This window comes from Notolepis coatsorum, assembly GCF_963971535.1.
Source record: "Notolepis coatsorum genome assembly, chromosome: 14".
Taxonomy (NCBI): Eukaryota; Metazoa; Chordata; class Actinopteri; order Aulopiformes; family Paralepididae; genus Notolepis; species Notolepis coatsorum.
In genome coordinates this window covers 29,882,803-29,954,891 of record NC_140178.1, presented here as the reverse complement: position 1 = coordinate 29,954,891, position 72,089 = coordinate 29,882,803, and the positions used below count along the sequence as shown (strand labels likewise).

The 72,089-nt window shown below is 43.5% G+C and overlaps 2 protein-coding genes across 2 annotated transcripts; one reads left to right on the top strand and one right to left on the bottom strand.

Moving 5' to 3' along the window:
* Window positions 1–35,179: 35,179 nt before the first annotated feature.
* Window positions 35,180–45,091, top strand: LOC311240488 (tripartite motif-containing protein 16-like protein; the record flags this gene model as incomplete). Its single annotated transcript, XM_084329067.1, has 4 exons — window positions 35,180–35,207; window positions 43,167–43,193; window positions 43,759–43,898; window positions 44,684–45,091. The coding sequence occupies 4 exons, from the start codon at window positions 35,180–35,182 to the stop codon at window positions 45,089–45,091; spliced, it is 603 nt and encodes a 200-aa protein (XP_084185193.1).
* A 640-nt stretch (window positions 45,092–45,731) lies between these two features.
* akt1s1 (AKT1 substrate 1 (proline-rich)) lies at window positions 45,732–64,698 on the bottom strand. Its single transcript, XM_084328915.1, has 6 exons — window positions 64,563–64,698; window positions 62,765–63,572; window positions 62,155–62,425; window positions 61,692–61,775; window positions 59,861–60,036; window positions 45,732–46,672 (listed from the first exon to the last, which is right to left on the bottom strand). The coding sequence occupies exons 2-6, from the start codon at window positions 63,143–63,145 to the stop codon at window positions 46,535–46,537; spliced, it is 1,050 nt and encodes a 349-aa protein (XP_084185041.1). The 5' UTR covers window positions 63,146–63,572; window positions 64,563–64,698; the 3' UTR covers window positions 45,732–46,534.
* Between the last annotated feature and the right edge of the window lie 7,391 nt (window positions 64,699–72,089).

Genomic DNA, 72,089 nt, shown 5'->3' with positions numbered 1-72,089 from the left:
TTCCACTCTTTCCCTCACTGTCCCGTCATCCAAACTCAAAAGTTTCGGTGACCGGGCATTCTCACGAGCTGCACCCCGACTCTGGAACTCCCTCCCTCAGACCATCAGAGACTCTCCCTCACTCTCCACCTTCAAATCCAGACTCAAAACCTACCTGTTCTCCCAAGCATTCAACCTTCCTTACCCATAACCACCCTCCTCCAACTCGCCACCATTTCCCCCTGCCCCACGTTCTCTCCTCTCCTGCCCCCCCCCCCCCCCCCACAAAAATTCAAAAATATATAATTTATTTTATTAAAAAAAAAAAAAATTATGCAGTCATGTCATCACAAACACTGTCATTTAAAGGGTACAAATAAAACAATTCCTGCACCAGAATGCAGGAAATTAAGTCTTTGTAACACAAAATTTCCCGCTTAAAAAGTGGCCTGACTGGGGCTATATTTCGCACTATTTCCTGGCCTGAATGATTTCCCCAGTCTGGCCCTGGTTAAAAGCCTCCAATGCGTATTAGTGTGTGTGCGTTTGAACGTTTGCATGTTTCAACCATACATTTCCATTTATAAAAATAAAAGATTTTTTTTTTAAATATATAATTTACATTTTTTTTTTCTTTTTTTGTGTGCCTCCTATAATAGTGGGGGTCGCGGCTCTCTGACACTGTTATTTCGATGGTCGCAACCTGAAAACTTTGGGAACCCCTTGTCTAGTTGGCTGTGATGAGAAAATTGGACAACCATACGACCATATCCGCTGACATGTCTGGCCATGGCTCAACCTCCCAGAAATAGGATCGACCTATATACATATGAATGATGTTCGACCACGATCATAATATCCTTCCCTGGCATAGGCCAAAAGGTCTGACTGTGCTCACTGTCTGCCATGGGTGCTCTCGGATGTTATGAGACATTGTCGATTATTTTCGCTGTGCTCCATATTCATTGCAGGTTGAGCGGTTGGAGACGTAGTCCTTGATTAACCGCTCCCATATTTGGACGGAGTAGCGTGTCCCCAGCCTGCCTGTAGGACGCCTTCCCGCCAAGAGGTACACCCCGTTCTGCATAATATTAGTTCATCACATTCCTGGCCAAATTCCCAATCAGGTCTCTGACATCAAAGGCCACCTAATCATCCCTCCTCCCTTTTAATTGGCTGATCAATCCCTCTCCCCTGAGCCTTTTAGCCATTGTGTAGTATGATGTGTGCCTGGTGCCAGTGTATGGCAGCCATTGAGCCATTGAGGTTGGGTGCTACACAATGGTGGTGAAGGATTAAATTTCCACCCGACATTGTAAAAAGCGCTAAATAAATACAATGATCATTCATTCATTCATTCGTCCATGATCATTCATTCATTCATTAGTTCACAGAAGGACCAATAGCAGGGCTGGACTGGGAAAAAAAATTGGCCCTGGCATTTTTGGCCCAGACCGGCCCCCCACAATCGGGCGGACACCACCCACCAGTACCATCCTTGCGGTTCCCTTAAATATGCGTACCTACTGTACTATTCCCCCAAACCACTACAAAGCTGGGTAGTAAGTGCCATGGACAAGTGTACCAGTGCAAGTGGACCAGTGTACTCACTCACTCAAAAAAGTCAACCAACGAACAAAATTCTTGTACCGGATCTCCTCTCTGGTAAACAAGAATACCCTGAAGACAATACAATTAGCATTTTTCCGATAAATTCTTATTTTCGGTAAATCTTATAAAACATCGGTAAAAATATACACTTTGACTGTTTTGATAGGGTTAAGATCTTTACTCTTGGATACATTTGAAAAAAAAACACAACATTAAAATAAGGGCTTGAGGACGATTCATGACACGCCACTTTGCCGACCTCTAGCGGCTCGGGTGTGCATTTCTTTTAATACAATATAGAATTTAAGCCCTATTTGTTACCTGTCGATTGCCCTTTCAGGTGACAAGAACCGTTCAGCGGTTCTCGAGTTACATGCCGATATGTGAGGCGTGCACCAAAGTACACATTACCACCCCCGACTCCCGGGGCTCTAGCTCCGTCAATCATTTGGCGATCTCGAAGATTTTTGGACAGGGTTGTAGCCAATGAGTGTGGCTTTCCAATGATATCCCACAAGGGTATCTAATATGGTCTTTATTGATCGATTTATGATAAAGAAAAGCAGGGTCCCCTTCAAGTCTCGCAATGTCGAACTCTCTCTCTCTCTCTCTCTCTCTCTCTCTCTCTCTGATGACTGTTACTATAGCAACGGCGGCAGCACCCTGACCCAAATCAAACGCTCCTATGGTTCAAAATGCACTCTGCGATGACCTCGGCCCTATCTCTCTCACAGGGCCTGTCTGTGGCTGCCTCCACTCATCTAAATGATATCCAGACTGCTACAGCTCTCTCGATGCTGACCTTGGCTAAAGGCCCTGTCTGCGCCTTCCACAGTCTAACTGAAAACACACACTGGCTGTCTCCTCATTTAAGATCTATAGACCTATATAGAAGCTGTCGGTGTTAATATAACGCCTGAGTGGAACCGAGTAGGTGCCTGCTGTCATCTACTGATATTTACATTATGTACACATATGAAAAACCTTGCTTCCCATATGTGCATGTCCAGAGTTAATTATATTGTATATTGTTACACTGCCTTTATATTCTATAAAATGTTTTACTTCTCCACATACCCGTGGCAAGATGTTTTGAGTAGGGGGTGCTGTGCCGACCAATATCAGCATCCAAATCATCCGTCAGAGTTAGTTAGCTGTTCTATGTCACGGTCAGGTTCCAACAAACTGTCTTCTTTAACTCCCAGTACATCCAATAAAGTGCTCAAGTGATCAACATTCGGAGTTTTCTTGTCAATTTCAATGTCCATCTGATTCAAAACTCGTGTAGTAGATTGCGCCCCGCTTTTGTCATTCTTTAAATTTCAGTCCGACATTCGTCTTCACCCATTCTAGAGCTATCCAAAACGCTCATATCTCCCGGGTTTCGTCACCAAAATACTAGTATAAAAAGACATTTATTTTGCATTAATATCCATTCGTGCCGCGAGGGGGTGCTGTACCTCTAAGTGGGGGTGCTGACACGCCCTCAGCACAACTACTTCCCGCGGCTATGCTTCTCCACTAGGTACTATAATGGACCTATCTCAAACCCTGCCCTCTTTTCTTGATCCTCCAATCACAGCTGTCGCTTATCTCGGACTTCCTCGGGTAAGCGACAGCTGTGATTGGAGGATCAAGAAAAGGGGCAGGGTTTGAGATAGGTCTATTCTGTGACCTGTACCTGTATGTCTTCTACTACCTGTACCTCCCCTCCCCCCTCCCCCATGCTGCTATGATGCCTGAATTTCCCCAAGGGGATCAATAAAGGAATATCTTATCTTATCTTATCTTACTATCACAGGTCTTTTGAACTTGATGAATCTGGTTGGGGAAATGTTTCTCTTTTATCTTGATATCAGAATTCTAGACAGTAATTTCAAAGCACGGGTACACAAGGGAAAACGTTGTTCTTATCACACATGGATACTGGAGTCACTTACTCTACAGTCTGACCTCCAGATTGGGGAAGCCCTCGTGTCACGGCTCACATGCCCCTATATATACCAAGAGAGGTTCAAAATGGCAGCATGAAAACAATGGCAAAGATTTATCAGCTCATAACATGTATTTCGCATTGAAAGGCTTGTATGGAAATCGACTCTGCAGCAGCTAGTAATAGACAATAGCAATATTTAAATACTTGACCAGCCAACATTTCACCTGCTTAGTTCATACTAATTGTAACTAAGACGTATATTTTGCTAAATGAGAAATCCTGTCCCCAAAGCAATGGGGTTCCAACCCAAATCTTAAAATTACTCCAAAATGTTTAGAAACCATTTGCTAGATTTCTTAGCGGGACTTACCAAATGAGAAATCCTGTCCCCAAATTCTGCTGAAGCTGGGCGCATGTCCTCTGCAAAAAAACCCATACAGAAGGTGCTGAGCGCAACGAGCCAAACTCATCACTGTCAAGGCAACGCTTTTACGGTAGCCTATGGGTAAATGGCAGCGTTGTTATCGCCTTCAACTGGCCAAAGTGCGTATGCCCAACCGCTGGCGAGTTAACCCGACTTATCTCGGGTTTGGCCTCCATTGAGTTAAACATTCACAAGAAGGGAGACGTTATGGAGATGTTATTATGCCACCTGTTGATTGTATGTGATACCTCTGTTGGAGTATTACCGGACCTCAGCTCCTCTTCTGTGTTATTGTAAAAACAGACTTTTGCACTTGTTAAGCTAACCAGCTGTGCTTATGTAGAGACACAAACAACCTGAAACAAGATAAGTGGAGCGAGAAAGAGAGCACGGTGAGAATCGAAATAACGTGGGGGACGAATGTCTATGGTAGGGGGAGCGGCAGTCCATGGCCTGGCAGGAGGGACAGAGCTAGGGGGAAAGTGGACCAGGGCAGGCCAGAGCGAGGGGGAAAGTGGACCAGTCCAGGCCAGAGGGAGGGGGAAAGTGGAGCGGTCCAGGCCAGAGCGAGGGGGAAAGTGGAGCGGTCCAGGGCAGAGCGAGAGGGAAAGTGGACCGGTCCAGGGCAGAGCGAGGTGGAAATTGGACCAGGGCAGAGTAAGGGGGAAAGTGGACCAGGGCAGAGTAAGGGGGAAAGTGGAGCGGTCCAGGGCAGAGCGAGGGGGAAAGTGGACCGGTCCAGGGCAGAGCGAGGTGGAAAGTGGACCAGGGCAGAGTAAGGGGGAAAGTGGACCAGGGCAGAGTAAGGGGGAAAGTGGACCGGTCCAGGGCAGAGTAAGGGGGAAAGTGGACCGGTCCAGGGCAGAGCGAGAGGGAAAGTGGACCAGGGCAGAGTAAGGGGGAAAGTGGACCGGTCCAGGGCAGAGTAAGGGGGAAAGTGGACCGGTCCAGGGCAGAGTAAGGGGGGGAAATGGGCAGACGTCCCAAACCATGACAACTCCACTCTGTCCTTTCTGTCTGTTATCTTTGCTTTCTCCACATTTATTTCCTACCCATGTTTGGGAACTTACATGAACCACTCATAATGTTTCGTCATCATGTCGACCCCGTGCCACCCATCTCTGTATTTATCAGCGTGCGTCAGGGAGGAAGATCACAGATTAACAGCATTATGGCGTTGGAGACCGAAAGCCCCAAACCCCCCCTGTGTCAACATTGCCTCACCGGCCCTCTTCAATCAGCCGCCGGGGCTCGCCACCCCGCGTCGGTCCATCTGGCTGTTTTTAGTCCACGTCTCTAGCTGTGAGGAATATCCTCTTATTTTCGGAGGCTCAGCATTGAGCTTCAACACTTTAGTGCCCTCTGTCCCTGCCCTATCACCAGCTACCCCTTTCTCAGAAAGCCCCCGGTGGTGACACAAACACGCAGCTCTCTTTTGCTCTTGTAACCTTCCCTCTACCTTGTCAACCAACCATCTCATCGCACATTGCTCATTGCACATCACACAACATACTTTTTTGGAACTGTATATAGCCATTTTGTTATTCAAATTTCATATAGTATAATATGTACATCCTGATCTGCAATGCACACTTTTTAGAACTGTATATAGTAATCTTTATTTTAGTCATCTTACTTTATTCTATGCTACATTTATTGTAGCTATTGCACTGCACACCTTTTAGAACTGTATATAGTAATCTTATTTTATTCTATGCTAGAATTATTGTATTTCTATTAGTGGTGGGGCTCGATTAAATATTTATTTCGAATTAATTCGAGACTTTATAGTTAATTAATCTAAATTAATCACATTTGAATCGCATATCAATATTTTATGTGAAAAGCAAACATTTTCAATTCAAATGAATTTTGGTATACGAGTGAATCAATGAATATACATTATACATAATATAATATACATTCATATTATGTTTAAGCAGCAAAATCCTGTATTAGCTACTACACAGACCAACAGATCAATGCAATTGTTAACAAAGTGCAGCAATTTTAGGAATAATATATATATAGCGCAAAGGACCTTTTGTAAACTCAAGCACTTTTGAGGTAAAAGTTAATTTGCGATTTATTATACTTTATACTTATAGCACATGCATGAGTCTGGTCTCCTTTGAAAGGTAACATTCTTACACAATAAAGAAAAATCATCATGCGATTAAATGCATCAATTTTTTTTTACTTTTAATTCTTTCTGTAGTTAACTAATCGAAATGAATGCGATAAAGTCCCAGCCCTAATTTTTATTATTGGAAGCTGCTATAGTCAAGGGACCACAATAAATCGATTGTGACTCTTCTTGATTGTACTGAAATCAAATAAGTGACAATAAAGTAATCTGAATCTGTAACATGCTCTTCACAACCCGTTAGAGAGAGAGAGAGAGAGAGAGAGAGAGAGAGAGAGAGAGAGAGAGAGAGAGAGAGAGAGAGAGAGAGAGAGAGAGAGAGAGAGAGAGCCAGAGAGAGAGCCAGAGAGAGAGAGAGGAGGGGGGGTAAACTCCTGCGAGCAGCTGAGGGAAGCGGAGAAGTTTGAATGGAAAGAGCACGAGGAACGAGCGAGTCATTTATTTGTAAAAAGATCTTCTACTTTGTCAGCTGAGGGCAGAGGTTGGCCGGAGAGAAAAGCTGGGTGCTAGTCAATCCATATGTTTCCCATATATTATTAGTGTACAGAACGCCACATGAGAGGAGATACAGTATGTTTGGTCAGCTGTTGCAGTTCTTTATTTTCTTGCAACACCACTAAGCATCATCAACAATCCTAAAGATTAAGAAAGACTTTCTCGTCACCATAAACAACAGTGATTTATCAGTATCAGGCTTGACACATGTCCATGTACCAGGAAACGAGGAGACACTGTTGAGACACACATTGTTGTGATCTTCAGGAATGGAATCTGTTTGTTGCTAGTTATTAAAAATATTATATAATTTTTTTTTTATTCTCTAGGAAATGCAAAAACATGTGGGATTTCCTCTCAGTAGGCTGTTATGCACCATCTGACATTTCCAATGGGCTATATGCAATATTTGCACCAATATCTATCATTGTGTCTCCCCATCATTCACTATATCGTATTTACATTTTTGGGACGAACGGATGGGCAGACTGACAGACATATTTATACTAGCTGCTTGGTCACAGCTAAAGATAAGCAGTAATCCAGGTCTCGTTATTATATATAGTATGTATACATTAAATTCAATTAAATTAAATTATTATTATGCTGCTGAGATTTGTGCAATCAAAGGAAATGCATATTTAATCAATAATTGATTAGCAACCAGAGCACTTATTGATTGGCAACATGTCACCATACTGTAGAGATGTGATAGTATCTGTAATAAATCACAGAATGTCCAGTCAAATGGAGCAAGTTCACAGTATAATTTACCAGCCAGCTAGTTTGGTTTCCACGCGACACCCACATACATGTCAACCGCCTAGAACGTCTACTCAATGTACGGTCGAAAGGCGACCTGTCACAGGTTAAGTCACTGTCGTGCACATTACCGTATTAACTATAATACTATGACGGTATTGTGCAATAAATAATCAAGTGGATACAGGATGAAAAAGAAAAACCAGAGTACAGATTTGAAGGCCGGCATGCAGGCCGGCAGTGAGAAAAAGAGAAACATTGCTCACACGAAACGGGCTGTCGCCTGCATACCAGTCCAGTGGTTAGTCATAAATCGCTCAGCTCCCTTGTCGCTAAGATACGACCAATGTCACCGTGACACCATGTGGGACCCCCTGCTTTTGATGCGGTGCCATTTAAGAGGATTACGGGGATTATGTTGCACTAAAGCCATACAGTTGATCTTGGTCTGCCATTTACACACTACTATAAACCTTAACACTCCAGCTATGCAAGGTTTATGAGAGATGATCAATCACGAGATGTCACTAAGTGAAGTATCTCCTCGTAAAAAAGTTTTACCGTGTCTCTTCCGTGAGCAAGTAGCGACCGCATCCACCGCTGCTGTTCCTCTGTGGCTCCGTTAGGAAGGGGGTAACAAGAACTCGTAACAGTAATAAATCAGCACAAAGAGTTGTGAACCAAAACACAGCGAACGCGGAGAAACGTGAGATCGGAGTGGGAGCACCTGGCTTGTCAATCAGCTGGTGACAGACGCCCAGGAGGGAGCCACCAGAACTACAGGGAGAAGAATGTTGCGTCCCTGAAAAGCATCTCATCAGTACATGGACGGCATGACAGCCTGACAGTTATTGTACCCCAGTGGTCCCACGTCCCTAGTGGTCCACCCTGCTATACATTTCACCATAGCACTTTTAAAATTTGCGTGTAGTGTAATAGGCTATTAGATGACTGTGTTAGTGGGTAGTTTAGACTATATAGCGTGGCGTCTGCGAGCCATTTAAAACAGAGTACCCATCAGCACACCCAAAGGTCGTGGTATAATACTCTTTAAGCTGACTTACTGACAGCATACTATTACATTATCTTTAAGCTGCAGGTGATGAAATTGATTATTTGCATACCACACACACATATACATATCCGGTCTCCAGTACTAAGTGGTAAGTTACACTTCATATTAAGATTCTTCTTCTAATAACTGTCTGCCTGAACACAGGGGCCCGGTGACAGGAAGCTATTCCCATTAAGCAGGATCAAAACGTTAATATCTGCAGATGGTGGAAAGCCTCCTGTGTTCTGATCAACATCGAGGGAAGCACCTGAAAGATAAAAAGCAGAAAATCAGGCTGTGTGTAAGGTGTAAATGCGTGCATTATATTAGGTCCAACACAGTTCTAAACCAACCTACAACATCACAACATCAGTACTTTGCTTAAGAGGGTAAAACTGCGCCCGCTTGGGATTCAAGTTAGGAATGACAGCTTGTTGACAGCTTACAAGGCTACTGGTTGCATGGCAACTAGGCCTCTCACAAGTTGTCAGATGCCTACTTGCGAGACATATTATGTCATCAGTATGTTACTGTATGCGATTTCAGTGTAAGCGAAACGGAGGAGTCAGACCCATGGCACTCAGTGAGGTGTCAAAAGTAAGATTTGTCCTGGGCAGCCCTAAGTCATCAAAACATTCACTACTGTTTCACCAAGACTCCTTAAAGGGATAATTCTGTTTTGAATTCCTGTATTTTGTGATTATAAAAGATTTGTTTACGTTGGTAATGGTCGTAAACACTTGAGTAAAACAGAATCTTTCAACCCTAAAGGTGTGGCCTTGGGTCACATGACTTGGACTCGAGTCAGACCCGAGTCATAAATCTAATGACGACTCGACAAAATCACAAACGGTTTGCAAGTCGACATTGACTTTAACACTGACGACTCGTGACTTCACTTGCACTTGAGCCTTATGACCTGAAAGATTTGATACCCATTACCCAAGTCTAAAACGTTAAAATAAATGATGCCATAAAAAGTGTAAAGCGAACTTAATTTCCCTGATTACAGTTCCACTTTGGACCAATCCGTCAGTCACGTGATAAACATGTGAAATTAACACCGTTTTATTTTCCAGTTCTTTTTTACAACTACGGCCATTAGATTAGAAAAATGGCCGATACTTGAAACCTGTTGTGGTTATAAGAAAAGAGGAAGAATGGTGCAGCTGGGTAGCGTAGAGGTCTAAGCACTCGCCTACCACCACAGAGACTCTGGGTTCGAATCCAGCTGTCAGTGGTACCTCCGGCTTGGTCAGTCGTCTCTACGAACACTATTGGCAGTGTTAGCGGGTGGGAAGCTGGTGGGGTATGTGTCCTGGTTATTGCAAACAGCGACTCCTACTGGTCGGTCAGGGCGCCCATTCAGCAGAGAGGGGAAATAATATGAACCTCTACACAAGTTACGTTCTCCCAGTGAAACTCCTCGCTGTCAGGTGAAAAGAAGTGGCTGGCGACTCCACATGTATCGGAGGAGGCATGTGATAGTGGGGCAATGCGCGCAATGACCAGGAAGGGAATTGGCATAAAGACTAAATTGGGGGATGGTAGAAAAAGATAGAAAGACAAAAAAAAATAGGACGAAAAAATCCTGCTGCCGTGCTGTAAACACAAGCTGAACACATGTCTCTCTTCTATTCTTATCGCAGCACAGCATGGGCCAAATTGAATACCAACTGCCCCCCTGACCACCAAATTAGGGAGGCAACACTAAAGGCTAGCGTTAGATATTTGGGAGTCGAACTGTAAATCGAGTTAGGCTGTAATGTTATTTCCGGGAACAAAAGCTTTCATTCCGAAAGTGACATCACTGATGCTGTGAAATGTGTGAGCTTAGTGAAACATGTCTCCAGTCTCTCTTCTTTTCTGTTCCTCTCCCAGCTGTACCCAGCATGCCGTTCAATGGTGTAACAGTTAATAGGACTCCCCTCTCAATACACTACAGCACTGTAGGTGTTTGGTAAAAACAAGGGAAAACATGTATTTTTTAAAGACAAAGATAAACTATTTGATTCTTTAATGATTTAATGACTATTTGAAAATCTATGCCCATCCCTACTAAATGAAGATGTATTTTTTTTTTTTTTTATATATAATTTTTTAGCATTTTTACAGCTTTTATTGGCCACGCAAGACCGACAGAGAAGAGGGCGAACAGGAGGAGAGGTGGGGAGGACATGCGACAAATAACGACGGGCAGTGGCGAATCCTCATGGAAGCCAACGGAAGCCAGGCCTCCCTATGAAAATATGAATTAACACTTTCACTGCCACTCACGAGATATCTGGGGTTTCCGATAGTTATGTTGAAAGCCACTCACAAGATTTCTTGGAATTATTATTATTATTATTTTTTAGCGATCTGAAATCATATTGCATCACGCGAGCCTACCCTAGTATACCCGAGCGCCGCCGGCGATCAGATGTGGAAAAAAGCGCCCCCTATCGTCTCCCAGATGACATAAGGGATTTTGGAATGGACTCAATGAAAATGGATGGGGAAAAAAATCCTGTACTCCATATTTTCCAGTCCACTGATGCAGCCGGGGTTATCACAGTTCATTCTGGAGCCTCTCAGACCCGCGGAATCATGTACTGCACTGTACACACGTTGGATCCATACACTTATCGATTTTTCCGAATGGTGATCAGGAATTGGAATATACCAGTTGGATACCATCTGATGTCAGGTAAGGAATCTATGTTATCAGTGTTAGGATAATCAGACTAATTTTGATGAAGATATAGGCTGTTTTGTTAAATGGGCTCTTTCGGTTTCACTGTAAAAGTCCAAGAGGAAATGAACACGGCGAGTATCCGTGTGCGGCTCGAATGTGCTTGCGTGCAGGTATAATATTGATCATCTAGCGTTTATTTGAAAACGATTCATAAATAGGCAGACAAATATCAACGTTCTGGAATATTCCAGTAAAAGACGATTATCATAGAATGGTCTAGAATGAACTGTTTTTACCTCAAAACGGGCGCTTTTCAAAATGCTCTCAAACGGAAATGAAGCGATAAAAAACCAATCTGCCTTGACAGCACTGACTGGAAAAGGATTCTTTGATAAGCGACGGGCAGATTAGACACATAGCCATAATTTAAAACATAGATTAGGCGATATTAAGCGTAACATTGGCGCCGATGGTGGCATTGAAGCGCTACCTCTGGCGCCACCTCGTGGCATTCAAAGTGTTAATATCAAATATGAAATATGAAAAAAAAATATATATATATATCATTTTTTTTATATAGTTTACAATAATAATAAAAAAGAATTCATCTGTGTTATAATTTTTTTTTTTTTTTTTAATGTCTCCCTCTTCTCCTTCTCACTCTCTCTAACACACTGTGCTCACTGCAGCAGAGGAGACTGGAGAGGAGGCAGGGGGTAGGTGTCCTTCCAATACTAGCCAATACTAGCCAATCCGATTCGAGCTGACTAAAGCCCTGCCCACACCTTAAAACGGGGCTTTGAGCAGAATAATTAGTTTTGAGTCTACATACTGGGATTACTGGAGTGGCATCTAACGTGAATCACGTGACAACGGCTGAACCATAGGTGACGTCATCCCCTTGCGGGATTGATTGATTGAAAATTGTATTAACAGCAGGCACGTTCAGACTAATCCTGTATTCTATTATCAAACATTTAGCACTTTATTGGCCACTTAGTTTTAGCCGGCGGGACATTTATTGAGGACCAGCAGCACAGCACACCACTGTGGATATTATCTATCTGTCCAGGAGGAGCAAGGAGGACCAGTTTATTGACCAGGTAAGATGCAGTTTCTACAGTAGCTTGCATGCTAAGCTACTAATGTAACGTTATGGCTAGCTTGGATGCTAACTGAGTGATTGATTGATTGATTGATTGATTGATTGATTGATTGATTGATTGATTGATTGATTGATTGATTGATTGATTGATTGAAAAGTTTATTAACAGATTGCAGAATGGGTACAGTACAGTACAGCTCAATACATACAATTGTTAAGGGGATGCAGATCAGAGAAAGACTTTCGTCTTGTTTACATCAGGGTCCCCCATTTTCAATTCATCATAACATATATGACATACATGACATACAGATAGACAGTACTGCTACATCTATACATTTATGACATATCAGATTTAGCAAATACAGTACTGTTTGTGATACAAAAGTGTCCAGAAAAACATTTGACGTAGAAACTGTACATTGGAGGAGGTTGGGTGGGTGGGGTGGGGTTGGGTGGGTGGGTTGGGGCTGTACATTGGAGGTGGGGGGGGGGGGGGGGGGGGGTTGGGTAGGGGGGACACACACATTGTACACTGTACATTGGAATACTGACAAAGCCATGACTGAGTTGTCCTTACAGTAGAGGAGTGAAGTGTCATGTTTATTAGTCACATCTCTGTGAAGGAGGAGTGAAGTGTCATATTGCATGATGCTAGTAGTACAGTAACTAGTATATTGGTGCGTCCTAGGGTTAAATGCTACAGTATGCTAACTATTTGGAAAAATAACTGTTCAAAACTGTTCTCTTGGCTTTGTTTTGTTCATAGTAGTAACGCTGCCGAGCCATACTGTACATGGTGACTGCTTGGTTTGACTGGCAATGGCCGCCGAGCCATACTGTACATGGTGACTACTTGATTTGACTGGCAGTGGCCGCCGAGCCATACTGTACATGGTGACTGCTTGGCTTAAGTAAAAAAAAAAACAAAAAAAAATGTAATAACTTTTTTTTTTTGGCATCCCCTATTATTTTACCCACGCAACGCCACTGCGACGGGAGCTGGGATCGAACCCGGGTCGGCCGCGTAGGTGCGCGAGGCACTATGGTATGCGCCACGAGGGCGCCCCCTGAAGAGGTATTTTCAAGTCTTAAATCAAAGTAAAGAAACAAGCCAAATTAAGCAGTTGTTATGTCCCTGCAATTTACCAATAAAGAAAATATATTTCTTGTTAAGGTTTGGATTTTGTGTGTCCTGTATGCAACATTCGTGTCCTTTACCAGTAACAAACCTGTTTAAGTGATGAACTGCAGATACTGTGAACTGCAAAATGTTATACTCGTGCTACAAGTTTGTGGCCTGTGCTACAAAACGATCAACCTCTGTAGCACCAGTGCTATGTAAGGTTAACACACAGCCCTGTGGATCCACATACATTTTTAAATGGCATGGTATTAGATTTTGGTATTATTTCTTTAAAATAATTTCATTATGCTATTTATCCCTGACCCCAAATGTTTCATAACATGTTGTAATAAAGGTTTTATAAGCAACAATGTGCAGCCCCCCCTCCCCCATCCTTCTCACACCGGCATCACCTTTTACTCTCCACTTGACTCCCCCACGAATACCCATGATGCCCCACAATGTTCGTTCCGTGTTCAGGAGACTCTGGGATATAAAAGTATATTGGATCATGTTTCCAGAACCCCCACAGCCGTAGCTACAACCACTTGAGTTTGAGTGCCAGCCATTAACATGGGAAACATGGTTAAATGCCAGGACCCACTTCAATGATAGTGTTGTGAACGCATAATCTCTGTCTTAAATTATGGCTATGTGTCTAATCTGCCTGTCGTTGGTTTATCAATGACTTGTTTGCAGTCAACATTGTCAAAACGTATTGTTTTTTAATCGGTTCATTTTCATTTTATAGCATTTTGAAAAGCCCTAGTTTTTCAGGAAAATATATAGATTCCGTGATAAAAGGCATTTACTGGAATATTCTAGCATACACAAAAACGTTGTCATTTTTCTGCCTATTTATGAATTTTTTCAAATAAACGCTAGATTATCGATAGTATATGTGTACTTATGCACGCTATAGAGGCGGGCTGAAAGATCGATTCTCTCATTTCCTCATCAGCGATCACAGCCACACACACACACACACGCATAGAGCAAACGCTTATATCTATGTGAAAACAGCTCTGATTATCTGATAAGACTGGTAAAATAAATTCCTTACCTGAGATCAGATGTTATCCAAAAAGATTATTCCAATTCCTGATCGCCATTCCAAATATCGATCACGCTTATTGATTACAGTGTTGGGTCCTGTAAATACATAATCCATGCGTTTTCCGGGCCTTTATCTTCCCAATTGAGCTCAGAGAGACTCTGCAGCACTAACCCGAGGCTCGATTGATGAAATATGAATTCAAAACGCCAATAAAAAAAAATGACAAACAAACGATATATAGCGTCGGGGGCACTCAAAGGTCGGCATGAACTAACGACAAAACGCGTCCGTGGCACTCAATGTGTTAATAGTGCAGTGGTCTATGCCCCACGAATACCCATAATGCCCCACTAATACCTACAATGCCCCATGAATACCCACGATGCCCCACAAATACCCACGATTCCCTACAAATACTCACAATGAATGATAATGTCTCCAAAAAGGACATTTCCATCTGAAGGGCTCTGGGTGGACTGCCTGATTCATCCCACCTTCATCGCACTTTATTTCCTTCGCACAGAGAGAGAGAGAGAGAGAGAGAGAGAGAGAGAGAGAGAGAGAGAGAGAGAGGGAAACTTCCTCCTGCAGTAGCACTGCCTCAAGCAGATAGTTCTGTATTTCACCTCTTGTTAATGGGTCTGGATGCCTCTGGGGAGTGAGTTTTACTTGCAGTACCGCTTAACGTCCACAGCCACTTCACTATACACAGTCCATCGTGACTGTGGATAGACACGCGGTACCTCCGTTACACTGGCACCATGATTACTCATGGTACATCACCTGGTACCTCCCCCAGTACCTCACCTGGTACCTCACCTGGGCCCTCATTTATCAATAATGCGTAGAAAGTGTTCTATTTTTGTTCCTAAGCACAGAATTTAGAATGTCTCTACACACAGAAAAATCGCGCTTGTGCACGATTTTAAGTATTTGCATACAGAATCTCCTCTAATTAACCATATATGGTAATGAAACACCCCCATGGAATGTAGAATAATGGACTAAGCGGACTTGAAACTTCACTGAGAGCGAGTCCTCCGGGATCAATCTCGCTCTCAGTGAAGTTTCAACGGAGGTCATCTATTCTAACTAACAAATTGAAGCTACCTGTAGAAAGCATTTCGTTGTGACCAATCTTATTTGGAAACATGACAGTATGACACACAGAATAATAGTATTTCTTTTTATTTTAAACAATATTTAATCGCGTTTGGAGGTGAGTGTTCTGCAACTGGCTGGTGAGGGAAGATGAGAGCTGAATCAGCAAATCCTGTACAACATCCTGAATCCACAGGTGGAATTGAATGTTGGTATGAATTGGCCAGACTCCAGACCAACAGCAGAGCAATGATTTTGCAGTTTCTCTTCCAGAAGGCTTCCATAGCACCATTGATAAGAGAGTCAAAACCATGGAGGAAGCTATGACTGTTAAAGACAAGCCCTCTTCGCTTGACTCTTAGGGGGCTTTCACACTAGGGACCCGGATCCGAGGACGCTTGACCCCAAAGTCTAGTTCATTTGATTAGTGTGAACCCTGTGTACTGTACTCAGGCACGGTTCCATGAACCATGCCCAGAGGCCGTCAACAAACTGGCAGCATTCAAACGAACACCGATTCCCAAGCACAGTATTGAAGACCAAAATACTGTACAGACTGTTTTCTTAGCCCGTGAGAGGCTACCGATGCAAGGCCTGGAACACCATGACAGGGTGTTTTGGCAGCTGATGCTGGAGTGCACGTATGCACAGGAGATTCTGGACTCACTAAACATTCATGTTCTCATGAGGGAGTTTATTTCCACCACCTTCATTGTTCTACCGTCTTCTTAAAGGAACACTCCAACATTTTGGGAAATTAGCTTATTTGCCATCTACCCTGGAGTTAGACAAGAAGATACATAAATGTTTCTTCTCTGTGCATGCAGTAGGAGTAGGAAGACATTGGGAACTAGGCTAATGGAGGAACCTACTTCCAGTGACTGACGCTAAGCTAGGCTAACGGTGCACGTCTTCCTACTCCTACTACATGCACAGAGAATAAAAAGGTATGTATCTTTCTTAACACTCCAACATTTTTGGCACCCTGGAGTTAGACAAGAAGATACATACATTTTTCTTCTCTGTGCATGCAGTAGGAGTAGGAAGACGTTGGGAACTAGGCTAATGGAGGAACCTACTTCCAGTGACTGACGCTAAGCTAGGCTAAAGGTGCATGTCTTCCTACTCCTACTGCATGCACAGAGAAGAAAAAGGTATGTATCTTCTTGTCTAACTCCAGGGTAGATGGCAAATAAGCTAATTTCCCAAAATGTTGGAGTGTTCCTTTAAGGTAGGCAAATATGTTTTTATTATCTCTCCTTCGCCATGCATGCTCAGTTGTAAGTTGTATACACTTGTTTGGTCTTACATTTACATTTAGTCATTTAGCTGACGCTTTTATCCAAAGCAACTTACAAGTTCTGTATGACAAGTCATCAGGAAGGGCACAACTCTATCAGCTGAGTAACAATGTTCATCACTTGTCTTGGTCACAACAGTATGTACTGCTGGCGACTGGCCGGGCCGACGTCACTGTCTTAGTACTATAATGTTTCAGCACGGACAGCAATATTTGTTGTGTGTAGAGTTGTTGTCACTTAATTTTGTGACAAGAATGTGTAAATTGTCACTAGCATTGACTGTTAGAAGCCCATGATTATTCATGTCTTCAGTTTTAATCTGTTTAATCTCTGTTAACTCTGTTATATATGACAGAGGGCTCGGTTTTAGGACCCCTTCTCTTCTCCCTCTACACTAAATCACTGGGTAACATTATCACGTCTCATGGCTTCTCCTACCACTGTTATGCCGACGATACTCAACTCTTCCTCTCCTTCCCTCCCTCAGATATCCACGTCTCTGAGCGGATCTCGGCCTGTCTGTCCGACATCTCCGCCTGGATGACGACCAACCACCTCAAACTGAACCTAAGCAAAACAGAATTGCTCCACCTGCCGGCCAAATCCTCCCCCCTGACCGACCTCTCCATCACAGTCGAGAATGCAGCTGTGACCGCGTCCCCGACCGCCAAGAACCTTGGTGTTGTCCTCGATGACCAGTTGAACTTCTCTGCTCACATCGCAGCGACAACCAGAACCTGCCGATTCCTCCTGAGCAACGTCAGAAGGATCCGCCCCTTCCTGACAAAAGAAGCCACCCAACTCCTCGTCCAATCAACAGTCATCTCCCGCCTCGACTACTGCAACGCACTGCTCGCTGGCCTCCCGGCCACTGCCACTAAGCCTCTTCAACTCATTCAGAACGCAGCGGCCCGCCTGATCTCAAACCTACCGAAGTCGGCCCATGTCACCCCACTTCTTAGGGACCTGCACTGGCTCCCCATTGCTGCACGAATCCGCTTCAAGGCCCTCGACCTAGCATACCGTGCGGCAAAGGGAACTGCTCCCGCCTACCTCCGGTCAATGGTCTCTAACTACACACCCTCAAGACCCCTACGCTCTGCATCTTCTGGCCGCCTCAGACCTACTCCTATCCAAGCTCCGGGAGGGTCATCAAAGAGAAGTCGCCTATTCTCAGTCCTTGCCCCACAATGGTGGAATGAACTACCCACCCCAGTTAGGACAGCCGAAACACGTCCAATCTTTCGCCGTCGACTAAAGACGCACTTCTTCAACCATTATCTGAATTAAAATAAAATTAAATAAAAAATCTAACCCTAACTAACCATACTGTCATGCACTTGTCCTAATAAACTAACCTACACTGTAGCACTCAACACTTTGATGAACATTGTTACTCAGCTGATAGAGTTGTGCCCTTCCTGATGGCTTGTCGTACAGAACTTGTAAGTCGCTTTGGATAAAAGCGTCAGCTAAATGACTAAATGTAAATGTATTTATATGATCCTGTGCTATAAAGTTAAAATGCTTTGTTGCCATCCGGCTGCGTCTCAATCAACAATATATAAACTGTCCACATGTTGGTTGGTGTTCAGGTTTGCTGTCTGTTGTAGTGTAAAATGTTGACCGTTCAAATGAATGGAAAATCACACACATGCATTTAATATGTTATTATTATATACAGTAAGTCTTCTCTCCACAGTACCAAGTCTGACTGACTTCCAGTGTCCATGCTTTGACCGTTACAATGATGAGCCCAGTGCAAAACATTGTGAGAGGAGAAGACAAGCAGTTGGTGCAACCAAGTATAAGCTAACAATCAACACACCCTGTCCTGGTCAAGAAGCCGTGATTAAGAACACATCAAACTAGACACAGCTAGCAAGCCTTCTGTGCACATATGACTTCACCACCGATAACCACCTGCTTTGAACCACACGGACTGCATCGTCAAGCATGAGGAGGCTGACATCGCCCTCATTAGCTACATGCTGCAGGCAACGGGAGCAGGCCAGGGCACCCACCATACATATCCTAAGTGATGACATTGATGTATTAATCCTGTTAGTGTACAGGGCTTGGTAGGCTGACATTCAATCAACAGTGGGATTGCACCATCCTGGACATGAATTCCACCGTCAGGGCTTTGGATGTCAAAGACCCCTGGGGATGCGGGAATGTGACACTTTTTCCTACCCCTGTGGAAAGGGCAAGTCTTCGCCGCCCAAAAGTACTCCTAGGAGGTACCATGCCTGGATTCAATACTGTGCTTGGGGAACCTGATGCCGCCTTTTAGCCAGTAAGCTGAAAGATACCGGGGGCAGAGTTATTCCTTGCACCGTATGGGGCAGAAGAAGCCCAAGTCGACGAATAGTGCTTGCAGATCTACAGATGGAGGAAAAAGCCACCCGAACTTGAAAAGGCTTCCTCCAACTCACGTCAACATGATGCACATATGGCGGGCTCATCTCCAGGTCATGTCGTGGAGGGCTGCAGATCAGAGGGATTCACCTGCAGGGGCCAGAGACATCACTCAATTTGGTTGGGAGGTTGCTACAGGAGCCTGTGGGCCAGTGTGGGGGGCTGGTCACGCCTGTTGTTTCCACCCAGGCAGTGGCTCCACTTGATTTGCTTGACATCACCAGCTGCAGCGCATTGAAGGCCTGCAGTTCTGACTATTGCAAGAGTGAAGGAGGTGAGGTTCGCTGCTGAATCGTGTTCACAATACATGAAAGCAAAAACAAAGAGGATGAGGAGGCTGAAGGGAATGAGACGAGATATGATGGTGAAGGCCATTGAGTGTGAGGTTGAGTTGTTCTAAGTTAACCTTAACGTATTGCTGTTTCTCGTATACAGTGAATTATTAGCAAAATATACTAAATAATGTAAATGGTTGGCCAACGTTACAAAGTGAGCCAACTTGGGCCATTTTTGGATGATTAAATATGGTGTTATTAATGATTATGCTAATACGGGTATGACCGTATATGCACTATGCAAGACATTAACATTAAAATAAAGTGTAAAGACTTGAGACGTGCAAAATAATGACTTAGAAGTTTGAACTTTGTTTAGGTTTTTAGGCCCAAATAAGTTGTATTCCATTGTACTACCATGCGTACTACCATACTGAACCAGTAAATAGGCTATACTGTACATTACAGGTGGTTTCAATTTGACAACATTTAAACATTCTAAATGGACTACACATAATTTCTTGGAGGAAATCAAGGAAATCAACTGCAGGAAATCAAGCAACATAATTCCACTGAAACTATTTATATATTCAAAATAAATGATAGATTAGGATTATTATAATTTAGAATTAGATCACAATCATAAATTATAATTCATCATAAATTAAATTATACCCCAAGATAATCATGCTGACAACTGGCCAGGGTTAGCACGGTTTAAAATGTATTCTATTACAGATGACTGATTACTTGCTTACAGAAATTACAATTCGATCACCCCAACTCAGTAATGTAACCTGATTATGGTCGACCATAAGCAATCTGGATTTAAAAATAAACCTGGGGCAATAGGTTCCCCAACAGCAACACAGACACAGCAACAAGGTAGAACAAAATACTTTATTTGTAAATTGAATTGAAGGAAGAAAAATAGTTATTTTGGCAAATGTCCCTTTTTGCAACCCGGCATCCAGGCCACCAATTGCCAGGTACCGAAAACTGGTGTTGGGTGGGGGCCCTCTTACGTCCAGAGGCAGCACTATGGGCTTACACTGGTGGCTACACTTACGCCTAAATGGCGGTGGTTAGTACACACTTCTGTTAATGGGTTGGCGGACAATAACACTACAATAAAAATCGAACCCACTACAGTTAACCCAAACTATTTGTACTCAAGAGGGGAAGTGAGGTATAGTGCAAGAGCAATCAGGGTCCGTTGGAAAAATACACCAAAAATGCTGGTTCTAGCCACTATTCTTGGTAGTTGGAAAGATTCTGTCCACCTGTCGAGGGAGAACTGAATCCATGTTTGTTCACATCTTAACATTCAAAAGCATATATAAGGAGAGTAACGTATAGCTTGTGGAAGATGAAGTAGAGATGAACCCAAGCCAAGCCATTCACTGGTCCCACTGTAGATTAGTTAGGATGAAGATAGTGGATGTTAGCCTGCATGTGGTGAAGAACACAACCTTATAGATAGCAGATTAAATGGACACAGCACACTGTTTTGAGACTTCAGAGTGATGCATAATGCATAGGCACAAAAGTAACAGTCTGTTAAGCAGGGTCCTGTCAACCTGTGACAATTACATTAGATTAATTTAGGATTACTTTGTGCCTCTTAAAAGGTATATTATTTGATGGTAAAACAAGCAATTTAATCCAATTTACAGACTTCCATTTGAATTACGTTATTATCATTGTCTACAATCATGATTAACATTATTCCAAGTAGTGTATAATGATATTTATATCCTTAATCTCATCATCAGAAAGCCTTTTCCCCCCATGCTTCTGAATATTCCAGCTAGTAATCACTAATTTCTCAAAGGTGTATGTAATCTAATTACTATGTTTTTCTCAGTAACTGATTACTGATTACGGTTATACATTTCTGTAATTGAATTACTGTAATCCAGTTAATAACCATTAATAATCCATTACTAACCGAACCTTGCTACTTGCAAAGTACAAGTAGGCCTAATAGTAAAATAAATTACTCAAGTGAAAGTGTAGACTACTTAAAGTATTTAGTTACTTTACATAAAATATTTTTTGTATGACCCTGAGATTTATATTTGATTGATTTAAAAAAAAATTGCATGCTCCACCCAAATAACTTGATTATTAACCTAAGATTGCAATTGTTCTACTCTATTTAACCATTTCACTGACGCACTACCAAACGGTTAACCCTTTCACTGCGACAATTCACAGAAGGTTAACCCTTTCACTGCCACACAACAGCCGGTTAACCCAACCGTCGGTTGTGTGATAGTAAAGGGTTAACCTTCTGTCGTGTGGCAGTGAAAGGGTTAAAGAGTATAACATGTGGTACATACAAGTCAGAAACCAGTTTTCCTCTAAATTACCTCACTATTATAATACAAATAAATATAATTTACAGTATTCAAGTACAAATAAAAAGCATAAAATCTTGAAAATCACTCAAATAGACTTCCAAAATAAAATAATATGTTTCTCTGGTGAAAAACAATTCTACTCCAGTAGTAGTAATTACGTACTTTTGATCTCTGATAGGAGACGCAATTCAGCTCTATTGGAATGGTATAATCATAAAGTAAATGGTAAATGGCTGCATTTATGGATCAAATCAAATCAAATGTATTTGTAAGGCCTGACAACACACGTTAATGTCCCCATGGGCCGGACACGTCTTCTTAACTCATTGGACGCCAGAGGTCGCTGTGGGTGTACAGTATGTCCGTTTGTGCCAGCGCTGTAATGAAATGGGGGGTACATGCCGGTGTTTGTAGTGCTAAAACTATATTAAATATTATAGCTATGGATCTAATGATATAGTCGATTGTCATTGAGTTTCTTATGGTCAAGATGCCAAAAACAGAGAATTTTTTCATCAATACATTCCCGTTTTATACCGTGGTGAATATGAGTATAGTTTCAGAGTAATTCTGTGTAATCCCATGCAGGAAACGCCGCCAAACAGCGTTTTAGTGCAATTCACTAAAAACGTTGCCATTCCTCGCTTCGATCAACAATCAATCTGAAATCAACGCTAGATTATTGGTATTATGTTTTATCATGCATGCATGAAAGGGGGGGGGGGGGGGGGGGCGCCCCTCCGTGCTTTGGTCACTACCAACGAGAAACGTTACACACACCACACACACACGCTCCCGATCGCATGAAGGAATTTTTGGATCAACGCAATATTGATACCATTTAGTCCTTACCTTGACCAAGATCTGTCCCAAAAAGAATATTCCAATTATCTGATCGCCATTCCAAGTACTGATGTCGACTATGTTTCCAACGTAATCCAGCCCCCACGCAAGGGCAAGTATGCACCAGCACAAAAGACATGCTGGAGGATGTGTGGGAAGGAGGGGGCGAATCACACACACGTATTCTGGGGGTGTCAGAGGCTGAAGAGGTATTGGGAGGAGATAGGGGAGGCATTAACCAGAATAATAGGATACGGGATACCCCAGACGGGCCTGGTGCTATACTTAGGGGACTTGACACACGAGGGTATACAAGGGGGAGACAAATATTTAATAAAGATATTGCTGATATCGGCCAGAAAAGCAATAACGAGGCAGTGGTACAAGGAAGATCCACCGACAATAGCACAATGGGAAGGAATAGTAGAGGAGGATATGGAGAGGATAACGCACATGCTGAGGCTACAGGAGGAGAAATTTGGGGAAAGATGGGGAAAGTGGGAGGACTATAAGGGGGACGAGAACGGCATCACAGAGGAAGAAACGAATGCAACACAAGAGGGCGAAGGATAAGGGAGGAAAGAGGTTCAAGGAGGGTCACTGGACCCATGTCGCACATTTTTGCCTTAGTCAGTATTTAAATTTTTTTAGTGGGTATTATAATTTTTTTATGCCTGTTTAAGGGCGATGTACATTCCGTCTTTCTATTATGTACCTGGAAGACCAACTGATGTGAGATTAATATTCAAGGATGATGTTGTTGGTATGTTTGTGAATCAAAATGCAAAGACAAATTTAGTTTAAGAAAATAAAGAGGGCGAAGGATGAGGGAGGAAAGAGGTTCAAGGAGGGTCACTGGACCCATGTCGCACATTTTGGCTTTAGTCAGTATTTTTTTTTTTTGGTGGGTATTATAATTTTTTCTTTATTGTTTAGTTTCAAGTTTCAAGTTTCTTTAATAGTTGTCATACAGAAGTACAGAATACTTTTGTACAAAATGCTTCTTACTGTTGCGCTCCAGAGACTGTGCAAGACAAGATAAGTATGAAATAAAAACATAGTAAAATTAGAAGTAAAAAAAGAGGTCACAGTGTTCAGTTTAGACATATGTACAATGTTCGATGCAGAATAGACGTAGTTACCATACAATATACAATACTATATAGTGCAAGGCAGAAATGGAGAAATGGGACGAGGTGCAATTTAGGTACAATTCACAGTAGGTGTACGAGTTGTAGTGCAAATCCTTTATCAATAAATATAAAGTGTAAGTGTGTTTGTGTGATCTAAAGTGTGGAGAGTGGGTGCTGCAGTGTGTTGTTTGTTTGAGTGAGTGTGTGCGTGTGGGTGTGTGTGCTGTGTGCATTTGATGGTTGTTGCATAGTGATTATTGTTCGTTTAGCGATTATTGTTAGTTTAGCAGCCTGATGGCCTGGGGATAGAAGCTTCTTCTGAGTCTTTCTGTGCTCGCCTTAAGACTCCGGTATCGCTTGCCTGACCGCAGCAGTTCAAAGAGGCAGTTGTTCGGGTGGCTCGAGTCCTTAATAATTCTCTTAGCCTTCCCCTTGCACCGCTTGATGTAAATGTTCTGGAGGGTGGGATGCCTGTTTAAGGGCGATGTACATTCCGTCTTTGTATTATGTACCTGGAAGACCAACTGATGTGAGATTAATATTCAAGGATGATGTTGTTTGTATGTTTGTGAATCAAAATGCAAATAAAAATTGAGTTTAAAAAAAAATCCAGCCCCCACGCCGCAGCTTGGCCCAGACACCAAGCCACATTGTTTCAAATGGAGTGCAATAGCGGCTGCAAGGCGTTAGGCGGCGGTATTGGACTTTTGCGATCTCCAGTGATAACACACAGCTGCCTGTATGTTTATGAATGGAAATAGCGAATGAAAGAAATAACGATCCAATAACGAGTATACTCGTTGTTGGCAGAATTCGATTGGCGGGCTATAACGAGTTGACTCGTTGTTGGCGGCCATTGAGTTAAACAAGTCAAAAAGAAACATCACAATAAATCAAGAACAAAACAAAAACACCATAAAGTCCAATTTTTTTTTTATAAATAAAATAAATGCAACACTCCCAGACATACCCCACGCGAAGGTAAGGAAAAACTCACTAAAACCTAGCAATAATAAAACCACTCAGAGCAGGTAAGGTTCAGCACTGCAGGCCAGACAGAAGGCGGTATGAAGCTGTTCCATGGGACCGGTTGAGACAGAGACAAAGGTTAAAAAGGTTCTCCCATGACTGCAGAAAAGCAGACATGGGAGCAAATAGACATCCTAACTAAACTAGACAGATTAATCTATGTAGTGCTTTTATCCAAAGCGCTTTACAATATGTTCCTCACATTTTACTCATTCACTCACACATTCACACACCGATGGCGGAGGCAACCATGCAAGGAGCCAACCTGCTCACCGGGAGCAATTAGGGGTTAAGTGTCTTGATCAAGGACACTTCGACAGGCGGTCAGGTGGCGTAGCGGAGATTGCGTTCGTCACCAACGCCGGATATGCTGGATTCGCGTGTTCGAATCCAGCTCCCGGCGTTGTCACCAGCTTGGCTGGCCGTTCACACTAATACAATTGGCAGTATTAGAGGGTGGGAAAGCTGGCGGGTGGGTCCTGGGCGTTGTGGACAGCGACCCCTACAGTTCGGTCGGGGCGTCTGCTCAGCGAGGGTAGGATCTGGAGAGAGGTAGTGCGCCGGCCTCCCACACGTTACACTCTCCCGGTGAGAATCTGCGCGGCCAGGCTGGCTGCCGGCAGGCTGCACATGCGTCGGAGGAAAGCATGTGACAGTCTCCGGCCTCTCGGACCAACAGTAGGGGAAAAGTATGCAACAACCAGGAAGGGTGGGATGGGAGAAAAATCGGAAAAAGAAGGAGGGGAAAAAAAATTAAATAAAAAATAAAAAAAGGACACTTCGACATGCTGCCCGGGAGGAGCGGGAATCGAACCGGGAACCTCCGGATTACCAGACGACTGCTCTACCTCTTGATCCACTGTCGCCCCTAAGTAATGAACTAGGCCTATGTAAGACCTAGAAGACGCATGTTGTTTTGCTCCCACTTATCGTACACTTGGAATGCTTGCAAAATGGCAGAGAGATAGCGGTTTATGGGCGCTGGCATGTTCTCACATGAACACGCTTGAGGTGGGGGGGGGGGGGGGGGGGGTAGGGACAGTAGTGGAGGGTCGGACAGTGATGGGGGATTTCCATTGAGCTACAACATCAAGCCATTTTTAACTGTGGAAGTGGACCAAACATGGCCACACACTACTAGGTGGTGCTGCTACATTATAACATCTGTTTATAGACAGTTCCACAGTTTAACCGTTCTGATTTTGTCGATTAAGCCTACTTAACAGTTATATTCTTGAACTAATAATAATAATAATAATTCATATAGCGCTTTTCTAGACACTCAAAGCGCTCCCCACAATGTAGGGTGGAAATTGCCTCCTTATGTAGGCCTAGCATAGGCTATATAGTTAACCATCAGTGTTTAAACGTTTTCTTAAGCTATGCAGTTCACTCCAAAACTAGAAAGGTACGCTCAGTAGAGCGCAAATCTCCACCAGGTGGCAGCTACCCATTTATTTTCTAGTGGGCTACACGTTGTGCAGGGCTTAAGTGTAGGGGGTGGGGCAAATTTAGACCATATTCCTATTCCTAGACTATTACACAAGATTACAATATTGCACACTATTACACTAGCACACTATTACACTATTACATACTATGACAATATTACACTATTATAAAGGATAACACTATTATAAGAATGAATGAATGACCTTTATTTATATAGCACCCTTCACAGCACGAATGCACAGGGTGCTTTACACTACAGCAAAAATCTGAAATAAATGACAACAGACAACAGACAACAACAGACAGCAGTTAAAAACAGTGAAACCAAATAAAATAATAGAATACAATTATTTTTATAAAATCATCAGTCACTAATTAAAAACTATAGGAACAGTGAGGACAAAAATGTTGCCTATATATGACCAAAGGCCTGTCTAAACATGTGTTTTTAGCTGTTTTTTAAAAGAGTTTTCTGAGGGGGCAGTTCGCAGGTCCAGGTTCCTATATTGTACTATTGCACTATAACACTATTACACACTATAACAGTATGCCACTATTACACTATTGGGTGGAATAAAACTTTAAAACTATTTGGCTGGACTAAACCTTTAAAACTATTTGGCTGGAATAAACTATTACACACTTTTACACTAGTACACACTAGTGTTGTCACGATACTGGAATTTCGATACCTTGAAAAATATCGATATTCTATACCATTTTCGATACCACGAAAATGCTAAATGTATTACATTTTTTCTTTTTACAAATTTTGCTTTTGTTGCTGGTTGATTCTCCTCAGCTTCTCTCTGGTACTATAAGAGAAGATAAATATAACACTTTTAAAACCCTTTGTTTCTCTTTAATCAGACATTTAAAAATAACTAAATTATGTAATCTAAATCAAATCAAACCCCCCCCTTTAAAAACAAAAACCTGTGTTTAACCTAGCCATCTATAAAACATCATGCTAAAACTGTGAAACAAATGTCCTACTCCCCTAAAGAAAGAAATACATAGCAAACATGACTCAGTTATGCAATAGTGCTGCTGCTTTTTATTTGATTAAAATCTTTTAGTTAATAAGACTAAAAGACTACAATATGACTACAACAATTTAGAAGAGAAGGGCATTTGGCAGTAAGGGTAGTGCAGGAGGATCAGGGAAAGCAAGATAGGGAACAGGGTTTTAGAAAATGGCATTTGTCAGTAGAGGAAGTACAGGAGGAGAAAGAGAGGGTGTGGGGGGGAAGTTGAATATAGTGGCCTTTGTGGCAGGAGTAGTGAATACAACAATGATGGTTAGCAGTAGAACAGATAGGATAAAGTTAATAGTTAAAGCAGCAGTACAACACATGGGTATGAAGGGGTTAACATTGGGGGAAGTAGTAAGGGAGTTAGAGAAGGGGGTTGTTGTGAGTGATCAAGTAAGAGAGTTAGGGAAGGGGGTGGTGAGTGATCAAGAAGGCCAGAGTCAGCCCATAGGAGGCAATGAGTGACTCAGATTAGGTTTGGATAGGGTGGCGATGTTAGGGATGGGTTTTTTGTTTTGTGTGTTATGGGGTTGAATGGATTGTACAGTAGGTGGCGGTATGCGCCTTTTGTGGTTGCGATCTGCCATTAAACCCATTGAAGAAGAAGAAGAATAATTTCATGACGGCTTCCGGTTTCAGGTTTCCGGAGCTTTGCTCTGAGCATTAACGTTACATTTTCAACAAGATTGCTGCTAATTAAACACTTCATGGAAACGGGGTAACGTTAACGTTATGTCGAGTTCATAATACGTGTAGTAGTATGAACTACCTACCTGGGTTCCATCCTAGAGGCAAATCTTTCCTGTGACAAAATGGCATCCAATGTAATAAAAAAAGTCAACCAACGAACTCGATTCTTGTACCGGATCTCCTCACTGGTAAACAAGAATACCCTGAAGACTCTGGCAGGAGCACTCATTCAAGGGTACTACGACTATGCTTGCACCTCATGGTACCAAAGCACCTCAAAGGCGCTAAAAACAAAATTACAAACATCTCAAAACAAACTGGTCAGACTACTGCTTGACCTTACTCCTAGAACCCACCTCACCCCTGCCCACTTTGACAACCTAGGATGGCTTAGAGTAGACAACAGAGTACAGCAACTTGCAATGGGCCTGGTCTACAAGATACACTACACAACCAAGGTACCCATGTACATGTCAAAATACTTCCCAAAGGTCAGTGAATACCACGATCACAACACCAGAGGGAGCTCTACAAATCATGTTAAACCCAGATTCAGCTCAAACAAGGGACTAAACACGTTTCGCAATTATGCCACATCAATGTGGAATGCCCTACCCAAAGCTGTAAAGGAATGTGAATCACTACCCACTTTCAAAAACACTCTCAAAAAACACCTACGGGAGACTGCAATTCGAAACTGGCCCCTGTAAATGTCCTAACACAACCCCCTCCAATGTACAGTAAATTACCAAGTATGGTCTTGTCAATATTCCAATGTACAGTTTTTTTTTCTTTTTTTTAAACTTTGACCAGTCAGCTGGTTCTTTTAGCGTTTATCGCTTTTTCATCGCATTCATACTTGGTCAAGTTCGACCGACAGAAGCAGGCTGAAAGGGTTCAGATGGGGGGGAAGACACTCTGGGAAAGGCACGGCTGCCGTCCGGGATTCGAACGCGCTCAGCCCCAGATCCGTGACGAGCACGGTTGTCCACGGCGCTGAAATAGCACTCGCGGTACGTGGTGAGCTACTGGAGCTCCCCTCCAATGTACAGTTTTGCTTGTACAGTTGTACAGTGTCCCCCACCCACCTTTCTCTGGTCTGCATCCCCTTAACTATTGTATGTATTGAGCTGTACTGTACCCATTCTGCAATCTGTTAATAAAGTTTTCAATCAATCAATCAATCAACTCGACATAACGTTAACGTTACTCCGTTTCCATGAAGTAATTATATTGTGAATTATAAGGTGGCTAGCTAGCATAAGCTAACGGAAGAACGAATAGCTAACGTTAGCTGTAACGTTACTAACAACGAATCAGCTGTTTATATTATGAGCCATCAGTAGACAACGTCTCATGTATTAAACTAAAGTTAATGGTTTAATGTTTAATGCTTTGTTGACAAGAAGACACTGAAGACGGGTCTGTGAGGGGGAGCAGGAGGGGCAAGCATGCTCTGCAGCAGCGTGTGTCTGTCTGTCAACAACTTGCGGTAGAAGACTGCGAGCAAGCCAGCTGGTATCGATACTGCAGAAAGTATCGATATTGCGGGAAATGAGTATCGAAACCGTTTTAAATATTGTATAGATTTTTCGATATTTTTGACAACACTAGTGCACACTTAAAGTGCCACTTGCAGGTTAAACCCTACTCTTCAATTATGGGTAGTTTTGTTGACAGAGTCACCTGGAGAGCAACAATAATATGGTCATGACGACAAGGTCCTTCTTTAGCCTTTAACCGGTGTGGTTTATTTACATTGCACACAAGTACCACGAGACCTTCTCTCTGTGAGAGGTAGATGGGAAGAGATAGAGGGGGAGGGAACAATCCCTTTTATACCCTCTTACCTGACGTCAACCACAACAGCTGCGTCTCCTTACGCCTATAGCGCCCTCTTGTGGAACAGTTATGCAGTTACATACAATCATATTAACACATATACTCAACAGTTTACATCATTGGTATCTAATTTCATTATTTATTTTTTTCCATTTGACGCCGGAAATTCCACTCAGAAAGGGTTAAAAAGGTCCATGCACGAATAACATGTATGGAGCCAATGAAAAAGCTTAGGAGACGCTATCAGTGCCGTGACGTCACGGCAGGTAACTTTCCCCTATTTCTGATCCACTACAAGGAGTTTGTATTTTATTTTTTTATTATTTTTTAAACAAACATATAAACAAACATGACAACACACGATAAGATATACAAGCATTAATTGTCAGGGCACTACAAGGAGTTTGACGAGCGCAGAAAGCTGGCTATATGGCTCTGGCTAACATTAATGTTACCCCGCTAACATTAGCATTATGTCTACTGTCGTGAACCATTTTAAATTGGGGCATGTAAAAGAGTTTGGGGAACGAGTGCAGGTCCTCTTCTCAGACCTGTGGGGCAAAGCACTGCACACATCATGCCGGCTAGCAAGCTACATGTCACGGCATGTTGATAGCACGATAGTAACCCACTCGGTGCATCACAGTCACGAAAGGGGCTACCACGATAGCTAACTAACGTTAACGTTACAAGCTCAAACACCTTATAACTACTACTATTGTCGTGTCCATAAGTTCCCTGGCAGAATACTTTGTTTGTGAGGACAAAGGTATACAAAGAGGACAGAACCATTTTAAGGTGCCAGAGAACTGATTATCAGCGGACCTGCATAGCATCGCTCTCTTGCGTTCAAAAAGTGTAACTTCATACTGAACATGTATTTCGGACAATGATGGAAATTAATTAAAATAAAATACTTCTTCTCGTTGACCAACTTGATCTGAAAAATATTCTAGAATTCAGGTCCTTGGCCTGCTGTCAGCCGATGTGCAACGTTTCATCCAAATCGGCCCTGTAGTTTGCAAGATTAGCTGAGGATGGAATCACACACTCACAGAGACACACACACACACGCAACCGATCACATAATCTCCCCCCAGGCTTCCGCTTGGTGGAGATAACAATAGCAGCAAGTCATATAGATTGCAGACATCCAGGGATAAATCTGCTTGATACTATCATCCTCTGCCATGTTCCAATCGTAGGCTACTTACTTTTCAATTCAATACTTCAAGGACATAACTATAAGCCAAGTACCCCCAGTTAACCAGTTATACATTATGCTTATTAAGACAGGACTGACCATTAACTCCATACAAATTAAATAATTTTCACACTAGGTGGAGAGACATTCTTTCTTCCTGGGTTGCAACGGCATACGTTTTGAATACTACATATGTTGATCGTTGCGATCGATGTGAAATCATTGTAGGATCAAAGTAGGATTGATGTCATATAGTCCTTACCTTTGCTAGGAGTTATTCCAAAATGAATATTCCAATTGTCTGATCGCAATTTCCAGTAATGATGTCCATCGGGTCCCTGACATGAAATGGCACAAAATATGCATCAAGTGTGCTGGACGTGTTCCAAGGTGCTCGAATGAAGCGTTTCACTTGCCTGGGTCCAAATTCTCCGTCCGGACCATATAAAATGTAACACACAGTGTGAAATAAAGTTTCAAAGGGTAGGTGTTACAAAGGGTCAGATTAAACCGAATATATATATTTATTACTTGAGATACCTTGTATAATATTTGTATATCGTCTGATATCCCTTGTATATTCTTTGTATATATACACGGAATATCCCTTTACCTAGGTACAAGCCAGACCATAATATTCGTTCTCCTATTGGACAGCGACCCCTAGGCGCCAACGGCCATACCCCCAATGGCAAGTTCAAAGCCACCGCCAAGGCATGTCTCAACATGTCCAGGTTTGCGCAGTAATACGAGACAGAACTGAGGTTGGCACTAGATTATTCACCTTACGTATAAATACGTCGCAGGTGGATACAGCAGTAGTCTAGTCTTATCCCAAAGTTGAAGCCTTCACCACGAGTCAACGACCAAGTGAAGTGAGCAACCTTGCGTCTAAATAGAGCACTTATAACATGTGCGAATAAGATAGTAAAAGTGTCAGAGTTTAGTGAAATAACGTCAAGTTCAACCTAGTTTAATGTGAAGTATAGTGCACAGGAGAATCTACACCGGCGAATGCAGAGCCTTTTCCGGCTGGATTATATTGCTTTGGTACTGTGGCTGCTGGAGCAGAGAACCGTCTACCCCACTGCTGTGTGGGATCTACCCTGTGAGGAGCACCATCGAGCCCGCCTCTAGGACCACAGAGGCTGGCTAGCTTTCATCCATGCTGTCGTGCATACTGGAGTATAGCTGTTGCTTTGTCTACGGACCAAGGGAGTATTGCACTGGCTCCTGTATCTGGAGCCTCGTTATTCCGCGTTGATCCAGACTTTGCTCCCGAACATTCCTCTACCCTGCTGGCTTACAAACGGAGGGAACCCCCTAGTGTCTCCAGCTGACTACGAGTGTGCCTTATGTAATTCTTAGGCTACAGGTGGCGTCAGTTATACCCATCTTACTATTCTCATGGACTTACGCTCTTGACCTACTTAAGTGTTCTTCGCCTTACAAGCGCAATTATAATTCTCAATCTGTAACCTACCGTTGCTGCTCTAATAATAAATACCTCTAACTAGAACTTTCTTTGTCATTGCAGTATTCTTGTGTGGGTGTTCACCAGATATACCATGTACTGTATGGCCAGTAATTAAAGTACATAACTAAGTAGTGGTTTAATAATACCATACTCTCAATACAGTCAGGGAATTGTACCCCTCAGTTACAGTAGGCGATACTGCCACCTAGCAGGATTCGGCCGGCATTGCATTCTCGGGGTCTCAAAATGAGTTCCAATGATAACACCAAGGTCTGTGAGAGTGTATAGAATATTAAAATAGAAAAAAAGAAAAAACTATCTAAAAACTTAATATTACGTGTTTGTTGCTCAACGGTTTGGACGAGCAAACACGTAATATTACGTGGTTGGCGCAGAATGAGTTAAAGAAGACGTGTCCGGCCCATGGAGACATTAACGTGTGTTGTCGGGCCTTAAAAATACATTTGATTTGATTTGATTTTAATTGATCTGAAGCACTCTCTCATCCCTCCCCCCTTGCTAAAGCTTGTGCAGTGTCTCACAGAATGGATGCATGAATGGACCCTTTTCAGCCGCACTGCGAAGCTCTTGACTGGCTCCTTGGTTTTCACAACTACCATTAGAGACAAATTAAGCAAAATTCCACCCGTTTTCTACCCAGAAGGCATCACTGTCTCTTCCTCATATGAGATTTAACAATAGTCGCAACACTGACCTTTACCCAATTACTGCCAATTGGGTGATGGGGATCAGTAACCCAATTACACAACACCGGGAGCCTCTAGGTGGCGGTACACATGTGAGAACAGTCGATTTCCCCTACACAGGTTGTAGAAGAAGATCGTCCGACTCAAATAGCCTCATACCAATGATCTTTTACCCTGTTTGGTCATGCGGTGAGGAACAGGATCCTTCATAAGCGCACACTCTATCCATCTCCATGATATAAAGTCTCCAGTAGCCATTTGATCTTCTGCCAATACAGACTAATCCAGACTGCTTTGGTCGGCTGTCCATCCTTTAAATACTGACAACTCCTGACTCACATTCATTATTCATTCATAGATTCATGTTTTCAATCATATTTGTTACAGTATTTATGTATATTTAGGTTTATTGACAAGACAGATTTGTTTAATCTGTTTATTTATACTGGGGGTTTAGATTTAGTATGGAGAATTTGTATATTTGTACAGGGTAGACTTAGGTTAGCTATATATATATTTGTACCTGGGGTAGACTTAGGATAGAGTTTGTATATTATATCTGGGTGGGCTGTACATATGTGCATCGTGACATTATTGATAGAGTGTATATGTCTTACCTGTTCACTCACCCAGAGTTCCAGAGCAGATCGGGTCTTGATCTTTATTTAAAAAAGTTAATTTATATTTTATTATTATCCTGGTTTGTTTGGATGGTTATTTCTACCTGTACTGCTGCTATAACACCTGCACATGAATAAAGCTTTATCTTATCTTGTTCGCCTTCATCTCCAGTAGGTTAGACTGAATGTAAAAAAACCTGTAGACAGCTTACAGCTGATTAAGCTGGAGTTCTAATAACAAAGACTAAGAAAGCTGAACACATTACACCAGTTCTCAGGTATCTTGCGTCGGGGCTAGTAGTGTGCCATAGAACTCTAGAACTCTTAGTTTGGGACCAGTCTGCTCACTGTCCCTAACAAAACAAAAAAACAAAACGAAAAATGGTGAAGCGGTGTTCAGTTATTATGCTTCACATGGTTGGAACTCTTGACAGGCTGAAAACCTCTTGTGTTCACGGCTTTAATTTAAGTAGTTATTGTGAGTGCCGCCCACGGAAAATTGCATTCTAACTTCTATTCTTCTTTTATAAAAATGTTTTACTCTATTTATGATTTCCTTTTATTTCTTTTTACCTATTTTATCCCTTATGTAAAGTACTTTAAATTGACTCTTTCTATGAAATGTGCTATAATAAACTTGCCCTGCCTTGCCTCGGTAGGGCTCGAACCCAGACTGACGACGACAGCAAAAGGTCACTAGGTTGTTGTTCAATTTTTCTTTTTCTTTTTAGATTATAAACTCAGTGGCCTTCGTTTTAAGGGTGAAAGTTGAATGTGATCTGAAGAAGGCCATGTTGTCATGGTTACATAATAATGCAGCATGAAAGTCACATGGAAGCGCCCCCCCTCCGAAGTTAACAGAAATACTCCAGAGATGCGGCCGCAACCTCTGACCCCCAGGGGGGTTGCAGAATCAATCCAGTGTGACAGGACTTCCGCATCCACGCGCCTCGCCTCCTGAGTCCTCTGCATGCGTGTCCATCCATGTTTTTCGATTTGTGTGCACAACAAGCGGCTCACATGTTCCGTCCATGTGTACGTAAAAGCATTTGCATACCTGAGATATCTTTCTGTTGAAAGGATCACCGGAGTCACAGCAGTTTCAGATGTCAGCGCCAATGTTGGTAACCACCGCATCCAACCAAAACTTACACATAACCCCCCTCCTAACCCAGGGCCCCTCCTGATCCCCCCCCTCGCCCCTCCCCACTTGCTTTTCTGAGGGAATAAGAGTCAGGGAGACACAGGCAGTGTCGCAACTGAGGACCTTAAGAGTCTGATGCCAAACAGCACCGCTTGCACCAACGGAATCATGCCTGTCCCGAAGAAAGGAGGTGGAGGTAAGAGCTTTATCTTCAGCCGAATGTCTGTGAGCACTATAGGACCTATACTGGACTTTTGTGCCTGGGTCGGGTGCCACAAAGACCATTCTCTTATCTCTTATCATTTAAACCTGCAGTATTCTACAGTCACCTGTCTAGCATTGATCATCAACCACAGATCAGTGGTAGAGCAGATCGTATTTGTGCTTAATTTTAACTCTGTGGTAGACATATTAACTAGTGTGTACTCGCTCTAGTAACGTGTAAATGAAAGATATGACTGCAAACTCATCATCACTGTTTTATTATAGATGTATGATGTAACATGTTGTTTACTAGCGATGGCTGGAAGTTTCCACCATGTCCATTATGCCGCCACCCACGGTATTTGGCAACTTCTGCTCATCTATCATCTCACTCCACCGCATGTCCCTGGCCTGGCAGTTTCGTGGCACACACGCTCTCTCTCCCCGAGCTATGCTTGTATATAGTCACAGTCTTCATGCAAACCTGAATCATGCTTGTCCAGTCATGGCGAATCTCATCGTCTTGTCTGTCTTCCATGTCGGCCCTCTCACCTTCGTCTTCGCTGTGTCCCCCAGCGCTGTGTCTCCCCAGCGCTAATTTCTCTTCCTGTCTCAACGTGATGCGTCCGTCTTCCTGTCTCTTTAACCGCTTTGGTGTTCAGCTCTACTGTCTCCGGTGTCTTCCCGAGACTTGTTCTGAGTCTTTCCGAGCCGGGGTCTCCATCCCATAATAGCCACAGTTACTCAAAGCCTCCCCACTGCTCCTAATCCCTCCTCTGCCTGCCATAGTGCAATAGTAATGAAGTGCGAAATGCTATGCGGTAATACAAGTGATTAAAGTTAGCTTAGATGTTATAGTATCATTGTAATGGGCTAACTCAATTTTATTTATGGCTGTTTGATCCGGCCGCTATGTGACCTTGTGTGTCACTCCAAGTCTCTGGACTTGGAGGAGGATGTCAATTGGTACCGGCCCTGAAAACAACCAATCGTTTATTTAGACATCCCTAAAAAAGAAAAACCTGAATTTGCAATTCACCAGCTGAATGTTGGTATGATTCACATCCATGGTTCAGTCACATTTCAGTACATTTGTCCTGATTTTACCTTAATTCCTTCTTTTCCATTTCTGATTCTCTGAATATTTGTCCATCTCAATGTCTCTGTTTTTCTTCTTTTTTTTTTTTTTTTTACACTTAACCCTTTCACTGCCGCACTACCAAAAGGTTAACCCTTTCACTGCGACAATACACAGCAGGTTAACCCGTTCACTGCCACACGACAGCAGGTTAACCCTTTCACTGCCACACCACAGAAGGGTTAACCTTCTGTCGTGTGGCAGTGAAAGGGTTAAAGGAGTACTTTGACATTTTCAATTTAAGTTGATTATTGTCCTTCACTTGACCCTGGAGGAAAAAGTTCACACAATATGTCCATCAGTTTCCCAGAAACGGCACGTTAGCTTTAGTAGCATTCTTCATTGAAACCAAGGGGCAATACTAGCGTAACACTCGCGGCTAGCCGCGCCCCTTTGGTTTCAACGACGAACGCTAATAAAGCTAACGTGCCGTGTCTGAGGAAACCGAAGGACATATTGCGTGAACTCTTTCCTCCAGCGAAACAAGTGTCAAGCGAAGGACAATAATCAACTGAAATTGAAAATGTCAAAGTACTCCTTTAAGTGTAAAAAATGTAAATAAAAAAGAGACATTGAGTCCATTCTCTCCTTCTCTCTCCATCTCTTGATACCACTATCAGTGACCTCTCTGATGATCTCACTGTCACAGTTGGACGCTTTGAACACGATCTGCGCGGACGGCGCTCTCACGCAGGAGGGGGAGGGAGTGGCGGCGCTTGCCACATCCAAAACAAACAGCCTCTTTTCTGCTTCAGTGGGGGGGTTCTCTCTGCCGATCGGAATCCGCTCATGTGGGGGGGGGGGGGGGGGGGGGGGGGGAACGTGTGCTTATTTTCAGTAGGCTCCGTCTCACCTGTCCGTCTATCACATGTTGCCGGAGTGAATCACCATCCATATTCATGTCCCAAAACATTATTCTCCTCTGTTCGTGCCCGATCTAAAATTGGTATTGAAATCCATCTTGGTATTAGTTCTCGTTGTTCCCTAACCTAAGACGCTCTGTTAGTGCTAAGTTTCCCAGTAGTCTTTGTGTGTGTGCCAGGTCTTCATTACCTGCTCTACACTTCCAGGAAAGCAATGATATCATCATTCGCCTTCTTTTTTTCTTCTTTTTTTGCAGTCCCTCTGTCGCTCAGTGTTCCTTGACGGTTTCACTGGGATTCTGTTGCTAGGGGAACACTTTCCTGTCAACTATCGCATTAGCAAACATCGCAACAGGAAATAAACGCAGGTCCTTTTTAGAATGTCATCATCGTCACTTCGAAACCGTCTATATACCCCATCCTTCTTCCCCGAGCACAATCAATCTTCTTTTTTATTTTTATTTTTTACTATCTGTTCATTAATTTGCTGACAATGATCCCATTGAGTGTGGATGGGAGTCTGTGAGGTCAGGGTGTCATATCTACAGTCGGTCCCCGCACACACACACCAGTTGATCATTGCAACGTTATGCTGTTTACTCCTACTGTGGGTGCGAGATGTTCCCCTCAGGCATATTCGTGCACGTGGAAATATCCAGATGACTTATTTTTTGTTTCGACAGTAGCGCGTGGTGTAGTATTTCCCCATCTTTCCTTGGAACTATCCCTGTACCTACTCAACAATTCCCTCCTTTGATCCCATGATGATTCCTGGGTCGGGCCGTTCTCTGTGTCACTGTGTGTTCCCACGTCTCTCCACCACCCGATCCCTTTAAAGGCGTGATCTGGGAGCATAGGGAGGAGCCATCTGAAAGACAGATGAAGTGACCTGTCATCAACCGCGTTCCGCCCTCAAAGCAGACCATATGACCATCGCTCAACCCCCCCCCCCCCTCTCTCTCTCCCTTGCCAACTCTCTTTTTCCCCCTCATGTTAACTCCATCTGTTGTTAAGCATTATGTAGATGACAGTATTACGCATACTCTCTATTGAAGACACACGCCATTGAATATACTGTCTTTAGCCATTTCGAGTTTATGTACAATTTCCGACCTCAAATCTGGTCTGTCATAGGATCCAAAGTGTCCATAGTGTTCAATTAATCTTCCTGCATTCCCAGTCAATTAACTAATTGTCCAGTCTTAGCAGGCCATGGATCAGGTAATGCCTGTGTTGAACTTCAATATAATGGCCCCCTGCACAGCTGTAACATATATTTAGGATTTTAATAACAGAGCATGCAAGCAATTTGGTCTTTTAAGACACAAGCGTAGATGCCTGCATTGAAAACCAAAGGCTTCAGAGTCAAGGTTAAGTGAACTACTAATTAGCATTGGGGGATATCGCCACTACTACTCCAACTCAATGGCCACAGTAAGAGGGATTCGTTGGACAAGTGAGAGAGATTCCTTGGCCAACGTGTTTCAAGGAAACCAATGACCCTATGCCTTATCCTTCTTATATCTCCTGGCATCTGCAGATATCGTAGCAAGCCCCCGTTTTTTCCCTTGCGGTCATCATCCTCTCGCCTTCCTACGTGACTATGGTACTTGCAGGCAGAAGAGGTTCGGGTTTCCCTAGGCTCAGATTGGTGCCAGCGGTGACTATCCACAGCAAGGGGAGCGTGCCTATGTTCCCACAGCCCAATGTTCCCACAGCCCAATGTTCCCACAGCCCTATGTTCCCACAGCCCTATGTTCCCACATATCCCACAGTGCTATGTTCCCACAACCCTATGTTCCCACAACCCTATGTTCCCACAGCACTATGTTCCCACAACCCTATGTTCCCACAGCCCTATGTTCCCACAACCCTATGTTCCCACATCCCTATGTTCCCACATTTCCTTTTTTCATAGATTTGTATCTGATTTTATCCTCCTTTCTCTTAATTTGGTAGCCAATTACACCCAACCTATTATACAATTGCCCTCTGGTAGTAGAGGGTTCATCCGGGAACATAGGGCTGTGGGAACATAGGGCCTAATTTTGAGAAAAATCTTAGAAATGTGGGAACATAGGGCCTCATTTTGAGAGAGATCTTAGAAATGTGGGACCATTGGGCTGACCCTGCAGCAAGAGACTAGTTAAGCTCCCCACTATGTGTTAGCGGCGCCGGCATAATCATGGACCACCTGTCTTACGCTAAAAAGCCATCCATTGGTATCTGTCAGGGAGAACCATTAGCTTGATCTCCTGCGCGTTCCATCACGGAGGGCGATTGCATGGCGTCGTTATGCACAGTTTTTTTTCGTGCCATTCGGGAATGCAGAGAGAGATTGTGGAGGAACGGGGGGAAACCTTCACCTCGTCTCCTTCTCACGTCCTTCTGTGTAACTACGGACACATGTGCATCACTGGATGACAGCGAGATGGATGGGGAAATGTTATATAGGATATTGTGCTTCATCCTGATGCCACCTGCTCCCTCGCCGTGGAAGGCTACAGTACCAGGTTACTGACAACATAGACGTATGAGCTACTGGCAAAACTAAACGTTAGGATGACGGATGGATTACTCTGACAGCAAGTCAGCGAGTCTTATTTCAGGATTTTACCCTCACATGATATTGGTACAGTTGTTTAAAACTTTGGGACACTGTAGCATTTCTGCACTGCTGTAAAAGTTATTGCGTATCAAGTAGGCCTATTAACTCATTGGTTGCCAGCTATTAGCCTTATCCTGTAGTAGCTACTGCCACCGCTGTAAACGATGGTACTGTAGTTAGTCACCTTGTTTGCAGGGCTATAACTATATATATATATATTATAGCTATGGATGCAATACTATGGCCCATTTGACATTGAGTATATATATTTTTTTTTATCCACTTTTTCTCCCATTTTCTATATTTTTCTCCCATCCCAATTTCGTATCATCCAATTCAACCCTCCCCTGTCACGAACGCTGTTTCTTGCCTCCCACAAGCCGGCTGCAATGTGGACTAAGGCCCCGTTTAGACGAGCGTTTTGTGAACAGAAACCGCAAAAGTCATCTTGCGGTTTCACTTTTAATTTTACGTTTAGACGAGCGTTTTGGGATGGAATTCTGCGTGCAGACGACGCTGTAACGACTCGAGACGACGGAGCCCCACTGTCACACGATTGGCGCATATGTCACATGACGTGCTGTGAAGACCCGCCCTACTCTGCCTCTGATTCGCAGACTGTGGATGGGGAATGTGATTGCACCAAAGCAGAGTCACTCACAGACAGTGGGTCCACTCACGCCGCGGGACAGATTCTTGTGTATTTAACCCTTTCACTGCCACACGACAGCCGGTTGTGTGATAGTAAAGGGTTAACCTTCTGTCGTGTGGCAGTGAAAGGGTTAAAAGTACTGCCAATGTAGCCTTCAGGTGATCTCCGTTGATATAAGTCAGACATACTTGCTTTGTTTACGTCTCGGCTACTGGCGCATACCTGCTACCTGTGACGTAAGCAGTACGCGCGACCAGAGCCGTGACAACCCTTTCGTCATCGTTTTATCAGATTTATACGTTTTAACAGTTTAGACGAGAGCGCAAAGCTTTTGCGTTTCTAGGAATTCCACCCTGGAAGGTAGTCTCACTTTTTTGCGGTTTCACCCCGTAAAAACGCTGTTTCCGTATAAACGAAAGGCACATCCGGAAAAATATTTTTGCGGATTCACCTGCTAGCGTTTCCGTCTAAACGGGGCCTAAGTCATACATAGCACAAGTCCCCTCCGGTACTTGAGGTAACAGCAGTCGCATCTTTTCACCTGCGCAGCTCGATCTCTCAGTGGCGAGGAGTAACGCGTGGGAGGCTCACGCTGCCCCCAACACTTCCTGATTCTACTGTGCAGGCGCACCAACCGACCTGTAGGAGTCGCTGTCCACAACGCCCGATCCCCACCCATCAGTTTCCCACCCCCTAATACGGCCAATGTGTATTAGTATGAACGACCAGCTAAACTGAAAGCAATGTGGAGCGCTGGGCTCGAACAGGCGAGCCCAGCGTCTCCGCATTCGTGGCGAGCGCCTTGCCCACTACGCCACGTAGCCGCCCCTTGACATCGAGTATCTATCGTTCTAGATGTGAAAAAGGAATCATTTTTCCATCCATACATTCCCGTTTTATACCGTGGTGAATATAAGTATGGTTTTAGAGCAGTTTAGGGTAATTCCTGGGAGGCTAGTAATAGGCTGCGACACATATTATACTTAATCCATTGGCATTTTGTCCCTATACACGCTACAATAAAAAATTCAAATGCATATGATCGGCATATTATGTTCCATCATGAATGCATGACATTTCTGATGAATTGATTGTCAATAACGGCATTCGTTAGTACAACAGCATACGCTGATCAGGGCGATGGCTATGAAAACAAGGCACAATCAAGCTGGAATTGACGTTAAATTGCTCTTACCTGTGGCTCTTACCAGTGAGATTCCAAAAAGAATATTCCAATTATTTGATTGCCATCTGCTAGATCGTATGTCCATTTGGGCCATGAGATAACCCACCACAGCATAATGGATCGGGGGTCCCGAAAACTATTCAATACGATCGGGTAAAGCCCTCGGTCCAGGCTACTAGAAAAGTCCGCCCGAAGTCCGCACACGTCGAGTGCAACATGGGCCGCATACCACCAGGCGGCGGTATTGGACTGTTGCTATCTCACTCATTCCCTATGGTTACACAGACTCCCTGGATGGATAACGATTGGAAATAGCGAATAAAAGAAATAACGATCAAATAACGAGTATACTCGTTGTTGGCGTCCAATAACGAGTTTACTCGTCGTTGGCGGGGAATGAGTTAAGGAGAGGCAGTCCAGTTGAATGTGGTCATTTTGGCTGGATAGGATTTTTTTTACAACATGCCTCTACAATTGCTGCAGTTTCATAAAACATTTAAAGCAATGATCAAAAGCAACTAGAAATATTACATTTTCTGAAAATTTCATATTCCCTTTATGCAAGACCCTTTTTATTTCACCTATTTCACCTCAACTACTACCACCAAATTCGACATGGTGCTTCTTATCAACAATACAATAATTGTACAGCTTATTTTTATTAATACTTTTGTAATTTCCATTATGGGGTTCTGGAATGACTTGAGTAAAAAATATTTAGTTACTTTCCCACCACTGTCTATCAGTCACACACAGCAACGCGATGGCAGCTAAAACAGCATGGAGACAGACCAGCAATATAGCAGGAATACATTTTCTCAGAATGTCAGAAGCCCGATGGACAGGACAGGGACAGAGGAGCAAGTGGCCCCAGAGCAAAGGGTTTCAGGCTAGACAGCGGTGTGCAAATAGCAGGATTCAGAGACAAAGTATATTCTTAGAAAGGAACCGGCCTGTCAGTTAGCATGATGTGTGTCTCGAACGAATGTTTAAGTTTAGGCCTGGCATTCCTTATGCTGTAATCCAAACCCCCACCGGCTCGGTCGAGACTACATGAATCAGTGCTAAGAGAAAGGCTTTAGGCATAGCGTGCATATTCTACACGTTGATCTATGGTGGTGTGCGAGCGGTAGAGGAGGTGGGAGTGGGGGTGGGCAGGTCGAACTGAAGCGAGATGGAAAGGTTGGAAGGGAATGCCAGAGGACTCAGTTGTGAGAATTTACTTTATCTTATTTTTTTTTTTTTTTTTTACTGCGTAGACTGTGATATACACTTGTCACACAAACTATTTTGAAAAGTAGTGAAATTGTCGTAAAAACAACGTTGAATCAGTATATGATGCCATGACACAAGGGCATAGAATTTCTCTCTCTCACACGTTATAATAAAAAAAATAACACAATGTGATAATAATGCACCTGCTTTTGTCCTGTTTACACTAGCTTGCTTTTTAAACTAGCTTTTTTGCCTTTTATACTTCCATGTTTTTGCTTTTGTTTTCTAGGGAGGAAAAACAAGGCCCCCGAGGAAGGTAAACTACAGTGGTCTGTGTTCTATGGCTGCTGGACGCACCTGTCAATCCCAAGGGATATTGGCATTTCATAAATAACATTGGACAGGTGGTGTCATTGAAACAGGATTAACCAATTAGGCGACAGTTAATGGGTTTCGTCTAACTCGCTTGTTCTCTGCACCCGCCCTCTCTATCTCCTTCCTTCCATCTCAGCAAAGCCCCCACCCTATGAAGCAAATCTTCCCGAGCCGATAACCAGGGCGGACTTCATAAAACGTAAGGCTGTAGTGTGTTTGTTTATCACTTATCACTCAGGGGGGGGGGGCCTAGTTTGGAAAGTTGATTTGATGTTGATCCTCTCACCAGTGTTGATAAGAACGATGCCTATGACTTGCGGGGAACAACGTAAGCACGTATCTTGTGTCACACTTTTTTTTTCTCCCCCGGGCCTTGTTTTGTCATCTGTCTGCCCTTTAGACCCACCCTCCCCCTCCCTCCTTCTCTGAACTCAGTCCTTCAGTCCGCCATTCCCACTTGTACTGTTTGGACCCCTCTCTCATATCCTCCCCCATTGCACCCTCAGACTGGTACCCCATCTCCCTCGATGACAAGACTGCACAGAAGTTTCTGTGGATCTCAGAGGGCGGAGCCAAGGTGACCCGCACGTCCGACACCGTGTGCCCATACCCCAACAGGCCCGAGCGGTACGAGCACTCGCCACAGGTGGGTCCGGAGCTGATAGATCTCGATGAGAACTGAACATTCTATTGATGATGGCTACTGGTAATAAGAGGCCTTGCACGGGTTGTTGGGTAGTTCTGTCTTCCAACATGGCTGCCTGTAACATAGCAACCGTTGTGTTGTACATAAGAGATAAGATAAGATATTCCTTTATTGATCCCATTGGGGAAATTCAGGCATTATAGTGGCATGGGGGAGGTACAGGTATGGGCAGGGTAATAGTAGAGAGACATAAATATAGTCAATCAAATTTGATCTGAATATAAGAAAATTAAATAAAAATAAAGTTTAAACAATATAATTTACTCTGAATATAAGAAAGTAAACAGTGTAATGGAAGAGATTACGGTTGCCGTGTGTCGATATGAGAAATATATCAACAAAAAACGAATTATTTGGCATCTTATCTGTGGATCTTGTAAACAAGTCACAGTAGCACAGTAATAATGCTTTTCCAGTATTATACATATTCTACCACTGCACATAAATTAGGCATTTTCTATTAAAGTGGTTACTAATGGTTGCAGGTAGCCATGTTGGAAGATATAGAACTACACAAACATTCCATGCAAGGCCTCCATTGAAACCTACAAACCCTAGTTAATATCTTTCAGTAGCAGCTGAGCTCAGCACACACCCTCATGCGGTGGGATTGTACATAGGGGGGGGGGGGTCATTAACACCAAATCAATTCTTAAACGTTTCCATTAACTCTCTTCTCAAGTTATTCATCCAATGCTCCTTCTCGCCTCGGCTTCTCTACGCAGGTCCTGTGCAAGGAAGGGGTGACGGCCTTCCGGGCTTACTGGGAGGTGGACTACGACGGCTGGGTGGTGATCGGCGCTGTCTACGAGAGCACAGGCCGAAAAGGCACAGACGGCCCGTGCGGCCTGGGCGAGAACGACAGCTCCTGGGGCTGCGGCTGGGCCGGCTCCTGTTACCAAGTCTGGCACAACGGGGAGAACTTGGATATCCAACTCCCCATCTCCTCCACCTTGGGTGTGTATATCGACCAGCCTGCCGGCATCATTAAGTTTCTCCTGGTGGAGGGAGAGGGCGAGAACAAGGAGGTGCGGCTGATCCACAAGTACAAGGCCACCATCAAGGATAAGCTCCTACCCGGGCTCTGGATCGGTACAAATTCATACTGCTGGCTGCGGAAAAAAGACCAGTAACGTACGAGTTGTAGGCGACCAGGGGGGGGGAGGAGGAGGCGATGAAGACAAGAGGGTGAAGTTGGAGTGAAGAGGTTCCGGGTTTAGGAATGTTTCTGATGTTTGGGGAACTGTTGGGAGTGGAAAAGCAGGATCGACGCACATCACCTTTGCATCAAAGACATCTGTACCGTTTTCAGTCACACTTTTTAGTTTATCCAATGCATGAAAGCTAATTTATTTCCGCATTATGATCATATCCATAAGGATGCCTAATTATTTAAATGAATAATTGTATTCCTTGTATTGTAATTAGCTTAGACGTTAAGTAAGCAAGGTTGTTCTTCTTGTCACGTATACGGCACGTCTGTATATTAGAGAACACTTGTTTACCTTGGAGACTTCATCATTTTTTATTTGTTTTTGTGTTCATGTGAATGTAGTGAATAAACACAACTAATATGTAAAAAGCACTGCCTGTGTAAGCTCATGTTTTTGAGTGATGGCTTAATAGAAATTTGCTGAATAGTGTATTGGAATTTCACTCATGTGCTACGGTGCCCTCTGGAGGACTTCCAAGATATAGCACTCCTCAATGTGACCTTTCGGTGTTCAGCTGTTGCCATTTATTAAAAGAAAAAAATACACCTATCCATTTATGTCGCTCCTTTATTTGAAACACAAAAGTACTCATTTTAAACACGTCATCTGCTTTTGAAACATTTCCGTTAAACTTCTCAACAACCATCTCTCTCTCTCAAAACACTTTCTCACCCTCTCATTCATTCAGTCAAAACAAGATATTTGGAGCATTTAGTACATCGTTCACCATTACCTCCGATAGTATGGATACAATCACTCTATCAGTCAGTCATTCATTGGCAAAAAGTACACAGACATGTGTTTATTAGGGAGGCGCAGGTGTCCTCCACTCACATTTCAAAAAGCTACAAGCTTCACGTTGATGACCCAACCATTTCTCAACTATATTAACCCCTTCAGAGTATCACCACCCCCAGACACCAAAACGATGGGCTGTGTCGGTTAAGCTTACACAACGCTCTTAGTTGTCCCATGTTGGTCGGTGCAGTGGGTCACTAAATAGCCCATCTCGATGTCCCAATAATAAATCGTAGTGTTGCCTGTATGGTGTGTGTTTAACTAGTGTGTTTAAATGTGTATAGGGTGGGGCAGGGGTATAGTGTTGAGAATTATATTAGTGTTTTACAACAGCGTCGCTTTTCACGAGAGTTATTCCTTGTAAGCCGCGCGCCGTTCATTTTGGTTAGTGATAAATACACAGAGGTACTTGCTACTTCTACACTGTTAAAGAGTCAGACACTCATCCTTTCATCTCAAAACCAGCCGCCACGTTGCACGCTCTCTCTCTCCTACTTTTCCAGTCTCCCTAAATAACTCCCCCTCCTCCGTCCCCCTCGCTCTCTCTCTCTAATCCCCTCTCCATCAGTGTTTAAGAGAGAAGTCTCCCGTGTTGAGCCGAGGCCGGGGAAGCGCTCCAAACATCTCCGTGCCGTCCGTGGCTCCGGGGGCCAGCAGGGCCTTCATGCTGGCAGCGATGTGATCCAGGTCGGCGCAGCCAGCCTTGAGGACACACAAGGAGGGATTAGACGTTATGGAGGTTATGGGTTCCTCAAAACTCTTTCAGCCCCGGATTGGGGGGATTCAGATTCTTCAAATGGCCGCGTGAGGCCCCTGAAAGCTGCTGGTGGAATTATAGCGGGTGTCAAAAGCTCCATTGACAGGTGTGAGGTCCCGGGGGAATGAAAACAACGTTGCCATTCTTGTCATGTGGCGACCCAACAGAAAACTGTACCGTTGATGAGACCTATTTTTCTTCCGAAACCACCGTTTAAAAAAAGGAACACGCCAACATTATGGGCACTTACAGTCTTCTCCAGAATCAGACAAGACAGATACCAATTTCCTCTCTGTGCGTTCAGTAGAAAGCTATCCGACTGCAAGCTAGCCTAGCACACGCACAGAGAAGAACTTGGTATGCATCTTCTTGTCTGACTTTGAGGTCCCCTAAACTGTCAATACAAAATAAACTCCTTTCTCAAAGAAAACAACATCATGGAGGAATTTCAATCAGGCTTCAGAACGCACCATAGCACTGAAACTGCTCTTACAAAAATAATTAGTGACCTCAGAATAAACTCTGATGCAAACAAAGTCTCAATTCTCGTCCTATTAGATCTAAGCGCAGCGTTTGACACGATCGACCATGATATCCTAATAAATCGTCTAGAAAAAAAGTTAGTTGGTCTTTCTGTATTAAACTGGTTCAGAACATATATCAAAGGGAAAAAGAAAATATTACGTCAGGCTTGGAGATCATTCTTCTGAGAAACATGACACCTAGGGGAGCACAGGGGAGCTGCCTTGGTCCATTATTATTCTCACTATACATGCTGCCACTCTGAGACATCATTAGAAAACACAATGTATGTTTCCATAATTACGCAGATGACACACAATTGTACATCTCAGCTGAACCAAATGATGACAGCTATTAACTCCATGTCTCTTAGCAATAAACAAATGGATGACGAACAACTTCCTAAAATTAAATGAGGGCAAAACTGAAATCCTACTAGTCGGTCCTATAACAAAAAGAGAAATGTTACAGAGCAATATGAGTCAACTTACTCCTTGGATCAAACCCGAAGTTACAAGTCTTGGTGTTATAAGCTAAGCTTTAAATCACACATCAACAAGGTGACAAAAACATCATTTTTCCACCTTAGAAACATAGCTACGGTACGGCCGTTTATAAATCAAAAAGAAGAAAAACTGATCCATGCCTTTATCTCAAGCCGACTTGACTACTGTAATGCACTCCTCACTGGCCTCCCAAAAAAAACAGAACGACTCCAACTCATTCAAAACTCAGCAGCTAGGCTACTAACTAGAACCAAGAGGAGAGACCACATCAGTCCAGTATTAGCTAACCTACACTGGCCTCCGGTAACATTTAGAATTTATTTCAAGGTCCTCCTCCTTATATACAAAGCACTAAATGGAACAGGATCAAGCTACATTGCAAATTCTCTAGTCAACTATATGTGCCTTCTAGAACATTGCGATCATCTACTACTGGTCTATTGAAGGTTCCAAGCCACAGTCTAAGGAAAATCGGGATGCAGCCTTTGCAAACTATGCACCAAAGTTATGGAACACACTACCTATGGACATTAGGGAAGCTAGATCTCTTAATATTTAAAAAAAATAAGCTAAAAACGTACCTCTTCACCATAGCCTTCTAATACACTCCACTGTTGATTGTACTGTAGCACTATTTTACTCTGTCCATTCTATTGCATAATTTTACTATCTATTCTACTATTTTATTGCACTGTATTATTTTACTCTAGTCTATTTTATCTTACTCTTTATTATTGTCTATTTAAAACTGAATCAAACCATAAACAAGGTGGCCTGTTGGAATGTTAGATCCTAATGTGAAAAACTGTGATTTTATATGTCTGCACTTTATGTGCTCATTTTATGCCCGTCTTTTTTCTGTTGTGAAGCACTTTGAGCTGCAGTTACTGTATGAAAGGGTGCTATACAAATAAGGTTTATTATTATTAAACATGTCTTAAGTAGTTTACCCCACTCAGATTATGCATTCTAGCTGCCTAGCTATACCCCTCCGTTTCATCCTGTTCTCGACAGGTTGTTTCTGTGCCTGTAACGAGTGAGCCGCTCGCATACCATCTATCAGTTGTGCACAAGCCTGTACCGTTGAATGAAATTCAGATCAAACTTTCAGACTAGACGTTGCAGATCAAATATTCGTACCCATAAAATATATTATAGAAACATATTTTAGGTTGAAATTTTGCCACCATCTTGTACACTGGAATTTGATTAAGATCTCTTCATATGCACATAGACCAGGGTCCATAAATATTTAAGACATTGAAACAATCAAGATGTGCTTTAAGTTCAGACTTACAGATTTAATGTGAGAGTATTCACATCCAAATCAGGTTAACGGTGAATTACAGGAATTACAACTATTTCTATTATGTGCCTCCCCCCTTTTTTTTATATAAAAAAGGGACCAAAAGTAATTGGACAATTGGCTGCACAGCTGTTCCATGGCCAGGTGTGAGTCATTTCCTCATCATTTAATTTACAAGGAGCAGATAAAAGGTCAAGAGTTAATTTCAAGTGTGGTATTTGCATTTGTAATCTGTTGCGGTCAACTCTCAAGGAGGTCCAAAGAGCTGTCACTATCAGTGAAGCGTTAGGTATAGAATAGAATAGAATAGAAAAACTTTAATCATCCCGAGGGAAATTTGGCACCGGTATCGTCATTGACTGTAAAGTATTTGCAACCAAGTATTAAAAGTGACAATTTGATTTATGATTGTTAGTTTGTCCAATTACTTTTGGTGGGGACACACACACACATGTAGAAACTGTTGTAATTCCTACACTGTTCACCTGAAAGCTGAAAGTCTGCACTTAAAATCACATCTTGATTGTTTCACGTCAAGTCCACTGTGTACACAGCTCTTATAAGCGGCCATGTCTGAAGAGCTTTTCTCCCCCTCACTCCAGGGTGGACCCTAATGTAAACAGGACAAAAGTATTTTTCTGGTCTTCATCCTCTTAGCAGTAGTTTGTATTGAGCCGTACTGTATTGTACCCATTCTGCAATCTGTTAATAAAGTTTTCAATCAATCAATGAAAGGGTTGTGGGCAGTCTGGTAACTGTGGAGGTCTAGTAGTGTAGCCTATAGTGGGCAGTCTGATAGCTGTGGAAGTCTAGTAGTGTAGCCTATAGTGGGCAGTCTGGTGCCTGTGCTGTGGGGGTCTAGTAGTGTAGCCTATAGTGGGCAGTCTGGTGCCTGTGCTGTGGGGGTCTAGTAGTGTAGCCTATAGTGGGCACTGCAGTCTGGTAGCTGTGCTGTGGGGGTCTACTAGTAGTGTAGCCTATAGTGGGCAGTCTGGTACCTGTGGAGGTCTAGTAGTGTAGCCTATAGTGGGCAGTCTGGTACCTGTGGAGGTCTAGTAGTGTAGCCTATAGTGGGCAGTCTGGTAGCTGTGGAGGTCTAGTAGTGTAGCCTATAGTGGGCAGTCTGGTAGCTGTGGAGGTCTAGTAGTGTAGCTAGGGCTGGGCGATATGGCCTAAATATGATATCACGATATTTTCTGACCTTTCGGCGATACACGATACACATCACGATGTTTTTCCTTTTTTCCCCAAACAATTCATTATGAGGCTTACCAAGACAGTATTTGAGTTTGCAAGCGAACATTAAAGACAAAAGACTCATGCATTTAGCATTTTTAAATTATATATTAGATTTAGATTATTGGATTCTTAGATTATATATTTAGCATTTTAGCCTTTCGTTTTTTTTGATTATATATTAGATTAGATTTAGATGATTAGATTACATATTGTAACTATTTATTTATTTACATGTATGTATACATTTATTATTTGAACGGCTTAAGGCTATATCTGTACTTGATGTTTGTTGGTTGTGTTGCATACTTGAAATAAACTTCAATCAAATCAAATCAAACCCCCCCTCTTAAAAACAAAAACCTGTGTTTAACCTAGCCATCTATAAAACATCATGCTAAAACTGTGAAACAAATGTCCTACTCCCCTAAAGAAAGAAATACATAGCAAACATGACTCAGTTATCCAATAGTGCTGCTGCTTTTTATTTTGTTAAAATCTTTTAGTTAATAAGACTAAAAGACTACAATATATATGACTACAAGGTCCAGAAGCCGACTTCATGACGGCTTCCTGTCCTCGCATTCCATTTCCGGTTTTCCGGTTAACGTTACATTTTCAACAACAGATTGCTGCTAATTAAACACTTCATGGAAACGGAGTAACGTTAACGTTATGTCGAGTTCATACGTGTAGTGTAGTATGAACTCGACATAACGTTAACATTACTCCGTGTCCACTGTTGCAGCCACTGTTGCGTCGCAGATGGATGGTACACTCTGTTAGCTCCGTAGCTAATCCGCTCATAGACTAATTTACCGATAGCAGTACCGTTAACGTCGGAGCTTACTCCTGCGTTTCAGGGGGCATCCCTAGCACCGAGCCACCGCCTCTCTGTCTCTGGCTAGGTGTGTGTGCTTGCATGCGTGTATGTGCGTGTAGATGACGTAATTTGGGCAAGTGTGTGTGTGACTGACTTTTTTTTTCTGCAAGAGGGAGAGGCGAGAGGGAGAGGAAAGCATTTAGCACTGCGCTTGTTAGTCTCATCTCAGCCACGGCGGCCTCTAACGCGAGGGCAAAACATCACGATATCCACGATACATTTAAAAAGTGTATCGTTAATGAACTGTACCCGATATTTATATAATATCGTCATATCGCCCAGCCCTAAGTGTAGCCTATAGTGGGCAGTCTGGTACCTGTGCTGTGGGGGTCTAGTAGTGTAGCCTATAGTGGGCAGTCTGGTAGCTGTGCTGTGGGGGTCTAGTAGTGTAGCCTATAGTGGGCAGTCTGGTAGCTGTGCTGTGGAGGTCTAGTAGTGTAGCCTATAGTGGGCAGTCTGATAGCTGTGGAGGTCTAGTAGTGTAGCCTATAGTGGGCAGTCTGGTAGCTGTGGAGGTCTAGTAGTGTAGCCTATAGTGGGCAGTCTGGTAGCTGTGGAGGTCTAGTAGTGTAGCCTATAGTGGGCAGTCTGATAGCTGTGGAGGTCTAGTAGTGTAGCCTATAGTGGGCAGTCTGGTACCTGTGGAGGTCTAGTAGTGTAGCCTATAGTGGGCAGTCTGGTAGCTGTGCTGTGGAGGTCTAGTAGTGTAGCCTATAGTGGGCAGTCTGGTACCTGTGGAGGTCTAGTAGTGTAGCCTATAGTGGGCAGTCTGGTACCTGTGGAGGTCTAGTAGTGTAGCCTATAGTGGGCAGTCTGGTACCTGTGGAGGTCTAGTAGTGTAGCCTATAGTGGGCAGTCTGGTACCTGTGGAGGTCTAGTAGTGTAGCCTATAGTGGGCAGTCTGGTAGCTGTGCTGTGGAGGTCTAGTAGTGTAGCCTATAGTGGGCAGTCTGGTAGCTGTGCTGTGGAGGTCTAGTAGTGTAGCCTATAGTGGGCAGTCTGGTAGCTGTGCTGTGGAGGTCTAGTAGTGTAGCCTATAGTGGGCAGTCTGGTAGCTGTGCTGTGGAGGTCTAGTAGTGTAGCCTATAGTGGGCAGTCTGATAGCTGTGGAGGTCTAGTAGTGTAGCCTATAGTGGGCAGTCTGATAGCTGTGGAGGTCTAGTAGTGTAGCCTATAGTGGGCAGTCTGGTAGCTGTGCTGTGGAGGTCTAGTAGTGTAGCCTATAGTGGGCAGTCTGGTAGCTGTGCTGTGGAGGTCTAGTAGTGTAGCCTATAGTGGGCAGTCTGGTAGCTGTGCTGTGGAGGTCTAGTAGTGTAGCCTATAGTGGGCAGTCTGGTAGCTGTGCTGTGGAGGTCTAGTAGTGTAGCCTATAGTGGGCAGTCTGGTAGCTGTGGAGGTCTAGTAGTGGGACTTGGCGCTGCTGTGATGGCTGCCTTTCTGATCGCTCCGACGAGACTGTGCTCTATTTTGTTAATTTTTATAGTATTAGGAGTTTTATTTGCACCAACTGTTGGTGCATTATATGTGTATGACCGTCAGTCAATCATTGACATTGGATTACGGGAAACTTACCAACTGGATTACTCGCTGGATCAACTTTCCGAACCACATCAATGGCCGGAAGAAATCCTCCGGAGACTAGGACCGGATCCTTTGTTCCTAGACCCCAGGAAAAGACGTCGAGGAAAAAGGTCTGGGATCCGAAACAGGCTGAGATCCAGACGACACCGTACACCACTTCCCAGTATATTGCTAGCCAATGTACAATCAATAGACAATAAACTGGATGACATCCGAGCAAGGATTCAATATCAAAGAGACGTTAGGGACTGCAATGTCCTTTGCTTCACCGAAACTTGGCTAACACCGGAGGTTCCAGATCACGCGATTCAACCAACGGATCATTTCTTTATCCATAGGAAGGATCGGACACAATCAGAGTCCGGTAAACAACGTGGTGGAGGTATTGCCTTCATGTTTAACAAAAATTGGAGTGATCCAACGAATGTGAAGGAATTATCCAACTACTGCTCCCCAGAACTGGAATATATAACCATCAAGTGTCGTCCTTTCTTCCTCCCGAGGGAGTTAACGGCGATCGTCCTGGTCGGAGTGTATATTCCACCGCAAGCCAACAACAACGCCGCGCTCTCCAGACTCCACGACGAGGTAAATAATATACAAGCGACGAACGTTAACGCCGCCATTTTAGTACTGGGAGATTTCAATAGCGCCAATCTGAGAAAGGTATTGCCTGATTTCTACCAGCATGTGACTTGCAACACCAGAGGCGGTAACATCCTAGATCACTGTTACACGCAATTTAAAGGTGGCTACAAGGCTCATTCTGATAGTGGCTTTGGCAAGTCAGATCACGCATCCATTTTCCTTACACCAAAGTACAGACAAAGAATTAAAAGTACTCCCGTAGTCTCGCGAGAGGTGCAGAAATGGGATGTGACGTCAGAGGACACGATCCGGTCAGTGTTCCACAACACAGACTGGATTGTATTCCGCGACACAGATAACATTAATGCCTACACGGAGACAGTGCTGGACTATGTCTGTACTAGGGTGAAAGAAACAATCCCCACTACCAAAATGAAAGTTTACCCAAATCAAAAACCCTGGGTAGACAAATCCGTCCGTGAAGCTCTGAGAGAGCGCACCAAAGCATACAATGACGGCCTAGTGGCAGGCAACATGAATGACCACAAGGTGGCGCAACACAACGTAAGGAGGACAGTGTCAGAGGCCAAACGGCGCTACAGGGATAAAATTGAACTCCAGTTTGAACAAGCTGACTCTAGAGCTATGTGGCAGGGGCTCAAAACGATGACAGACTACAAAGGCGCCTCCCTCAAACTGAACAATGACATCTCCTTAGCAAACGACCTCAATACCTTCTATGCGAGGTTTGATGCTGGTAATAACAACACCAGCTCACAAGCCTCGGCAATGGGGGGGGGGGGGTCGGCTGCTGATGGAGGCGCAGTGTTCAGGGTAACAGAGCATGAGGTGAGGCGGACCTTTAAAAAAGTGAATATCAGGAAGGCAGCAGGTCCGGACGGCATCCCCGGCCGCGTCCTAAAAGTCTGTGCCGACCAACTGGCCCCAGTATTCACTGACATATTTAACCTGTCCTTAGAACAGGCTGTCATCCCCACCTGCCTGAAGAAGTCCACTATTATCCCTGTACCCAAAAAATCCAAGCCTGCTTGCCTCAACGACTACCGCCCTGTAGCTCTCACCTCCATAGCCATGAAGTGCTTTGAGAAGCTAGTAAAGGGCTACATCTGCTCCTCCCTCCCCATCAACATGGACCCCCTGCAATTTGCATACCGCCCCAACAGGTCCACGGAGGACGCCATATCCCATGTGCTGCACACAGCAGCATCACACCTGGACAAGAGGCAGGGGAACTATGTGAGAATGCTATTCATCGACTACAGCTCGGCATTCAATACCATAGTCCCCTCCATACTCATAGCCAAGCTCAGGGACCTGGGCTTGGGCTATGACCTCTGCCAGTGGGTCTTGGACTTCCTGACTGGCAGACCCCAGGTGGTGAGAGCAGGCAACTGCACCTCCTCATCCATCACCCTCAACATAGGGGCCCCCCAGGGCTGTGTTCTGAGTCCCCTCCTCTACTCCCTGTACACACACGACTGTGTGGCTCAGCGGAGTAGCAATACAATCGTCAAATTTGCTGACGACACAGTGGTGGTGGGCCTGATCTCTGCCAACGACGAGAGGGCCTACCTGGAAGAGGTCAAGGTCCTGGCGGGATGGTGCCAGGAAAACAGCCTCTCCCTGAACGTCAGCAAAACAAAAGAGATGATTGTGGACTTCAGGAGGTCGGGGGTCAAGGACTACAGCCCCCTCAGCATCGACGGGGCACCGGTTGAGAGAGTCAACAGCTTCAAGTACCTCGGAGCCCACATATCCGAGGACTTGAAATGGACCATACACATTAACAGTGTGGTGAAGAAGGCACGACAACGCCTCTACTTCCTCAGGCGCCTAAGGAAGTTCCAAGTCAGCCAGAAGATCCTTAAGAACTTCTACTCATGTACAATAGAGAGCATCTTGACCGGCAACATCACCTCCTGGTTTGGGAATAGCACTGCAAAAGACCAAAGCAGACTACAAAGAGTGACACGTTCAGCCGAACGCACAATTGGAGGGGGGCTCCCCACTCTCCAGAACATTTACAACAAGCGTTGCAAGGGGAAGGCTAAGAGAATTATTAAGGACTCGAGCCACCCGAACAACTGCCTCTTTGAACTGCTGCCGTCAGGCAAGCGACACAGGAGTCTCAAGGCGAGCACAGAAAGACTCAGAAGTAGCTTCTATCCCCAGGCCATCAGGCTGCTAAACGAACAATGAATGAACACTACACAACAACAACCACCAAACACACATAGCACACACATCCACACGCACACACTCACTTTAAACAAACACACTGTAGCACCCACTACACACACTTTATAGCACACACCCACTTTAAACAAACACACTGTAGCACCCACTCCCCACACTTTATATTTATGGATGAAGGATTGCACTACAACTCGTACACCTTACTGTAAATTGTACCTAAAATTGTACCTCATCCCACTTCTGCTTTGCACTAGATAGTACTGTACATTAGTACACTGCATAGTATTGTGTATTGTATATTATATGGTAACTCAGAACATTGTACATATGTCTATACCGAACAACTGTGACCTCATTCTTCTTCTAAATTCATGCTATATTATGTTATTATGTTATTTGATACTATCTTGTCTAGCACAGTCTCTGGAGCGTAACAGTAAGAAGCATTTTGTATGAAAGTATTCTGTACTTCTGTATGACAACTATTAAAGAACTTGAACTTGAACTAGTGTAGCCTATAGTGGGCAGTCTGGTAGCTGTGGAGGTCTAGTAGTGTAGCCTATAGTGGGCAGTCTGGTAGCTGTGCTGTGGAGGTCTAGTAGTGTAGCCTATAGTGGGCAGTCTGGTACCTGTGGAGGTCTAGTAGTGTAGCCTATAGTGGGCAGTCTGGTACCTGTGGAGGTCTAGTAGTGTAGCCTATAGTGGGCAGTCTGGTACCTGTGGAGGTCTAGTAGTGTAGCCTATAGTGGGCAGTCTGATAGCTGTGGAGGTCTAGTAGTGTAGCCTATAGTGGGCAGTCTGATAGCTGTGGAGGTCTAGTAGTGTAGCCTATAGTGGGCAGTCTGGTGCCTGTGCTGTGGAGGTCTAGTAGTGTAGCCTATAGTGGGCAGTCTGGTACCTGTGGAGGTCTAGTAGTGTAGCCTATAGTGGGCAGTCTGGTAACTGTGGAGGTCTAGTAGTGTAGCCTATAGTGGGCAGTCTGGTAGCTGTGGAGGTCTAGTAGTGTAGCCTATAGTGGGCAGTCTGGTAGCTGTGGAGGTCTAGTAGTGTAGCCTATAGTGGGCAGTCTGGTACCTGTGCTGTGGGGGTCTAGTAGTGTAGCCTATAGTGGGCAGTCTGGTACCTGTGCTGTGGGGGTCTAGTAGTGTAGCCTATAGTGGATGTGTCGGATAATTCTTTGACAATTCTGCCTCATGTCTGTTCACGTTTGAAAATTACTTTGCTATTGCTGCCTATGAAAGGAAATATTAACGTTGTGGCTCAACGTTATGCACTGAAGTAACAAACTACTGCATATCGTTTGCAACAAATAACAACATCAAGGCTTTTATGATTTTGCCCTGTTTAGTATCACAACATTATTTATCTATTTTGAACAATACCAGTTGCGAAAATAATAATGAAAAATCACACGTTTAGAAATATATGGGAAATGCCAACAAGACCTGCCCAATCAGCGTCATTACATGGAACAATTTCTCAGGTCTATTCCTGCTTTTGGTTCAGTTTGCATTCTAACTTCAAACAAACTGCTCCAGATTTCACTTAGAGGCGAAACGAGACCACCCCAAACAGGCGGACCAGGCTGGGGTTGTTTGATTACCGTGTTCACACACACCACGGGAATAAACACTCCAGGGTTGGATTCAACCGGACTAAGCAAGGCTGGTGTGTGAGCGTGTTTATAAAGGTCTCGCCGAGGCTGGTGTTTGAGCGTGTTTATAAAAGTCTTGTCGAGGCTGGTGCGTTTATAAAGGTCTCGTCGAGGCTGGTGTGCGAGCGTGTTTATAAAAGTCTTGTCGAGGCTGGTGCGTTTATAAAGGTCTCTTGAGGCTGGTGTGTGAGCGTGTTTATAAAAGTCTCTTGAGGCTGGTGTGCGAGCGTGTTTATAAAAGTCTCTTGAGGCTGGTGTGTGAGCGTGTTTATAAAAGTCTCTTGAGGCTGGTGTGTGAGCGTGTTTATAAAAGTCTCTTGAGGCTGGTGTGTGAGCGTGTTTATAAAAGTCTCTTGAGGCTGGTGTGTGAGCGTGTTTATAAAAGTCTCTTGAGGCTGGTGTGTGAGCGTGTTTATAAAAGTCTCGTTGAGGCCACATTGCTCTACCACGTTGCTCTACCATGGCGCTCAAAGTGTACGTGTGCCAACAACAGAGCTCTAGCCAGCAGTGTGTATGTGTGCGCTGGCGTGTAGACAAGGCTACTTGTGGTGCATGGATGCTGACTAATAGGACAGAAACAATACAAATTCATATCTTTAACATTTTAACCATGAATTTATTGAAATGTGGGGAAAAAGGGCTAAAATACGAGACTGTCCTGCATGTTTGGTCAGCCTACTGGCGGTGCACAGTCGCCGTTTAATCCATCTCTATTATAACACTAAATCTGTAATGCACCCAAACAGCAGACTTAAAACAATGCTGGAGAATATCATGTCATATAGCCAGTGTTAGGACTAACTCGTTACAGTAACACCGTTACTTTTGGCGGTAACTAGTACTCCAACGCATTACTTTTGAAATTCAGTAATGCTGTTACCGTTACTGAATGGTTCGTTACTGCGTTATTTTTATGTAGATTGGTAGCGAGCGATAGTGATCCAGCACAGTCCTCCTGACTACTGTCTGTGTGTCACCTCACCTGCGGGACACGCTATGCTGGGGGCGTGTTTTGTTTACTATAAACTTGACTGTCATGGCAGGGCCCACTACTCGCGTTTGTACACATGGATATTATCACTATTTCTCTTTTGTCGAGCACAAAGAAAAGAACGTTTTAGTTAAATGTCATTTGTGTTTTGGCTCAAAGATACTATCTACTGCCCATGCTTCAACGAAGCTACTAGCTGAGTCTAACGTTAACAGGACTCATCCGAAGCCAGTAAGCCACTCGCTTTCGGGGATCTAGTTAGCATCACCAGGCGGCACACGGCAAATGGGACAGAACACTTCACGTTTTCCAACTACTTGGAGAGAGAATATACAAAATGGAAATGAGCTAAAGAAAATGTTTGAGGGGCTGGACTAACGTTACATCTCGACCACCGCAGACTTTGGCGAGTTCAGTGATGTGAATGCAAAGTTGATCAACAGATTTTGACTGTAAGAATCTGCAAGGGAATCTCATCAATACTAATCAAACAATATAAATATAGTCCTTTCATGCACAATTAATATCCTAACTATTCTAACGTTGCAATGCACGATTGATATATTAAACAACGTTGCAAGACGGTTATAATTAAATGCTCCGGTGACATCAAGGCTGTTCCTTCAACCTAATGCACGGCACATTTCTTATTACGTCGGGACTCAGGACAACATTTGTGTTTGTGTCAAATTTGTGTTTGTATAGACCACATTGCTTAGCAGAGTTCAGTGATGTGAGAAACTGTCAAGTTGATCAACCGATTTTGAGTATCTGTAAGGGCATTAATGAGAGCAATCTTTTTTTTTTTTTTTTTTAATAATAACTAAATAGTTACTTTTCACAGTAACGCATTACTTTTGAGTGCAAGTAACTAGTAAAGTAACTGAGTTACTTTTGAAATGAAGTAACTAGTAAAGTAACTGAGTTACTATTTTTCAGTAACTAGCACAACACTGCATATAGCTCACGATGATGGTTACATTTAGCAATTAATCCTTGGTTCACATGCTCGCCGAACCATGGGGATCGTATGGATCACGAATTAATTACAATCCGTGACACCCCATACAATCTACCATATCCAAGCTTGTAAATATTGAAATACACAACTATTCATAGTCCACAGTTCCTAAACTTTGTATCAGAGATACAAAACAACCTTTGCAAGATGTGCAGACGGTGGGTTATTTTGGGATATTTCGGTGGATTCTCACCTTTTTTCCCCCTGCTTAAAGCATCATCGGGTCATCCGCATGAATACCATCCACATGAGTTTATTTACAAATAGCAAGTTTGTAGCCTTGTTGAAATTAAATGTGTGGTGAAAGTGGCAATGAAATGTAAAAAATTGCATGGATAGTGAGTTTACTGAATCTTTTCAGATTTCAAATGAGTCATAGACACAGGATGCGTACTTATTTACATCACTGTCAGCTGAACTGCAGAAAAGGCACAATGCACATATTTAACATTTTCTCAGTGCAAAACACAGGAAAAGGCCATTTTCACAATAGGTCCCCTTTAAAAACATTTTAAACATATAAGCGAGTCATCAGTAATCTCTGTGCATACACATATAACGCATATCCGTGTAACCTCTAGTGTATAATCACATGTGTCGTGTTCGAGCATGTTCCAAGTCAACTAACCCGTTCCCCGCTGTTGTTCTCTCCTTGGCCAGCCCGGTTTCCTCGGTAAGCCCACACAGGCACCGAGACGGGCAGCGAGCGCGCCATAGCCATAGGGTTGGGGTGGCGGGACGAGTACGCAGCCTGCCCCATGGCCATGCCGCGTGGGGGAGGGGGCGCATCCTCACTCAAGGAACCTAGGCCAAAAACAAAAACACATTTCAGTCTGCATGCGGTATCCATAGGAGCTAAATACAGACATACTAGACCTTAAGAGTTTATTGTCCCCAAGGGGAAACTCCTTCTCACAGCACTGTACTCATAAGACAATACATGAAAGGACATCCAACATCATATCAAAAACAGTACATCCACCAGCACACAGAAAAAACATACAATAACGAGACAGCAGCACACGCTCCTCTTCAGCAAGGGATTCTGTTCAAGGAGGCTATGGCTGCGGGGGATCAGGCTTTTCTCAAAGCCCCAGTGTTCTGTACCTGCGCCCGAGGGCAGTAGGGTGAGGTAGTGGTTGAGTGGCCCGTGTGATCCCCTGTTCTATTGAGGTAGTGATTGAGTGGGTGTGTGTGATGTCCTGTTCTATCGAGGTCGCAATGTGTGTATTTCGATTTTCGAATAGTTGTTCAATTATAAAAAAAAATATGCGAGGGGCGGCTGGGTGGCGCAGCGGACATTGCGCTCGTCACCAACGCAAGAGACACCGGGTTCGAATCCGGCTGTCGGCGTTGCCTCCGGCTTGGGCCGGCCATCATACTAACTCAATTGGCAGAGTTAGCGGGTGGAAGTCGATGGGTGGTAGTCTGGACGTTGTGGACAGCGACTCCTACAGGTCGGTTGGGGGACGCCTGCACAGCAGAGACAGGAAATGGCGGGGGTAGTGTGAGCCTCCCACACGTTACACCTCGCCAATGAGAGTCCGCGCTGGCAGGTGAAAAGATGCGACAGGCTGCCTCCTCGTGTATCGGAGGGGGCACGTGATGCAATGCTTCTATCCTCCCTACAACCGACCAGTGGGGGGTATATGCGAGCAACGTTCAAGACAGGGGAGGGGAGAATTGGCACGGTTAAAATTGGGATGAGAGGAAAAATAGAAAAAGGAGAAAAAGTAGATACAAAAAAAATAAGAAATGTATGCGAATATTGTTTCGTCTCAAAAAATATATTTCCCCTCATTTTTACCGGCACCTACAGTGTGTAGTCGTGTATTGAGAGGGGACCCTATTAACTGTTACACCACTGAACAGCATACTGGGTAGAGGTAGGTAGCTAGCTAGCCAGGTAGCATAACAGCAGACAGTGCGGGTTAGCCTAGGCATTGTCCAACTAACACCTCTCCCGAAGGCTAACCGGCACTGTCCGCTTCCATTCATTGTGCTAAGCTAAGCTAACATGCAGCCAGATAGCTTTCTACTGAACGCACAGAGAGGAAACTGGTATCTATCTATCTTCTTCTTCTTCTCTCTCTCTCTCTCTCTCTCTCTCTCTCTCTGGAGAAGACGGTAAGCTAATTTCCCAAAATGTTGGAGTGTTCCTTTAACAGCTGGGAGAACAGAAAAGAAAGATAAGATTAGTAATCGAATAGTTCCCAGTGACTATCGAATGGACATTTTGTGAGTTTTGCCCATCCCTAGTTGGGTGTGAGGAGACCGATTGTCCTGGGGGGCGGCGTTGGATACGCGTGTGAGTTTGGCCCCGTTTGAAACGGATAGTAATTTGAAGAAGCAGGTGGAACAGTACAGCAGCAGGATGGGCTGAATAACGCTCTGGTACAACAGTAGGAGGAGATGGAGGGGATACTAGTAGGCACATTCAATCATCACCACACTCTTACCATCAGTGCTTTCCTCCTCTCCGTCAGACTCGAAGAATGGCTCACAGTCACGGGACAGAGAGTCCTCGTCCATAGAGAACACACCTGAAACAGAAGGGGGGGGGGGGGGGGGGGCAGAATTGACAATTCATACATTTATAATGAAACACAAGATACTTGTGCTCAATGAAAAAACCCAGTCCCCTTGCCAAACATCTATGCTACTCATAGTGGTCAATTAAAAAGGTCATAGTGTATACAAGTGAGTGGGGGGGGGTGTAGGCGGTAGGGAATAAGATACAAAGAGAGGGTGTGGGTGCAGGAGGAAATGGTTCAAATGTGAGCTCATGCTGATATGTCATGTCAAATTACTGTCAATTTCAAGTCTGATTCTGATCATTCTGATGTGCACCTGGCGCCAGCACTATACCGAGAGAGAGAGCGAGTGAAAAAAATGTAAGTCAAATATGGCGCCCGCCCTCACCGGCACTTTCGTTTAGATTACGTCTTCTTTCATCCAAGTCTTCCTCATCCTCTTCTTCTTCCTCATCCTCGCACTCCTCCTCCAAATCCACGATCTCGTGCCTCTGTCTCCCTCGGTCTGCCTCCTCCAGCGCACTCATCTCCCGCTCCCCCTCTTCATTGCCGTTCTGCGCCACGGCATGGCCGATGATCCCCGGGCTGTAGATGGATGGATAGCTCTGCGAATAGAGTCTGGTGTTGGGACTGACGGCCCCGCCGTCGCCCGTGAAGCTCTGGAATAAAGAAAACAAGCGGGTTTCAGACATTAACAACGTAAAATGGTAAATGGTGCATTTATATAGCAGCTTTTAACCAAAGCGCTTTACAATTTTGACCCTCACATTAACCCATTCACACACCAATGGCAGAGGCAACCATGCAAGGTCGGCACCTGCTCATTGGGAGCAATTAGGGCTCAAGGACACTTCGACATGCTGCCCGGGAGGAGCGGGAATCTAACCGAGAACCTTCCAATTACCAGACGACCGTCGACCACTCTACCCACTGTCGCCCGCCCCAGAAACACTGCGGCACAAGCTTGATGGTCCAAATATGCAGAGTGGGTCGCTTACCCCTCTGGATCCGGCGTCAGAGGGCATCGCGACCACCAGCTTGGTACCGTCCTTTCCCCTGGCCTGGCGCGTGTGCCTTTGGGCGGTTAGCATGGATGTGGAGTGCAGCACGGCAATGTCGTCCATATAGCGCCGTGTGGACTCGGCCAGGGCCCCCTGGCCCCATACATTATAGGAGAAATCCCACTTCCTGGTCAAGGCACCGCTGCTCTCCCTTTTCCCCTCCACTGCTGATGGTCGGAACTTCTTACAGGCTGTAAGGATGGCCAGGTCGCAGCCAGATTTTTGGCAATAAGCTTCTGCAGCAGAAAGTAGTGCCAGCCAGCTCGCTTTGTGGTTGTCTGGGATTTCAGGGTCAGACGACTGGGTGATGGAGGCCATGTTGGTGATATTAAGGACTGCCTAGAACTACCGTGGTTAGTTTATTTTGACAGAACTATATGTTGAAGGAATGTAAAAATGCTGATGGGCGCTTTTATTGGTCACAAGTTTGGAGGTATATTAACTAATCTGATGCAATTTCAATACTTTTATCGATCTGGGGTGCCAAACTTGAGATAATAAACAGAAGACAGTGTTCTTTGTTTTGTTGTATCTTTAACACTTCACAATTGGTCAGTGACTTTATATGGCAGTAATGTTCTTATGTCGTAGGCTAACTTTAAAATTGTATTAAGTTAGAAAAAAAAGATCTGATACGAGAAGAGGCACAAGGTGGCTATTGGATATGGTACATATACAGGTAGTGTCTTTTTGCATCAGAGAGCCAGGGGAGAGATGGAGAGATAATCCAAACTGCTGGTGATACCTGTAAGAAAAAGGAAAACAATATCAGGCCAGTCATAAAACTGTAACATCACAAATTGTACAACGTTGTAACTGGATTCATGCTACTAATTTCTGCTGTGCAATTCATTGCAGTTGATCACAATCAAATGCTTGAGAATGATCTAGATATGTATATATTCCCTCCCCGCCGTATGTATATTTCTCTCCCACCCACCCACCCCCTCCTAATGTACAGTCCCCACTCCCCTCCCCATCATATGTATACTCTTGTCAGGATCTAGGGGTAACAGTACTGTATATTTGAATACCGTTTATGTCACAAATGTATCAGTACTAAATACCTATATGTCCCTATGCCATAAATGTCATGTATGTTGTGTATGTCATAAATGTCTATATGAATTGAAAATGGGGGACCCTGATCATGGAAACAAGACAAACGTCTTTCTCAGGTCTGCATCCCCTTAACAATTGTATGTATTGAGCCGTACTGTATATTCTGCAATCTGTTAAATAAAGTTCTCATTCATTCATTCATCTCCCGAGTCCCGTGTCTGGATGATGCCCGTCCTGTCCGCAAAGTGATCTGTGGTGTCTGTTCACGAATCCCTGGTATGTCGCAGTCCAGTCCAGTAGTCGGAACCCCCCACCCCAACCCCCACCCTACCTCTGTCGCGCATTCGTTAGCTAGTAGCAATAACAACTGGTGGTGCCAAATCCGTGCATGAATGACGCTGCACTAGACTATCCTCTTGTTTTCAATGTCATCTTCGCCATTCGTTTAGCCTATCGTGCCTCTTTTCAGACGGCATGTCATGGAGTTTTTTGCACGGTCGCTGGTGGTGGTGTTGTTGCTCTTGTTTGTTCTATGTTGCAAGCCGTTTGGCTCAGCTATGTGTTGTGCAGCACCCTTCTTCTCATGACCACATTTCACCTCCATTTTAATGCTTTGCCGGAGCCCAAGCGTCATAAGTATAAATTGGACCCAAAAGAGTAAATGTTCACTTACACGTCTAGTTCCTTCCTTGCTCGTTGTCAGATACACTTATACGCTTAAACTTTGTTTCTTTTATTCTTCTTTGTCTCTGTCTTCTCCTCCTGGATTTCTCTCCCCTAGACCCCGACGTCGCCTGTTTACAGACGTTCCAATCAGACGCACGCTGTACACGTGACCGGGCGGGCTCGTACTCGCCTTGTGTTCGTTCTCGTGGACGTGCAAGATTGTGTGTCCGCCAGTGATGGTGTTTATTTATTAGTTGCGTCAGCCAGACCATAGATATATATAGATATCTATGAGCCAGACCACCACCGCAACCCTTTTATGTTTTTGAGGTCATGAATGAATGTTGATTAGAGCTAGACTTACGTCATGTAACGCGGATGTGCAGTGGATGTGCAGTGGTCTATTCGCACAATGAATGAATGATGAATGAATGAATGAATGAATGATGAATGAATGAATGAATGAATGAATGAATGATGAATGAATGAAAACGTTATTTGACAGATTGCAGAATGGGTACAATACAGTACGGCTCAATACACACAATTGTTAAGGGGGTGCAGACCAGAGAAAGACGTTTGTCTTGTTTACATCAGGGTCCCCCATTTTCAATTCAGAGTGACATTTATGACATACACAACATACATGACATCATGACATTTATGGCATAGGGACATTACAGGTATATAGTACTGTTACATTTGTGACATATACGATATGCAAATATACAGTACTGTTACCCAGAGATCCTAACAGAAAATATCTACATATGATGGGGAGGAGACTATAGGAGGGGGTGGGAGAAAATATATACATACAGTGGGGAGGAGACTGTCTATTAGCCTCCCATAGGTGCTCTTTGAGCGCGGTTTTGAAGGAGGGTAGGGATTCACACGTTTTTACGGCTGTGGGTAGGGCATTCCACATTGATGTGGCATAATTGCGAAACGTGTTTAGTCCCTTGTTTGAGCCGAATCTGGGTTGAACATGATTTGTGGAACTCCCTCTGGTGTTGTGGTCGTGTTATTCACTGACCTTTGGGAAGTATTTCGACATGTACATGGGTATCTTCAGGATATTCTTGCTTACCAGAGAGGAGAGGTACAGCCCAGGTACAGCTAGCTACTTTGGAAGAATTGGGGATTTAGCAAAAATTTCAGAGGGTGTGCACTGTGCAGCCGGCTGCTTTGGAATACTTTTAGGACAGGATTGCTCATTTTGCATCAGGTAAATCGTGCTAATTGATCTAACTGGATGTTTGTACATTTCCAAATTGTAACAACATGTTGCTTACTTTGTGTAGCGTTTGTCATCCTGGCTGTTCCAAACACTTTTTTCTCAATAAATCGGCTGTGTGTGTTGTGGCTAGTTTTTGTTACGATTGCCCATTAGCAACAGGTCAATTGTGCTAAACATTCATTTTAATCACTAAACATTTGTTGTGCTGTAATCAGATAATCAGTTTGTCAATTTCCAAATTATGCCAACAACACTTGGCGTAGCATTCATAGACTATTGATTGACTATTGGATACACGCAAGTTGTGGCTAGCTTTTGGACATGTACCATGTTACTTACCCTGTCTTCCTTCCTTCAGGATAGGACTCTGCGTTGTGTTATTGAATGACGTTGAAGTAAAGTCACTTGAATGAAATCTCCCCTTGAGATTTCATTAGCAATGTACAGTTTCTTCGTCAAATGTATATACTCTCTTTTTTAGACTCTTTTTGTATCACAAACAGTACTGTATTTGTAAATCTGGTATGTCATAAATGTATAGATGTAGCAGTACTGTCTATCTGTATGTCATGTATGTCATATATGTTATGATGAATTGAAAATGGGGGACCCTGATGTAAACAAGACGAAAGTATTTCTCTGGTCTGCATCCCCTTAACAATTGTGTGTATTGAGCTGTACTGTACTGTACCCATTCTGCAATCTGTTAATAAAATGTTCAATCAATCATAAATTGGCATAAATCATCAATCGTATTGGCATAAAAAGCTAAATAGTTACAATTAGGTTGCTCTCAGGTTCTCTCTGTGTGAGCTGAATACCGAAGAAAGAGACTGAAAAAGCCCTCTCTCCAAGGTGAAATACCAAAGAGACACAACCCAAGACTCTCTCTCTGGCATAATATGCCCATTTGTTATGAATGAATGAATGAAAACTTTATTTAACAGATTGCAGAATGGGTACAATACAGTACGGCTCAATACATACAATTGTTAAGGGGATGCAGACCTGAGAAAGACGTTTGTCTTGTTTCCATCAGGGTCCCCCATTTTCAATTCATATAGACATTTATGACATACACAACATACATGACATTTATGGCATAGGGACATATAGGTATTTAGTACTGATACATTTGTGACATAACGGTATTCAAATATACAGTACTGTTACCCCTAGATCCTGACAGAGTATATACATATGATGGGGAGGGGACTGTACATTAGGAGGGGGTGGGTGGGTGGGAGGGAAATATACATACGGCGGGGAGGGAATATATACATGCGGTGGTGAGGAGACTGTCTATTAGGAGGTGGTGGGGGTTTTGGGCATTTACGGTGGCCAGTTTCGAATTGCAGCCTCCCGTAGGTGCTCTTTAAGAGCGGTTTTGAATGTGGGCAGGGATTCACATTCTTTTACAGCTTTGGGTAGGGCGTTCCACATTATTGTGGCATAATTGCGAAACGTGTTTAGTCCCTTGTTTGAGCCGAATCTGGGTTTAACATGATTTGTTGAGCTTCCTCTGGTGTAGTGGTTGTGGTATTCACTGACCTTTGGGAAGTATTTTGCCATGTACATGGGCACCCCGGTCGTATAGTGTATCTTGTAGACCAGGCCCATTGCAAGTTGCTGTACTCTGTCGTCTACTCTAAGCCATCCTAGGTTGGCAAAGTGGGCAGGGGTGAGGTGGGTTCTGGGGTTCAGGTCAAGTAGTAGTCTGACCAGTTTGTTTTGTGATGTTTGTAATTTTGTTTTAAGCGCCTTTGAGGTGCTTTGGTACCATGAGGTGCACGCATAGTCATAGTACCCTTGAATGAGTGCTCCTGCCAGAGTCTTCAGGGTATTCTTGTTTACCAGAGAGGAGATCCGGTACAAGAATCTAGTTCGTTGGTTGACTTTTTTTATTACATTGGATGCCATTTTGTCACCCTCTCCTTACTTATCTCCCTTTCTGTCACCTTAAAGATCAACACAATCTCGGCCCTCCTAGATTTGGTCCCCCTGTGAGAGACGCCATCTGGATACCTGTCTAGCTAACTAAACTGTTGACACTTATATCAAGTCAGAAGTAAGAATAGACTGTTCTTTTCATATAAACACTTTCTTGGCTTAAGGTCCAAGTGAACTTAGACCTATATAATGGTTTTATCTTCTAAGAAAACGCTACCCAAATCCTACAACCGAAACACTCGAGCCATCCTGGCTGTAACAAAGACTTTTGTCTCTGCCATGTGTGTGAGCCATCTGTTGTGTTGGAATCAGATAAAAAATAAAAAATAAAAACAATGGTTTGTGTTTCCAAATTGTACCAACAACATTGAGATCAGTTCCCATTAGCTGCAATGCTAACGTTCATGATGGGCAAATACATTATGCTAACACCATTAGTGAATCTGGCTGCATTAATTGTCGACCCACTATACTTACCACTAACGTTAAGGTATGCTAAAAGCTAGAGGCGAGTAAACAGTAATATGGCCAATGTGTTTGGTTAAAAAGGTAGTTAGCTAATAATGATACCACTGGGTTTTATTGTAAGGGGGGGATGTTCTACAGCAGGGGTCATGGGCAACCTTTTTGGGCATGAGATCTACTTTGCCATTTTCCCAGGCTGGAGAGATCTACCATCACCTGCCAAGCAGACAGAGTGACAATGACCACTGCTTTTAGATGTGATTATATTCTGCTAATTGGAATAATAACATATGAGTCAATCATTTTAGATTGATAATAAACTATTTAAATACATTCTATCTGGGGAGAAAAGTATTATGCACTTTATTATCAAAAGATAATAAAAAAAACTAAGATAACGTATGGGACCTTTCAAATGAAGATGAACTTGCTTCAAATGTCAATGAGAAAGAAACAACATACATTTCTCAAGGTGCTTATTTGAGAGCTCAAGAATTTCACAACACAAAATAATCACTCATTCTCTTATTTCAGAGGCAAAAAAAAGTTGCTATTATTTTCACTTCAATATTAAATCTGATTGCACAACACAAAATAATGAATATATTGCAGCAAAGTCATTCTCTTATTTCAGAGGCAAAGTAGCAGCTATTATTTATAAAATAAGAGCAGTGAAATCCATTTTCATGCCTGGTCTATTGCATCACCACAACTATCTAATATTCTTTGTAGATCTCCTTCGGTGTGACAGCTGGCACTGGGACCTACGAATGAGCTGTAGTTGATGGCTGCAATTCTTAAAGCGGCCACAAGGTGGTCATCTGTCACTGTGGATCTGACCTTTGACTTGTGTGAAATGTGTGAAAATGCAGACTCACACAGGTAGGTTGATGCAAACAGTGCTGTGAGGTTGATGGCACACTGTCTGATGCAGAGATATTTGTCCTTCTCCAACAACTTCCAGAATCCACCAATTTCCTTGGGATTTGAAAGAGCTTTAACTAAAAGTTCACACTGCAGGATCATAATCGCCACATCAGTGATGTCCATGCCAAAAATGGATGCCATCTTTTCAGCCATGTGTCCAATTTGATCCACATTCAGCTCTTAGCTATATGGACAGCTAATGTTGGAAACAACAGGCTCAATTGGAGCAAAGTCAGCAAATCGACTTTCAAACTCGGGCCAAGACACTCAATGTAGCTCTCTGTCTAGTGGTGTCAGCTCTTCGCCTCGTCGCTCCAGTTCTGACTGCACATTCAAAAAAGCCGCGGCGGTTATGCCGTTGCAGTGTTGTGCAGTTCATCAGCATGTGATGGAGCTGATCCATCTCATGACTGTATTTTCCTTGCAGCTGTAAATTCAGCTCATTCAGCATATCTGTCAGGTCTACAAGGAAGGCCAAATCCGAGGGCGGCTAGGTGGTGCAGTGGGCAAGGCGCTCACCACCAATGCAGGAGACGCTGGGTTCGAGCCCAGCTCTTCACATTGCTATCAGCTTGGCTGGTCGTTCATACTAATACAATTGGCAGTATTAGGGGGTGGGAAGCTGATGGGTGGGGATCGGACGTTGTGGACAGCGACTCCTACAGGTCGGTTGGTGCGCCTGCGCAGCAGAATCAGGAAGCGACGGGGGCGGTGTGCCCTCCAAACGCAGACCCCCGACGCTGAGAGATCGCGCTGTGCAGGTGAAAAGATGCGACTGCTGCTTCCTCGAGTACCGGAGGGGACACGTGATGTAAGGCTTAGTCCACATTGCAGCCGGCTTGTGGGAGGCATGGCCTAACAGCGTTCGAGACAGGGGGGGGTAGAATTGGACGATACGAAATTGGGATGGGAAAAATGGGAGAAAAAGTAGATAAAAAAAAAAAGGAAGACCAAATCCGTCTGCCAACATGCGTCTTCCGAAAGTTCATATTACGACTTTGATCTCTCTGGAACCTAGCCAAAAACGTTCCTCTGCTCAGCCAGCGGACGTCTGTGCGAAGCAACGAGTCTGTGTGTTCAGCCGCCTCCTCCAAGTGCTTTAAGTTCCGTCAAAGGTGGTTTGGCATTCGTAATGACTTGTGTCTCTCTTCCTGTCAGAGCTGCTCCCCTTCCTGCGAGACTACGGCGACGTGTGCTATGACCTCCAGTGCTGCGAGGACCTGCCTGGCCCTGAGCCCCACCCAAAGATTACTCATGTTCCACAAGAAGACCGATGGGGTGATCACACAGAGTCCTGGGATGTTCTGTGTGTCCGTCCCCCCCATGCCTGACTAGGGTAACATATTGAGCCAAAATGGTGGGGGGCCTCTGTGTTGACCTAACTGAGTAACATGGCCATAATGGTAGACCTCAGGCTATGGGTTAGGCTACTTCATTCGAAAAACTCTGGGCTTACTTGATTGATCTATGGAGTGAAAATGATGGAGGGATCTGTATGAACTTGGACCTGAATAATGGACCTGAACTTGCAGTGGATCTCTGCATCTATCGTTACAAAATGACACTTGCCTAGCTGCCAGGTGGGGACCATTCAACTCACTAAGGTTGAATTTGGGATCATCTTACCCCCATTGCTTCTATGCTCAACTTGGACCATTTAGATGATGATTGACATTTCTTTATTGGGAATAACCCCTTGAGATGAAACCATCTCGTTTTCAAGGGGGTCCGCAAAGACAATAATAATAATAATAATTATAATAATAATAATAATAATAATAATAATAATAATAATAATAATAATAATAATAATAATAATAATAATAATAATAATAATAATAATAATAATAATAATAATAATAATAATAATAATAATAATAATAATAATAATAATAATAATAATAATAATAATAATAATAATAATAATAATAATAATAATAATAATAATAATTATTATTATTATTATTATTATTATTATTATTATTATAATTATAATAATAATAATAATAATAATAATAATAATAATCTTCATTTATATAGCACCTTTCATACACGGTGTTGTGAAGGATCAGATTAAACCGAATATATATATTTATTTATGGATATATATTTAATAGTATTTGTATATCGTTTGATATCCCTTGTATATTCTTTGTACATATACACTGAATATCCCTTTAGTCTACTACAGCCCATAATAGTTCATTCTCTCATTGGACAAGAACCTGGCGCCAGCAGACAAGCCCCTTGAGTCAAGTTCAATAGTGCCGACGAACATGTCCCAACTAGCCCCGGTTCCGCGTAGGAATACGGCTACCGAAATACGAATGGTACTATTTGTTCACCGTGCATATAAATAGGGCGCAAGTAAAGTAGAACTTTCTTTTAGTCCATTAGTCCTTTACCCTCCAACCTAGTAACAGACGTGAAGCCTCACCCACGACCCACGTGTGGTGCAGTATGGCCTATTTGGCCCCAGAATAGGCATTGAGACCTCGTGTAAATTCATAGCTGAATTCTCATAGTTTGGCACTGTACCGTCGAGTGGGACGTATTTCTATTAAGGCGAGACACTGCAGGTGAATAGTCAAATATACTTTTTTTGTTGATTTTGAGATTTTGTTATATTTTGCTTCCTAAACATGTCTTCTATGAAACTAGTGACAATAAAACGTCAATAACACACATTTAGTTGTTTATTTTACATCATTTTGCCTTATTGCATCCATAAATGTGCACATATTTAATGGGGAAGTGCCTCATTTGCATATATAAACATAAATTTCAGAAAACTTGCAATATATTTTTTCTTAGTTTATATGTACATAACAAATTGGGAAAGTTTCATAGTGATATCTATTCAAATATTTGTTGCCTATTAGGGGGTACTACACTGTACTACACTGTTTGTAGCCTGTGTGTAGTTCTGTTCAGTTCAATAACATCATTATT

What these genes read in the sequence shown, in the direction of transcription:
- akt1s1 (XM_084328915.1), bottom strand. Translation starts at nt 63,145, where the DNA reads ATGGCCTCCATCACCCAGTCGTCTGACCCTGAAATCCCAGACAACCAC. An exon ending in TAATCTAAACGAAAGTGCCG is followed by an intron (nt 61,776 to 62,154) that starts GTGAGGGCGGGC and finishes CTTCTGTTTCAG; the next exon opens with GTGTGTTCTCTATGGACGAG. An exon ending in AGAACAACAGCGGGGAACGG is followed by an intron (nt 46,673 to 59,860) that starts GTTAGTTGACTT and finishes TGTGTCCTCAAG; the next exon opens with GCTGGCTGCGCCGACCTGGA.